General features: G+C 36.6%; 1 protein-coding gene across 3 annotated transcripts; it reads left to right on the top strand.

The window, feature by feature from the left end:
* The first annotated feature begins 1,585 nt into the window (after window positions 1-1,585).
* On the top strand, window positions 1,586-54,005 carry HNMT (histamine N-methyltransferase). 3 transcript variants are annotated; one of them, XM_059166743.1, is made up of 7 exons: window positions 1,586-1,710; window positions 2,600-2,746; window positions 14,540-14,592; window positions 42,167-42,274; window positions 43,313-43,443; window positions 47,149-47,242; window positions 53,446-54,005. In XM_059166743.1, the coding sequence occupies exons 2-7, from the start codon at window positions 2,610-2,612 to the stop codon at window positions 53,799-53,801; spliced, it is 879 nt and encodes a 292-aa protein (XP_059022726.1). In that variant the 5' UTR covers window positions 1,586-1,710; window positions 2,600-2,609; the 3' UTR covers window positions 53,802-54,005. The 3 variants fall into 3 exon arrangements, with proteins under 3 accessions (XP_059022726.1, XP_059022725.1, XP_059022724.1); XM_059166742.1 differs by lacking the exon at window positions 1,586-1,710 and adding an exon at window positions 2,215-2,370; XM_059166741.1 differs by lacking the exon at window positions 1,586-1,710 and having other exon boundaries at window positions 2,509-2,746.
* The last annotated feature ends 18,084 nt before the right edge of the window (window positions 54,006-72,089 follow it).

Genomic DNA, 72,089 nt, shown 5'->3' on the forward strand with positions numbered 1-72,089 from the left:
GTCAAAGAGGGGCTACTGCACGGAGATGCTGTGGGCAGGAAAGCACGGGGATATATCCAGAGAAGTAGCACAGTTTGAAGGCATGCACTAGCAAGGCTTAAAGGAAAATGAAACACAAGCCTGGATGATTTGGGGTGGGAGAGTCAAAGAATGAGCTTTAGACTTAACTTGGGTAATGGTGGAGATACAGTACACATGTGAGGGGAGAGGAGTGACTTTATCATTACCGTGCTTTAGAAGACTGAATTTGGCAGTGGCAATACAATTGGCTAGGATCTGTGTGACTCCTAAGATCGGGAGGTCAGTATGGAAATGGCGCAGTAGGTGAAAAAAAAGGAGAATCTCAAGTAGGATAGAGGCAATAAGAGGGAAGAAATCCCAAATGAGAAATGAATGAAGAACAGACTGTTGAGGAAGATTTGGCAATGGGCCAGGTGATAGTCTCAGGGGAAGAGTGAGCTTTAGTTAGAAGTAGGTTTTGGTAGGAACTTTTGAAGGTAAGGTCAATGCCATTTCTTCACAACCGAGTATCACGCAGTATACCCTTACTAAATATTTGTTCAGGAGATGAATATGTGAATGAACCACTTGGATCAGCTCTAAAGGGAAGAGTGGGAGATCGTAATGAAGAACCAGAAGCTTGTGAGAGTCGGTCTGAGGAAGAACCAGGCTGGGTGGATAGACGCACGAGTTAAAGAGCATATGTCTGTCTGTCTATATGCAGTCCCAGGAGCTAAGTTAGGGCCGGTGGGCCAAATCCAGCCCAGCATCTTGTTTTTCATCCAGCCCATGAGCTAAGAATAACTGTTACTTTTTTCAATGACTGGAGAAAATCCAAAGAAGAATAGTATTTCATGACCTGGGGAAAGGATATGAAACTCAGCTTTCAGTGTCTGTAAGTAAAACGGCAACTCTTGTTGTTTTCTTATTACAGAGGGGACTGGCCTGCCCCTTACATGAGCAGTAACAATGTGCTAATCATGATATAAAAGAATCCAGGAGAACTCTCACTACAACCCCACGAGATTTAATTCATTGTTCCCATTTTACTGATGAGCAAACAGAAGGTTCTGTCTCAGCCAAGGTCACACAGTTTCACACTACACCCACATCAATCTGCTTTTCCAGATTTCCCATTTTCTCCTAAGGTAAAGGCACAGCTCCAAGAGTAGTGTGACCATGAAGTGCTTATAAAAGAGGGCTTGGGAGTGTTGAATGCTTGGAGGGCAGTTTTGGAACTTAATCAGAGCATGGGAATGGCTTAGGCAGACACACTTCTAAGAGATGTATAGGAACTAACTCATTAATTCTTAAAACCTTTCCTGAGATAGATACTGTTATTTAACATCCTAAGCTGGAGGAGTGATTTTCTTTTTTCTTTCTTTCTTTCTTTTTTTTAAAGATTTTATTCATTTATTTTGAGACAGTGTGAGAGAGAGAGAGCGCGCACAATCAGGGAAGAGGAGAGGGGAGCCAAGGGAGATAGGGGAAGTAGATTCCCTACTAAACAAGGAGCCTGATTCTGGGCTGGTTTCCAGGCCCTTGGGATCATGACCTGAGCGAAGACACTTAACTGACTGAGTCACCCAGGTGCCCTGGGAGTGGTCTTTTTAAATACCTATCCTGGGTAAAAAGTCCAGCATGTGGATATTCTAACACTTTGCGTCTTTGGTGACAACGCTGGGCCACCAGAAGCTCATCCAACCCTAGGTAAGATCCAATGCTCAGAAGCACTTGGGGAATTCCTACAGACTTGGCTGGCTTTACCCTTTCTCCTGCATTTGTACCCAGAGAGTGATTTCTCATTCCCTTCACTGCCTCCAGCAGGCTTCTCAGACCTACTGGTTAATAGTTCCTTCCCCATGGTTTATGCTAAAGAGACTTCCTGAATCACAACAGCATTTGAAGAAAGGCAGTGCAGGAGTGTAAAGTTCAAGTACTGAGCAGGGGGAAGGCAAGAAATTCTCCTATAGAAAGCTCGGACCGGAGCTAGGAGGAGGAAATCTGTCAAAGATTTCAACCCGGGAAGATTTCTGAAAATGGTCTTTAGCTCTTTCCATGGGTGTTTATCCCTGTGCTTGTCGCCTTTTGCCCTTAAAGCCGCCACTGTCCCACTTGGAATTTATGTCTGGCAGCTGCTCACAGACAGGATATTATTAGAATCCAGTCTGTGTTTTCGACTTTCTGAACTTCAAGCGTTAACAAACAAGTTGTAGCAGTGAATTTATTGCTTTACTTTACCACCTCCCTTTCTTACAAAACAACAGTGTAAGGGTTAAAGTAGCAGCCAAAGTCCTGTACAAATGACTGACGTAATAATGAGATTTGCACACCAGCCTTCAGTGCCTGTTAAATTCAAAGCAGGTTTTGGTGGGTTTTGTCTTGTGTTGTTTTGTTTTTGTTTTGGGTTTTTTTTTGTTTGTTTGTTTATTTGTTTTGTTTTTGTTCTCCTTTTTTTGTTTTTTCTTTTTCTTTTTCTTTTTCTTTTTTTTTTGTGGGGGAGGGAGGGTAGGAGGGAAAGGGTTCTGTTGAGGAGAAGAAATAAGGAACTGGGAAGAAAAGGAGGGGAAGTTAAACTTCCTTCTCTGTCTTCCATCAGAAAAGCAAACATGGCATCTTCCATGAGGAGCTTGTTTTCTGACCACAACAGATACGTTGAATCTTTTCGGAGGTTTCTCAACAGTTCCACGGAACACCAGTGCATGCAGGAATTCATGGACAAGAAGCTGCCAGGAATAATAGCAAGGTAACAAAAAAGGACGTTTTTGTCAAAAAGACAAGCCTCCGGAGCCTGGTGTGCAATGATAGATGTGTCGAGCCCAGCCCTGCAGGCTGGGCGCGGGGATAAGAAGGAGCTACTGATAGCAGCTTCCACCCAGCCCTCCTCGCCCCCACCCCCACCCCTGCGCCCCTTCTCCTGCAGTGCTTTAGTTAGATGCTCGCTTTCTATGTTCAAAGGCTCCGATTTGTGCAGGATTTCCAGCTGCGCGGAGATAAGCGTTAACCATTTGAAGGCATACAACCATGTTCGTTTGGGAAAAGATGCAAATCTTTGAGCTCAGATTTTTCAGTCCTCCAGATTTCGCGTTTCAAAAACGTACCAAATGCAGAATTTAGTATTCTTTTGATTAGAATAAAATATAAATAGTTACCAAATACTGTTTACCCCAGTGGATTGAGGAAAGGGTGCTTCTGGGTTCTCCGAATATCCATTTAAATTCACTTCCTTATCCATTCTTACAGTTATCATTCTCAAAAAAAAAAAAAAAAAACCAAAACAAACAAACAAACAAACAAAAAAAACAAAAACCCCGTCTTTTCCTTTCAACTTAATATTAGCAATGTGGTTCTTTAAAAAAAAAAAAAAAGGCATTTTCCCATTATCAGTGAAACTCACCAGTTCCTATCCTTCTTGCAGACTTTTTTTTTGGGGGGGGGGGGTGATTAATGTGTTCAATTTGTGCCAGAGCTGATAAGCATTATGAGAGTTAAAGATTCCACATGCTAAAGATAATCAAATCACCTATCTGGGGTGGACTGCTGTAACTTACTCTGCTTCAGGAAATAATGATAGAAAACTGGAAGAAATAACTGACTGTGGATCCAATTTGCAAAAGCAAAGAAAACTGATACTTTATCTTTTGCTGGATTTCTCTATTGTAGGCCTGAAATTCTTTCACCAGGACAGTACCTCTGCCTGATGAAAGCAGGCATTGTTGGATGTGTGTGAAATTCCATTTTCCTTTATATTCTCCATGGTTCAGTTTTAAATTTTTTTAAATAGAGTGTTATATAATTTATTAAAAATTAGTTAAGTATTAGAACAATGATGCCAAAATCAAAGCAACCTCAAATACAGGTAACTTCTTATCTAGGAACTAATAATTTACTTCTTTGGGTATTTTTGTTCATTTCAAAATTAAAGATTATAAGCTAATTTCTGAATTCTTTTGCAGTACTAAAGGTCTGTGTTCATATCTGTAGCTTATCCAGACCCTTGGTTTTCTTTAGTCATCAGTGGTTCGAAGAGGCACCGTGAATGGATATAACATAATGAATGATGACCCCTATCTTCATGGTGTCCACAGTCTGTTTTGAAATACTGAATGTAGACTCTGTGAAAGACTGAAGAACTTTCAAAAACATAACCAAATGAGCACTGCAGTGGTAAAAAAACAAAAAACTGGTTCCTAGCCCTATTTACTCCCCTCTCAGAAGCAACCACTTTCAACATTTTGAAGTATTTTAGCTGTTTCTTATGAAATTTTCTTTCCTAATTCTAAATAACATGTTATTCTTCTTTTTCTTAATTTTACTGTATTAAAATAGCTAAATCAACACATACATTTCCTTCCCTATCATGTCAGTATATTTATGTCAAAATTTTGGGTTCAATAATTTGAATGTTTATATCATTTTGCCTATGTACCTATTATACATAATTGAATGATACATTATACTACAATCACATTTCCTTTCAGGTACTTTTTGCTTTTTTCCTAGAGTTAACTATTGTTTTGATTTTAGTTTCTTTTCTTAGTTTTCAATATACCTGTCACTACTTGTACCCCAAGCAGAAGGATTAATTTTCTCTCAATATAATCCAACAAATCAAGTCATCGTTAATTTTTCCCCATGGGAACATCTTTTCTGGAACTCTGTTCATCTTTTCCACTCTGGTGATTTGCTGGTGATCTGCCATACAATTATTGATAGAATTTATTTCACCTTATAGAAATTCTCTTCTCCTCTCTGCAGTACTGAATACCCTGATTCTGGTTCTCATGTCATTCTTTTCTTGATTTCTTTAGACTTTTATCATCCTCGACTTTGTCCTACCCCTCCCCGCCACTTCTTCTTGTCGTTTAAGTCTTCCCCAGAAAGAGTGCATGAAAAGTAAACTTCTTTGAGATTTTGTTATGTTTAAAAGTAACTTCAATCTATGGTCATCTTTATTAGATAGCAATTGCTATCTTGAAATGTTATATCAGAAATTTAAAGGTATTTTTTCATTTTCTTTTAGCAACTAGTTTCTATTGAGAAATCCAATGTCCTTCAAATTGTTCTTGTTTGGCTTGTGACCTTTCTGTTTTGTTTTGTTTTTGTTTTCCCTACTTAGTCGTTTTAAGGATGTTCTGTCTAGTATTCTAAAATTTTAAGATGAGTTGTAGTGTGGGACTTTTTCACACATTTTATTTTTAAGATTTTGTCAGAGAGAGAGGACGGCAGGCGGAGCAGCAGGCAGAGGGAGAAGCAGACTCCCCACTGAACAGGGATTCCAAATCAGGACTCGATCCCAGGACCCTGGGGTCATGAGCTGAGCTGAAGGCAGAGGCTTAACCGACTGAGCCACCCAGGCATTCCTTTTTCACACATTTTTGTGGGTAGTCCCTGGGCCACTTCAATCAAGATTTTGATCTTTCATCTCAGGGAAATTTGGTATTATTTTATCATCCCTTCTCTCTGATTTTCTTTCTGGATATTATATTCATCAAACACCAGACCTCCTGAATTAATTCCCTAATTTTCTTACATATCCAATTTTTACAATTTTATCTTATAGCCCTTCTATTAATTTTTTTACTATTATAGTTTTAATTTTCAAAAGTTTTCTTTTTTATAGCCTGTTCATCTTTCACAAGTGTAATACCTTTTTTATCTATTATAAAATTTTCCTCTGCTCTCTGCATATTTCTTCTGAGTGCTCTTTTTCTGTTTCTTTTGGTCCCTCTCATGTTAGGGGAACTTCCTAGTTACCTGATGTGATTGATTATCCCTCCAATCAATAGTGAGACACTAAAAAAAGTGTTCAGATCCTTTTTGTGTATGTAAGTGAAGTTTGAGTGGGTGACTCACTGTAGGAATTGGATGTGAATTCAGTTGTTTACTAAGAGATTCTCGGAGGTCAGTATTGTAAGTTTATTCATTAAGATGGTTTGTTTCCTTGGAGAAACAATCCCCATCTGGATGCAAAGTGTGGGGTGGGGAGAGTTCCAGTATATTGCTGTAAATAATAAATTGTGTTGCTGTTGTTATATGTTATACATTTATTATTTTTTAAAAATATTTTACTTATTTATTTGATAGAAAGAGACTCGGTGAGAGAGGGAACACAAGCAGGGAGAATGGGAGAGGGAGAAGCAGGCTTCCTGCTGCACAGGGAGCCCAATGCCAGGCTCAGTCCCAGGACTGTGGAATCATGACCTGAGCCGAAGGCAGACACTTAATGACTGAGCCACCCAGGCACCCCTATATGTTATACAGTTAGATCCCTGGCTGGAAAATGGTAAGTTTTCAATAATTATTCATCATAATGTGTGAAATAGGTTCATCGTAGTGTCTAATTCATAGAAAAATTGTGAAGATTCAAAGAGTGAAATCACTTAGTTGTGGCTGGACAATTGCTTGACAATTGCTGGACGATTAGCAATAACAATTCCTATTACATGTTGAGTGCTTGTCATGTGCAGACACATTTCTAAGAGATTTACGTGAATTAAATCACTTAATCCCCACAGCTGTTCTTTAAACTAGATACTATTATTACAATTCTATACAGTAGGTGGTATTATTATCCTATTTCATAGGTAGTAAAGATGCAGAGAAATTAAATAACTTGCTTAAGGTAATATGTCAGTAGGCCATGGCTTCAACCTTGGTGCTGTGCTCCATGGCTTCACTATGCTATCTACAGATATAAAGCAGTTTTAAGAATTAACCAAGCCCATAGATAGGGATGGGTGTATTAGGACTATGATCATGAGTGGGAAGATAATTAGAACTAAGGAAGGCAATTCATTCATAGGTGTCCTTGAATCTATCCTTTGTGAACTTGGCTTCAATCTGTTTTTGTTCTACTACTCTGTCCAGGCTCTCTCACATCAGGGGAAAAAAAGCAGCTGCAAAGCTAGAGTCCACATAAATACCACTCCCGGTTCCTGTTTTCCCTTTCCATTCTCACCCTTTCATTATAGTACAACAATCTCTAGATCTTATTTCTCTTTATTCAGCTCACTTTTAATCTCACTGCCATCTGACTTCTGCCTTCAACATTCTTTTTAAAACTATTATCAAAGATACTCGTATTGCCAAATTCAATGGAGATGATTCCTCTTTATTTTTTGGTAGTACACTCTGCTACTGTTAACACTACTAATGGCTTTCTCTTTCTCTGATTCTATCCTCTCTGAGCTTTACTGTTTTCTTCTTTGTCCCCTTTGTGTGTTCCTCATAAATCAGTGACTTTTAAAAGTTGGCATTACATCATTATCCTACTACTTGTCTAATTCTTTGCAGTATGCTTGGGTGGTAGAATCCAGTCTCCTAGTTAGACCATAACTTTATGATGCTAACTTTCCAGAATACATCATTGACCCGATCTGTCTCCCACTCAACTTAAATCTTGCATATCCAAATGTTTGTAGAATTCCAATTAAAAAGAGAAAACAAAAAACAAAGCACCCTGACAAAACACAAACTTGCCTTCAAACTATATTCTCCAGCTTCTTTTTTTTCACCATATGCAGTCACCCAAGCTGGAAATTCGACAGTCATAATACCGTTTTCCCTTTTATTAGCATCAATCAAAAGCAAGTCCTACTGCTACCTCCCAGTAAATCAACCGATTCCATTTCCAGTACTAGAACCATATACTGAGCTCTAGTTTTTTCTTTAGTTTTAATCGAAGTATAGTTGATATACAGTATTGTTTCAGGTACACAATGTAGTGATTCCACAAGCATACACATTACAAAATGCTTACAACAGTAAGTATAATTACCACTTGTCACCATAAATTATTACAGTATTATTGACTATATTCCCATGCATTCCCATGCTTATTTGTTTTATAACTGGATGTTTGTATCCTTTAAACCCCATGCCTATTTCACCCATCACCTCACTCCCCACCCTCTGGCAACCACGTGTATTTTCTATATTTATGAGTCTGCTTCTGTTTCTTGTTGTTATTGTTGTTGATGATGCCTATTTGTTAGTTTTGTTTTTTAGATCTGATGTGTATGTGAAATTATAAGGCATTTATCTTACTCCATCTTCTTTATTTCACTTAGAATACCCTCTAAGTCCATCTATGTTGTCACAAATGGCAAGTTCTCATTTTTTAAATGGCTGAGTAATATTCCGTTGTGTATATGTATCACATATTTCTCCATTCATACATTCTTACTTAGGTTGCTTCCATATTTTGATTTTTATAAATAATGGTAAGCATAGGGGAGCGTATATCTTTAATTAGGTTTTTCCTTCTCTTTGGGTAAATACCCAAAAGTGGAATTGCTAAATTGTGTGGTATTTTTATTCTTAATTTTTTAGGAATCTGTTTTCCATACTCTTTCCATACTGTTTTCCATAGTGAGCTGAACCATTTTACATTCTGACCAGCAGTGCACCAGCATTCCCCTTTCTTCACATCCTCACTGACACTTGCTATTTTTTGTCTTTTTGATACTACCCATTCTGACTTTTGTGAAGTAATATCTCACTATGGTTTTCATTTACACTGCCCTGACATTTAGTGATGTTAAGCATCTTTTCATGTGTCTGTTGGTCATCTGTATATCCTCTTGGGAAAAATGTCTATTTAGGTCCTCTAAGATTTTTAAGTGGACTTTCTTTCTTTCTGTCTGTCTTTCTTTCGTTCCTTCTTTCTTTCTTTCTGTTGAGTTGTAGGCATTCGTTATATATTTTAGATGTTAACCCTTTATGGGATATGTCATTGGCAAATATCTCCTCTCATTCACTAGGTTGCCTTTTGTTTTGTTACTGGTTTCTTTGCCATGCAAAAGCCTTTTAATTTGAAGTACTCCCAACTGTTTATTTTTGCTTTTTGTTTCCCTTATCTGAGGAGACAGAGGAAATATCTTGTGAAGGCTAATGTCCAAGAGATTACTGCCTATGTTTTCTTTTAGGATTTTTATGGTTTCATGTCTTATATTCAGGTCTTTAATCTATTTTGAGTTTATTTTTCCTTATGGTATGAGAATGTGATCCAGTTTCATTCTTTTGCATGTAGCTATCCAGTTTTCCCAGTAACATTTATTGAAGAGACTGTCCTTCACTTGTTCTATTTTAAGATTTATTTGTTTGTTTTAGAGTGAGAGAGCATGGCAGAGAGAGAATCTTTCAAGTAGACTCTCCACTGAGCATGGAACCTGACATGGAGCAAAATCTCATGACCCATGAGATTATGACTAAACCAGGAGTCAGATGATTAATCAACTAAGCCACCCAGAAACCCTCTCATTGTATATTCTTGACTCGTTTGTCATAGGTTAATTGAGAATATAAGTATGCATTTATTTCTGGGCTTACTATTCCATTCCATTGATCTATGTGTCTGTTTTTGTGCTAGTAGAATATACTTTTGATTATTATCACTTTATAATATAGTTTGAAATCTGGGATTGTGATACCTCTAGCTTTGTTGTTCTTTTCTCAAGATTTCTTTGGCTATTTGAGGTCTTTTGTGGTTCCTTACAAATTTAAGGATTATCTGTTCTAGTTCTGTGAAAAACACTATTGGTATTTTGAGCAAATTGTATTAAATCTGTATATTGCTTTAGGTCATATGGACATTTTAACAATTTTAATTCTTCTAATCCATGAGCATGGTATATCTTTTCATTTATTTCTGTTCCTTTAATTTCTTTTATCAGTGTCTTATAGTTTTCAGAGGATACATGCTTCACCTCCTTGTTTAAATTTATTCTGAGATATTTTATTTTTTTTTAATACAATTGTAATTGGGATTGCTTTCTTATTTCTCTTTCTGCCAGTTTGTTACTAATGTACAGAAATGGAACAGATTTTTATTAATTTTGGATCGTGCAACTTTACTGAATTGATTTCATACCTCTAATAGTTTTTTTGTGCATCTTTAGGTTTTTGTACATAAAATATCATATCTATAAAGAGTGACAGTTTAACTTTTTCCTTAATAACATGGATGTCTTTTCTTTTTCTTGTCTGCTTGCTGTGGCTAGGACTTCAGTACTATGTTGAACAAAAGTGGTAAGAGTGGACATCCTTATCTTGTTCCTGACCTTAGAGGAAAAGCTTTCAACTTTACACCAGAGTATAATGCTAGCTGTGGGTTTTTCCTGTATGGCCTTTGTTATGTTAAGGTATGTTTCCTTTAAGCCCACTCTGTTTACAGTTTTTAACATTAATAGATGTTCAATTTTGTCAAATGCTTTTTTGCATCTAATGAGATGATCATTTGCTTTTTGTCCTTCCTTTTGTTAATGTGGTATATCACATTGATTGATTAGCAGATATTGAATCATCCTTGTATCCCGCTATCAATCCTATTTGATTGTGGCGAGTGATCCTTTTAATGTGTTGTTGAATTTGGTTTGCTAACATTTTGTTGAGAATTTATGCATCTATGTTGGATACTGGTCTGTAATTTTTTAAAAAAATTAGTATTTTTATTTCATTTTGGTATGAGGGCAATGCTGGCCCCACAGAATGAATTAGGAAGCATTACTTCCTCTTCCAGTTTTTGGAATAGTTTGGGGAATAATAGGTATTAACTCTTCTTTAAATATTTGGTAGAATTCTCCTGTGAATCCCTCTAGTCCTGGACTTTTGTTTGTTGGAAGTTTTTAAATTACTGATTCAGTTTTGTCAATAGTAATCTGCCTGTTAAGATTTTTCTATTTATTCTTGATTCAGTCTTAGAAGATTATATTTTTCTAGGAATTTATCCATTTCTTCTATTTCTCAGTGTATAATTTGTTTGCATATAATTTTTCATAGTATTTCTTATAATCCTTTGTATTTCTGTAGTGTTAGTTGTAACTTCTCTTTCATTTATGATTTTATTTGAGTCCTCTCTCCACTTTTCTTAATGAATCTGACTGAAGGTTTATGAATTGTTTAACTTTTCAAAGAACCAGCTCTTGGTTTCACTGATCTTTCTAATTGTTTTTTAAGTCTTGATTTCATTTATTTCCTCTCTGATATTTGTTATTTCCTTCATTCTACTAACTTCAAGCTTCATTTATTCTTCTTCTAGTCCTTTAGGTGTATGATTTGATTGTTTGAGATTTTTCTTGTTTCTTAGGTAGACCTGTATCACTATCAACTTCCCTTTTAGAATTGCGTTTGTTGCATCCCAAACATTTTGCACTGCTGTGTTTCCAGTTTTATTTTTCTCCAGGTATTTTTTAAAAATTTTCTCTTTGATTTTTTAGTTGACTCATTGGTTTTTTTAGTAGTGTGCTGCTTAGCCTCCATTTCCCCCCCTCTTTTTCCTTATAATCGATTTCTAGTTTCATATTGTGATCTTTTCTGATGTTTGATGTAATTTCACTTCTCTTAAGTTTATTGATACAAGTTTTGTAAGCTAATATGATCTGTCTTAGAGAATGTCTATGTGCACTTGAAAAAAATGTGCCACTGTTTGCTTATTAATTTTCTGCCAGGATGGTCTATCTATTGATGTAAGTGGGATGAAAGTCCCCTACTATTATTGTATTACTGTTACTTCTTTATGTCTGATAATATTTGATTTATATATGTAGGTGCCTCTCTGTTAGGTGAATAAATATTTACAATTGTTAATAATTGTTTTTGTAGCTCTTCTCTTTTGTTTTGCTCTTGCTATATTGCCAGGTGATTTGATGACTTTCTTTAGTGTAAAGCTTGGATTCCTTTCTCTTTACTTTTTGTGTATCTACTATAGGGGTGTGTGTGTGTGTGTGTGTGGTTACTATGAAGTTCACATATAACATTTTATGTATATAACAGTCTATATTAAATTTATGGTTGCTTAAATTCAAACATTCTAAAATAAAAACATTTTTACTTCTGTTCCATGTTTTATGTATATAATATCATATTTTACAACTTTTTATTCTGTGTAATCCTTAACTAATTTTTGTAGATAGAATTTATTTCATTACTTTTATGTTTTACCCTTTATCCTAGCTTTATTTGATTTTTACCAGTGAATTTTTTTTCCTTCATAGTTTTCTTATTTCTAGTTATGGCTTTCTCTTTTCCACATAAAGAAGTCCCTTTAACATTTCTTGTGAGTCTGCTTTAGTGATGAACTGCTTTAATTTCTGTTTGTTTGGGAAACTCTCTCTCCTTCAATTCTGGATGTTAATCTTACAGGTAGAATACTCCTGGTTGTAGGCTGCTTTTCTTTCAGCACATTGAATACATCTTGCCACTATCTTCTGACCTGGAAAACTTCTGGTGAAAAATCAGGTTATAGCATTGTGGGATTTCTTCTGTACATAAGTGCTTTCTTTTCTCTTGCTGCTTTTAAGATTTTCATCTTATCTTTAGTTTTTGGCATTTTAACTATTATGTATCTTGGTGTAGACCTCCTCTGGTTCATCTTGTTTGGGGCTCTCTGTTATTCCTGAAACTGCTTCCTCCCACAGGTTGGTGAAGTTTTCAGCAATTATTTCTTTGAGTAAGTTTTATGCCCTTTCTTTTCCTTCTGGCACCCCTATAATACAAATGTTAGTACTCCTGATATACAGAGGTCCCTTAACCTATCCTCATTTTTTGAAAATTTTTCTTTTTGCTGTTCAGCTTGGGTGCTTTCCATTATCCTGACTTCCAGATTGCTGCTCTGTTCTTCTGCATCCTCTAATGTGCTGTTGATTCCCTCTAGTATATTTTCCATTTCAGTTATTGTATTCTTTAGCTTTGATTGGTTCTTTTTTCCATTTTTCTGTGTTTTTACTGAAGTCCTCATAGAGTTCATCCACTCCTCTTCCAAATCTGGTGAGCACCTTTATAAACATTACTCTCATTTCTTCATCAGGTACCTACTTATCTGTTTTGTTTAGTTCTTTTTCTGATATTTTGTCTTGTTCTTTGTTTGGAGCATATTCCTGTGTCTTCTAATTTTTTTTGATACTCTGTTTATTTCTGTGCATTAGTTGGTCAGCTATATCTCATGGTCTTGAAAGTAGTGGTCTTATGTAGAAGGCATTCTGTGGGGCCCAGTAATGCAGTGCCTCCATTCGCCAGAACCAGGTGCTCCTGGGGTGTCCCTTGTGTGGGCTTTCTGTACCCTCCTGTGATCAGATTGCAACTACTGTGAGCACAATGATGGCCAGAGATGGCCTATAGCTTGGATGGCTGACAGACCAAGCTATAGCTTCTGGGCACTTGCTGGTCAGTGGTGTAAGCTCCCAAGACAGCTTTCAGAGAGGCTTAGCCATAATTACTGCAGGTTTGCTGGTGGGTGGGGCTGCCCCTTAGTATCCTCAGTGAAGAAATCACTTTTGTGGGGCACTGGTCCCAGGTGGGGTTGTCTTCTGGGTGTGATGGTGTAGGACCTGCTTTGAAGGGCTGCCTGCTGGGGCAGGTCTGCAGGGGTTTGCCAGGAAGAGCAAGCAGTAGATGGAGAGTGGCAACATTGGCTACTACCAACATCTAGCTAGTTAGACTGAAAAGGGGCAAGAAAAATGAGGCCTGCCAAAACTTCCATTCCTGGAGAAAGCTTCTACCCTCCAGCACAAACGCTGAGATTAGTTAATACATTTCTTCCTTCATGTCCAGGTACTTTTCAAACTTCTGTCTCTGTACTGGGTCTCTGATTGAGTGATATTGTGTGCTGACCTTTTAGGAGCAGAGTCTCCGTTTTCTATGGCCTGGCTCTCCTGGAGTTAATTCCTGCTGATTTTTCAAAGCCAGATTTTCTGAAGGCTTGTCTTCCTCGTATAGGTTCCTGTAACACGGGGTGCATCAGGTGGGGCTTCACCCCCTCACACCTTAGGAAGGATCTCCTTGCCTTTGATACCCCTCCAGCCTGTAGTTGCCATGCTGAGGGTTTGGGTCCTCCCATACGTCCACCCCTCCTACCCTTCTTGATATGGCTTCTTTATGTCTTTAGTTGTGTAAAATCTCCTTCTGCTAGTCTTCAGGTTGTTTTCGGGGTGAGTTGTATTATATGTCATTGTGGCCTCAGTGTGTCTGTGGGAGGAGATCAGTTTAGGATCCTACTACTTTGCCATCTTTCCCTTTTCTTAATACTGGATTGTATTATCTCACATTTTAACTTAAGAACAAAACAGAGTTTTATTCACTTTTATATCCCTAATGCTAAATATGGACACACAATAAATGTTTAAAAACATTTGTTCATTGAAAGGAAGTTATCAAGAAAGAAGAAAGCATATATACAGTATTAATCACCTTAGCCTTCCTTCTACTATAATGGATGGCTTATTAGATCACTAGACTCAAAGGCTCACTTTATCTGGTTTTTTTCTCCATACAATCTCTAAACAAATGGCATTTCCTGTCTCTGAAATGTTTATAGTGCTCTTTTCAAAAGTCTCACAGTTCAAAGTCATTAATGAGTAGAACATATTTTCTAAAGATTTCTAAACACAGCAGTGTAACCACTGACCTGAGTGTGACCTTTCATGTTGACCTAGATTTTGTTCATTATAATTTTAGTTTATTCTGTTAAACTAGATTCAATAATCAGATTTTACAAAGCACATAGCACATTTTTCTTAAATGACATAATTTTTTTTTTCAGGATTGGTGATAGAAAATCTGAAATTAAGATTCTAAGCATTGGCGGAGGTGCAGGTATGAATAACACATTTTTAAAATTTGTATTTCACTCCAACCACCGTGCTGTTTGATAGCAATATTTTTCGTTCTTTAAGATAACTATTTTTCTTTGCTTTTGGAGGAGATTGGCTTATTAAAACTAGTAAGAGTAGTATTATTTCAACTAAGATTAAAGCCCCTATAAGGGGCACCTGGGTGGCTCAGTGGGTTAAAGCCTCTGCCTTTGGCTCAGGTCATGATCCCAGGGTCCTGGGATCAAGACCCATGTCAGCCTCTCTGCTCACTAGGGGGCCTGCTTCCTCCTCTCTCTCTGCCTACTTGTGATCTCTGTCAAATAAATGAATAAATAAAATCTTTAAAAAAAAATAAAGGCCCTCATAATTTTATAACACTTGAGATTTAAGCCTTCATTAGTATAGAAATATGGATAAGATGTAGCATTTAATATTTATTTTTTTAAGATTTTATTTATTTGACAGAGAGAGGGAATGAGAGAGAGAGAGAGTACAAGCATGAGCAGGGGGAGCTATAGAGGGAGAAGCAGGCTCCCCACTGAGCAGAGAGCCTGATATGGGACTCAATCCCAGGACCCTGGAATCATGGCCTGAGCCGAAGGCAGATGCTTACCTGACGGAGCCACCCACGTGCCCTGAAGTGGCTTTTTAATACTTTTTTATAAATGGAAAAACACATAGAGTAAATTTAAAGGTAACTTTTATCCAAAATCATTTAATTGTTCAGGGTAAAGGAAAATTTCACAGGATATTCCTTACGTTTGTGCCACCTATGCGTGGTCGTGGACGGCTTGCTGGTTTGCAAACTGTTAATGGTCCAGGAGGAGACAAAGAAGCATGCACTAAAATGTAAATCTGTGCACAGCTCCCTTCATTGAGAAACTATCAATATAAGGGGAAAATATGTTTAATGACATAGTTCATTTATACTCTTATGGCCCCACTCTTTGAGTTGCACTGGCCAAAACCTTTCCCTTCCTTGGATTCAGTTCCCAAACTTCCCCTCCAAAACACTCCCAAACCCACTTTTACAAGCACTTCATGGCCTCACTACTCTTAGATCTGTGCATGTATCCTAGGAGAAAATGGATGTCTGAAAAGGCAGATTGATGTGGGTGTAGTTTCTGACTACATTAGAGCTTCTGTTTACTCTTCAGTAAAATGGAAACAATGAATTCTACCCCATAGGGTTGTAGTGAGAACTATACAGATAAAGCACATTGTTACCACTCCTGTAAGGTACAGGCTGGTCCCCTCTTCAAAAATAAAACAAAAAATTTCATTTGCAGACTTCCCCTCATAACTCTTGAGTAGTGTTGGTTTTATTTTTAAGTTGCTGGTCACCTGGAGATCTGAGTTAATATATGGATATGTAAAGTATAGTTATATATATATTACTTATATATTTATACCTTTCTTTATTCCTTTGTTTCTTTTATTATTTTTGATTAAGTGATATTTTTGATTTTTATTATTTTGATTAAGTGATAGCTTAGTATTGGTTACTTCCTGGTAAGAAGTAGACACTACACTACAACATGTTATATAGTGTCAAGTGGTGATCTCTCTATACATTTCTCAAGTATAAATGCTCTAGTGACATGTGAGTAAGTTAAATTGTGACCCATGTGAACCCAAAGATAACTAAGAGCCCTCTAATGGAATTAGAATCATTTGCTTTTACTGTAGTCATTTATTTATTTTTCATACAATATACTGTGATATGATGTAATGAGGGCTAACTATTTAAAATGATTTTTGTTTATTATTATCTTCTACCAAGAAAATAAAAACCAGCAAGGACAAATAATGAAGGATACTGTCATGAACAGTATTTTAGAGATTGCTTAAGTGAAAATATCCTATCATTGCTTATTGATATTCTGAGTCCTAAGGATTATAAAAGTAAATTCATTTAATCAAGACAGTTTTTCCAGTGAGTTCTGCATATGAATTTCAGGCACCCAACAGGCAGTGAGACTATCATTTGATAGTGTCACTTGTGCTTGGACAAGAAGAGAAGCCCTACAAGGAAAAGTAATTAAAAACAATCTCTATCATGGCCAAGTTAATTGACCTTTTAATATAAAGTTAATTGAATTTCTAATGTAAATTTGTCCAGATGCTTATAAGCTATCTAGAGAAAGGAACATTTGGCCTGCACAGTGATTCCTTACACAGAGGTGCACATAGGAGCTAATATAGAGAACTTACCAAAACAAAGGAAGCAACACTTGGAATTTTTCTGACTGAGCCCTAACATTGTATTAATAACAGGCTCTGCCTTGGGGAGAGAATATGGGTGCCCTTTAAGGTTACTCTTCATAAGAAATTGATTAGAAATATAAGAAGAACTCCAAGGGAAATTCAAGCTATAGATAACATTCTCGCTTAAGCAAATCAGCTATATGAAATAAAAACTGTTTTATTTAACATTCCTAGGTCTAGATGTTCCTGGCATGAAAAAGCACTGCTTTATAGTGTGAGGACCCCATTTACTTAGTTCGAATGCTCACATACCAATTGGGACATGCTTATTTGATAACCTGTCATTGCCTAACTGCAAGCACTGGGCAGAAGAACAGTATATTACTATACAATGAGGAACTTCCTATCTTTTAGAGAAATTGTCTCTCCACATGTTCTACAATCTACAGGATACCTGAGAGTTTTGCATTATCCTTTGACATCAGTATCCTTTCAAGTCAGTCACTGAACTCCAATCCATGGCAAACAAGGCCACTGGCCCCATCTAGTACTTGTGCTTAGCTCCCATATTGTATCGTACAAGATTCTACTTCCTTCTTAGCTTATAGACCTGTATGGTTTCACTACGTAAATGTTCTCTTCCTGATTGCCTAGATACCTGCAGATTATCTTCTGCATATCTTTGGTGCAAATATTTTCTCTACATACATACTGGTGCGACCACTTCTCCGCACTACAATGAAAAAAACAAGTAAAAGCAAAGAAACTAAAAACTTCTCTAAATGAAATTGCTGCTTTTATCACTTAATACTCATGCTCTTTGTCAGCCTATTTGGTTTTCTTTTCAGAAACATGGGCAGGGGAGTACTATGCACCCTTTTAGTCTCCTGCTTCTCTTCTGTAGAAGTTGGTGACATGCTTTAATGAAACACAAAGCAACTGGATTTGCTTTTATTCAAGGTCTTTAAGTACTCATACCTTGTTCATTTTAGAAATTGTTTTTAGATACTGAGAACAATTGCATTGTATTCTAAGTCTCATAGGATGTTTTTTTTTGGTTCATTCTGAATACTGATGCTTGAGCCACTCAATGGGGTTTCATTATTATTTGATTTTTAATGAATATTGTCTTTATGGTGGATAGTACATGAAGAAAAAAATATTCTTTTTGGTAAAGGAGAATGCTAGTAATTTACACTGCATACATTTATGCCTGGAAAAATGTTCCAGAAGGCTGTAATGGGCAATGTGTTCTCCTTGCTCTGGGCTCTGCTTAAAGGAAAACCTGCTGTACTATTCAGTCCTGATGTTCAAATGCCAGAAAGCTTTATAAGGATTAGATAAGATGATAACAAATAATTTCATTTTATCCAATCTTCTTACTTCTATTTTTATTAACCTTTTATGTACTGACTCAACTGCCATTATATATATATATATATATATATATATATATATGTTTATAGATAATTTTTTAAGATTTATTTATTTTATAGAGAGAGAGCGGGGGAAGGATAGAGAAAGAGGGAGAGAGAATCCTCAAGCAGACTCCCTGCTAAGCATAGAACCCCATGCAAAGCTTAGTCCTAGGACCCGAAGATCATGAACTTAGCTGAAATCAAGAGTCATAAACAACCAACTGAGCTCCCAGGTACCCCTATAGATAATCTTTGATCAACTGAAGCAACTCACATATGAAATATAGGTAGTATGAAACCTCTCATGACATATTTTTGGTAATAATTCTGTTGACATAATGCTGAGAGCAATTAGGTGATTTTCTTGTTCTACAACAACACGCAGACATCAGCATTCCTACTGAGGTTAAAAAATAGAAAAGAGTTTAGAAACCATCAACATCTCATTCTACAAATAAGAAGCCCGAGAATCACCAAAGCAGAACAAAAGGCAGGTCTCTTGACTTTAGTCCAGTTTAACAGATTTTATGAAACAAACATAAAAGTTAATTATTGACTTGGAAAACAAGATATTAGGTACTTAATAATAACCAGCTATTTGAAAATCTAATCTTTTGGATATTAACTCTGTCTCTGTTCATAAGGACATGTTAAGGTGACACAGAAGTTTTATTTTCTAAGCTAGTTGGATAGAAGGGAAGGGGGGGCGGATTGAATGTGGTTTTTCCCATCTTCAGATATTTTGAAATACCACCTTAAAAGACCACCAGAGACGTGAGTCAAAGCCAAGCAGCAAGGGTCGTTTATTGCAGGTTCGAACCTGGACCTCTGCGCTGCTCCTTGCTGGTAACGCCTAGGGGTCCAGAGCTGGGTTGGTGCAGGGTTTTTACAGACAGATACAAACAAGTTTCGGGTAGGGCTGAGCTGATTGGTTGACAGTTTGAACAGGCATACTTGGCGCCAGCGGATTGGTTCAGGAGGCCCGCGCGCGCGAAACAAGCAAGCGTTCATACAGAAGCGAAACTAGCTGGTTAACAGGATAAAAATGCACTTCTAGCCAGGGGGGTTCTTTTGGTCTTTCAATTTCATGTTGATCAAATTACAGAATATCTACCCCCTAAAGAACCAATGGTTGTAAGAGAGAAAGATTTCTTGAGTCAATATTAAAATTTACTGAACAAACTTGTCCAGAATGAAAGTACACATCTTGAGATAAGGTGTTATCTGTGGTTCAAGGAGTAAGCATAGGCTAGAAAATATTGCTCAGACATACTGTGGAAAGGACTTAGGCACTGATTTCTTGGATGCTGGGGGCATTAAAGGTGCTTTTGGTCCAAAAAATCTATGGTTTCATGAGTAACCTTCTAGAAAGTGGTAGACATTTCTCCAGAGTGGTATGGCTAACACCATGTTTGGCTATACTGAGGAAGTGGAGTTTAAATGGGGCTTCTAGACATGCACATAATTTTAATCTGTAATGCTTATAAGTTGAAATGAGTAAGTACTATTTTACTCAAGTGCAGCATACTAGTAGATATTCTATGATATGGAATCTATTGATTAACTAATTTACAGAATTTAGGACTGTCTGCTTTGGATAATCATAGTTTAGGGCCTCAGATATTTTGTTAAAGGCATTCATAACCATATTATTAAAACTACATATAGTTTTTAACAAAATAGTTTACCACATTGTATTTAAAACTTTCAAGTGAAATGGAAGCATTATTAACAATAACTACATTACCAATTTGAGAGAAGCAAGCATATTGCTATAGCATTGGAACCATTGTCATTAAAACCAGAGTAAACAAGATTGTTTTGGGTAATTCAATAAGGCTTGAAACAAGAAAACAGGATAATGAGCAGAGTGAAGACAAAACTACCATTATTTGCAGATTAAATGACTGTATACTTAGGCAAATAAACTCAGTTGTACAGCCTTAGAATTCATAAGAATGCAGTAATGGCCTGATATAGGTAAAACAGATAAAAAGCAATGTGATAGATCCACATTCTTTTTCTGTTAACATGTGAGCTTTTTATTCACAGTTTTGAATATCTACAATGTACTTGAAAGTCCTTAGCATGTGGTTTGTTCAATTTTGCTCAAGGAAAAATTTGTATCTTGTCAGTTTTTGTGACAGTTTGGGACAATCTCTTTAATCAGTGAATAGGCTTCCACTTGACATTTACTACTGAATAAAACTTTGTGATTTAATGTATATACTCATGCAACCCAGTGTAGGGGGTCTGTTGTTATCTTCATTTTGCAGATGTTGAACTTAATAAAGGGGCTTGAGGATTACAGAGATTGGGATCAATGCCCAGGGTCTTCTGTAGCTTTGTTTCTATCAACAACAACAAACTTATAGAAGTGATGAACAAGTATTTAATTAGCTAATAATATTTAATATTAAAATAAGCAAGCTATTTGAAGAAAAGTTCAAATTTTCACTGAGAACAACTCGACAAGAATTTAAAAAGCCATTAGGTAATACTAATGAGACTACAATGATATGGAAGCTTTCATGTATAAAAAGTAAAGGCATGAAATGAAACTTTCCTGAAGTAATGTATCAAAAAAAAGTTCTGGTATTCATCAAATACAGAAAGACCTGTTCATTCTGGCCATAAAAATACTGACATGCTTAATATATAGCCACCCCCTTGCTGTCCCACCACAGCCCCAGCTGCTGCTTCAGCCCCTCCTCACCGGGTCCTGGACATGTCTACTCCCACCCCGTACCCCTGTCCTCTGCCCCCCATCTCCAAGAGCTCCAGCATTTAGACTGGTCTTGCCCAGTGAGGAAGTCTCTAAGAATGTGCTACAGTTCTTCAGCCTGCATCCTTTCTCAACATCTGGCATCCTTGTCCTTAGGCCTTGTCTTTTGTTTTGTTTTGTTTTTTTATTTTTAAGACCACCAAAGCCCAAAAGGCTTATTCTAACCATGAGTTCTGGTTCTTGGAATTAATCTGAAAAAAAAAAAATCAAGATTTTTGCACAAAAAGTCAGGGTTTCTTGTCAGGTTCTTCATAATAGAAAAAAATTAACTATATACCAACTAACTATATATTAAGATATATTTACATATAAATATGTATTCATATATATTTCCACATACAAATGTGTAAGTTTATATACATTTATATTATAGTATCAAAGATAATTAAAACAATTATCCCATTTTAGAGAATATAGTATTGCCACCATAAATAACACATTTAAGTATATTTTGATATATTCATGATTTAACTCTCAAGAAAGAAAATCAAAATAGTTCATATACATAATGATCTTGCCTGGGTAGACTAAAGGAAATTATTTGAAAGTAAAAAAGGAAGAGCATAAGCAGGAAATAAGCTAAAATGTTAATTTTTTTTTTTAATTTATTTACTTGACAGACAGAGATCACAAGTAGGCAGAGAGGCAGAGAGAGAGGAAGAAGCAGGCTCCCTGCTGAGCAGAGAGCCCGATGTGGGGCTTGATCCCAGGACCCTGGGATCATGACCTGAGCCGAAGGCAGAGGCTTAACCCACTGAGCCACCCAGGCGCCCCTAAAATGTTAATTTTTGTTTTCTCTGGTAGTGAGCTATTTATTTGATATTTTACTTCATATCTTTTTCTCAAGTTTTCTGTGGTATACATTTTATAACCAGGAACAGGAAAAATAAACCCAATTAAAATTATAATCTTATAGTTGATGAGAGATGATGATAAAGAGTATACTCATTGACTTCTGACAGCAACTTTAGCTATGTGGCTGATACCCAAAGCACTGCTCCCACATATATGTTTTTGGGACAGTTTTCCTTTGGCCATTTATGACTCACTGGCAATAGCATTATACCTGTACAAATATTTTAAGAACCATGTTATCTGTGTTATAGCTTAGCAGAGGTTTTTTTTCAGAGGACACAGATTCTTCCATGCCTGATCCAAGTACATGTTAGTCATTATTATGAGGGTGATGGTGGCCAAAAGGATGGTAATTATCCACTGCCTCTTTTAGAGACATTTGTTAATAACGGTTTCCTGTTTTTTTATTCCATGAGGGTAGCAGTCCCTTAGACTCTATTCATACGAGGGTATAAATGACTAATAATTTTCCTCAGCAAGAAAAATTTGTGTTTTAATGATTATTAATATTGCAGGCTCACATGAGTGCTTGTGAAGTTTATTTGAGAGACAGAGAGGTATGAGAGAGCACGCATGCATGCCAGTGTTGATGAAATCACACCATCTGTGTGATTATCTCGGACTACCTTTGCCAGTTCAAGTAGTTTAATCTTATAAGTCCTGTCTTTGGGCATGAGGAAGAAAAGTTAAGAGAATGTTAGCACTTCACTGAGGGTAAAACAGTGTAACTTTTAGACATTACAATATGGTATGGATAGACTTTACTTCTTTCTATGTATGTGTTGAAGTAGCTGTCAAGTATCTGTGCAGTTAGGATTTATAAATTAAAAGTTAAGGCAAAACTCATGTGAATTGTTTATCAAATATCTCTACATTTCCGTGTTAGGCACCTTTTGGGACATTTTTTTCTAAGTTGTACTTCATACAACATTTTGGTAGCATGGCTCTTTTTAGGCCTCCTGCAGTTGCAAAGTATTCAGGCAGTTTTGTTCCTGGGCTAATAGCCAGAAGACACACAAAAACAAATGGCAATGCCCTTTTGACTTAGAATTTATATTTATAATTCCCTTCCTGAGACCCTAGAGCTATTTTAATATTCTATCTCATATTTCTTTACTGACAGAATTGCCTCAATCCTGAGGCACCCAAGGAAAGAGAGAGAGAGAGAGAGATGAGGTGATCTTGTCAAGAATCTTCTATCATTCTCACTGCAGCTCAACATCAGATTGCTCTTGCTCTGGTTACAAACCCATAGCTGAAATTGTTTTTCATCACTAAGCACAGAGTTATCTGGGCAATTTTTCTCCATACATTTTTTTTTTTTTTGCTTGATATTCTAGTAGAGAGAACAAAGAAGATTATGATCTTAATGCAACATGTAATAGAATAAAATTTTTCCTGCTATTAATATAAAGAATACACATGCATGCATTTCAATATGAGAAATGAAGCAAGAATAGAAGGAAATCAAATGGCAAGTGGTATCTCCAGTCTTTAATCCACCATTTTCTTGACCCAAAGATTTTCTCATTTTGGGAAACTCTAAGGTTCTCAAGCTGGGATTTGTGTTTCATTTGATGGAAGACAAGTAAGAAGAACAATCAAGACAATACAAATACATGATGACTGCTCTTACAAGTTGTCATTTTATTATGTAGCTGCTCATTTAGAAGGGTAAAACTTCATTCCCTCATTCCTCATCTCCTTAAACTTTCTCTTAAATGTCACTTTTTACATGAAGACTACTTGACCAATCAGTCGAGATTCACAAACTCTCCTCCATGGCTTCCCCCTTGCTCCTTTTGCCTTGGTTATTCTCCATGAGACTTATCACTATTCATACCAGTTGAGTATTTTTGTCTGTATTATTCATTGCTATATCTCCAGTGATTAGGACTTGGCATTTAGTAGGTGCTGAAGAATATTCATTGAATTAATGTAAAATAGCTTCAATTTATTGAGCAATTACTATATAATCATGAACTGAAGTACAAGATCTCCATATAGTGCCTCTGCCCTTTACAATAGCATAGACCACATTATCTCTAATTTACACATATGTACTTTAAAGGATAGAGATATTAATAAATTTATATAAGATAATTCTGGAAAATACTAAATTTGAGCTCAGTTTTGTCTATCCATAACCTATGAGTTTTCCTTTTCATATTTTTTTCTATATTTAATCAGCTGACCTTGGATTTCAAGCAAGAATGTAACACTCCTCTGCTATCTGATTAAATATATCACTCAAGTTGAGGGAATGGAGAAAGGTTGTCTAGAAGATGAGATCCCCGCCCCCTTTCCTTGTTTTTGAACTTTTTCTAAGTTCCACTGTCAGGGATTTCAAATATATATATCCCTTTAAATACAGATATGATGCATTTAAAATATGGCTCATATGAAATCGAGATATCCCAACCACAGAACTATCTGACTATAAAATTAAATAAAGATTCAACATAGCCCCAAAAGAGAAACAAAGTCATTTTATACTTGTGGCTGATTTGAGGAATGGGGTGGTACAAAGGAAGATTTGTATGAAGGGGATTTTAAGAAATTAATTTTCATTTAACTTTCTAAATTAAGATCAGCATATTTTGTTTGAGAGAAAATAACACAGGAAAAAGGAGAGAAGGGGGCAGAGAATTATGCAAAGAAATAATAACTGAAAACATCCCTAATCTGGGAAAGGAAATATATTCAGATCCAAGAGCACAGAGAACTCTCACCAAAATCAACAACGGCAGATCCATACCAAGATATATTGTAATTAAATTGGTAAAATATAATGATAAGAAAAAAAATTTTTAAAGCAGCAAGACAAAAGAAGACAATAACATGCAAGGGAAAACCCACAGGGCTAGCAGGAGATTTTTCAAGCCAACTCCTTTCTTAACAAGCCAGAAGGGAGTACCATGATATAGTCACAGTGCTAATGGGAAATATCTGCAGCCAAGAATACTGTATCAAGCAAGGGTATTATTCAGAATACAAGGAGAGATAAAGAGTTTCCCAGACAAACAAAAACTAAAGGAGTTCATGACCACTGAAACAGTCTGCAAGAAATAGGAAAAGGGACTCTGAGCAAAAAGAGGAGACCAAAAGTGACAGTATAAAGGCAGGAAACACAAAAGCAGTAAGAACGAATATTTCTGTAAAAAAAAATCAGTCAACTCATGAAGTAAAAGAATGCAAAATATGGCAGTGTATACATACGGCATGGGGAGGAGAAGAGTAAAGAATGGGTTCAAACCTAAATGACCATCAACTTAATAAAGATTGCTATATGCAGAAGAGGTTATATGCAAACCTAGTGGTAACCATATATTAAAAACCACTGATAAATATGTAAAGAATAAAAAGAAATCAAAATATATCACTGAAGAAAATCAGCACACCATGAAAGAGAGAAAGAGAATAAAGAATCAGAGGAAATATCAAAAACAACCACAAAACAAATAAAATGACAATAAATTCATACCTATCAATAATTGTTTTGAATATAAATGGACTAAATGCTCTAATCAAAAATGTAGGGTGACAAAATGGATAAAAAAATAAGACCCATCTATATGCTGCCTCTGAGACTCATTTTAGACCTAAGGACACCTGAAGATTGAAAAGGAGGGGATTTATCATGCAAATGGGTTTCAAAAGAAAGCCAGAATATCAATGCTTATATCAGACAAATGACTTGAAAACAAAGACTCTAAGAAGTGACAAAGACAATATATAATAATAAAGGGAGCCATCCAACAAAAAGATGTAACAATTGTTAAATATTTATGCACACAAAATATAGGAACACAATATACATAAAAGTTACTAGCAAATACAAAGGAACTAATTGATAATACAGTAATAGTAGGGGACTTTAATACTTACATCAATGGACACATTATCTAAACAGAAGATCAACCAGGAAACAATGGTTTTGAATGACATACTGGAACAGATGGATTTAATAGATATATTCAGGACACGCCATCCTAAAACAGCAGAATATACATTCTTTTCTAGTGCACACAGAATATTCTCCAGAACAGATCATATATTAGGTTACAATATAAGTCTCAAAAAATTCAAGATGATCATAGATGACTTCTAGTTACTTCTATGTAACTAGAAGTCAACCTCAAGAAAAAGTTTAGGAAGACCACAAATACATGGAGGTTAAATAACTTACTACTAAACAATGAATCAGTCAGCCAGGAAATCAAAGAAGAAGTAAAAAAAGTACATGGAAACAAATTAAAATGAAAATATAACAATCTAAAACATTTGGGATGAAGCAAAAGCAGTTCTTAGAAGGTTTTATTGCAATTCAGGCTGACCTCAAGAAGAAAGAAAAATTTCAAACAAAAACCTAACTTTAGGCAAAAGGAGCAAGAAAAAGTACAACAAACAAAACCTAAAGCCAGCAGAAGGAAGGAAATAATAAAGATCAGAGCAGAAATAAATGATATAGAAACTAAAACCACAATAGGACAGATCAATGAAAGCAGGAACTGTTTCTTTGAAAAAAAAATTCAATAAAATTGATCAACTCCTCACCATACTTAATGAAGAAAAAAGAGAAATGACTCAAATAAAGTCACAAATGAGAGATGCAAAATAACCAACACCCAGATATACAAACAATTATAAGAGAATAAAGTGAAAAATTATATGGTAACATACTGGACGACCTACAAGAAATGGATAAATTCCTGGAAACATATAAACTGCCTAAACCAAAAAAAGATGAAACAGGAAATTTGAACAGATCAATAACCAGCAAAGGGATGGAATCAGTAATTTAAAGACTGCCAGCAGGGGCGCCTGGGTGACTCAGTGAGTTAAAAACCTCTGCTTTGAGGAGTCAAGATGGCGGAGAAGTAGCAAGCTGAGACTGCTTCAGCTAGCCGGAGATCAGCTAGATAGCTTATCTAAAGATTGCAAACACCTGAAAATCCATCGGCAGATCGAAGAGAAGAAGAACAGCAATTCTGGAAACAGAAAAACAACCACTTTCTGAAAGGTAGGACCGGCGGAGAAGTGAATCCAAAGCGACGGGAAGATAGACCCCGGGGGGAGGGGCCGGCTCCCGGCAAGCGGCGGAGCAACGGCGCACAAAATCAGGACTTTTAAAAGTCTGTTCCGCTGAGGGACATCGCTCCAGAGGCTAAACCGGGGCGAAGCCCACGCGGGGTCAGCGTGGCCTCAGGTCCCGCAGGGTCACAGAAGGATCGGGGGTGTCTGAGTGTCGCAGAGCTTGCGGGTATTGGAACGGGAAAGCCGGCTACAGAGACAGAGCCGACAGTAAGCTCGCAGCTCCGTGTTACCTTGAACCGGTCGCAGGCTCGGTGAGCTCGGAGCGCAGCCGGAGGTCAGGCAGACGGGAGTAACTGGGCGCTGTTCTCTGAGGGCGCACTGAGGAGTGGGGCCCTGGGCTCTCGGCTCCTCCGGGCCGGAGACCAGGAGGCCGCCATTTGTATTCCCGTCCTCTGGAACTCTACGGAAAGCACTCAGGGAACAAAAGCTCCTGAAAGCAAACCCGAGCGGATTACTCACCCCGGCCCCGGGTAAGGGCGGTGTAATTCCGCCTGGGGCAAAGACACTTGAAAATCACTACAACAGGCCCCTCCCCCAGAAGATCAACAAGAAATCCAGCCGAGACCAAGCTCACCTACCAAGGAGTGCGGTTTCAATACCAAGGAGAGCAGCAGAATTCCAGAGGAGGAGAAAGCCAAGCATGGAACTCATGGCTTTTTTCCTGTGATTTTTTTTAGTCTTGCAGTTAATTTAATTTTTTCTTTTTCATTTTTTTTTTTTTTCTCGCCTTCGGGTAAAATTTTTTTTTTTTTTAACTGTTACCTTTTTCTTTTTTAACGATTTTTTACTAGTTTATCTAATATATATATATTTTTTTTTACATTTTTCTTAGGTGTTTTCTTTTTTAAAAAAAAATTCTTTTCTTTTTTTTTTTTTTTTTTTTTCTTTTTTCTTTCTTCCTTTTTGAACCTCTTTTTATCCCCTTTCTCCCCACTCACGATTTTGGATCTCTTCTAATTTGGCTAAAGCATATTTTCCTGGGGTTGTTGCCACCCTTTTAGTATTTTACTTGCCCCTTCATTTACTCTTATCTGGACAAAATGACAAGACGTAAAAATTCACCACAAAAAAAAGAACAAGAGGCAGTACCGAAGGCTAGGGACCTAATCAATACAGACATCGGTAATATGTCAGATCTAGAGTTCAGAATGACAATTCTCAAGGTTCTAGCCGGGCTCGAAAAAGGCATGGAAGATATTAGAGAAACCCTCTCGAGAGATATAAAAGCCCTTTCTGGAGAAATAAAAGAACTAAAATCTAACCAAGTTGAAATCAAAAAAGCTATTAATGAGGTGCAATCAAAAATGGAGGCTCTCACTGCTAGGATAAATGAGGCAGAAGAAAGAATTAGTGATATAGAAGACCAAATGACAGAGAATAAAGAAGCTGATCAAAAGAGGGACAAACAGCTACTGGACCACGAGGGGAGAATTCGAGAAATAAGTGACACCATAAGACGAAACAACATTAGAATAATTGGGATTCCAGAAGAAGAAGAAAGTGAGAGGGGAGCAGAAGGTATACTGGAGAGAATTATTGGGGAGAATTTCCCCAATATGGCAAAGGGAACAAGCATCAAAATTCAGGAGGTTCAGAGAATGCCCCTCAAAATAAATAAGAATAGGCCCACACCCCGTCACATAATAGTAAAATTTACAAGTCTCAATGACAAAGAGAAAATCCTGAAAGCAGCCCGGGAAAAGAAGTCTGTAACATACAATGGTAAAAATATTAGATTGGCAGCTGACTTATCCACAGAGACCTGGCAGGCCAGAAAGAGCTGGCATGATATTTTCAGAGCACTAAACGAGAAAAACATGCAGCCAAGAATACTATATCCAGCTAGGCTATCATTGAAAATAGAAGGAGAGATTAAAAGCTTCCAGGACAAACAACAACTGAAAGAATTTGCAAATACCAAACCAGCTCTACAGGAAATATTGAAAGGGGTCCTCTAAGCAAAGAGAGAGCCTACAAGTGGTAGATCAGAAAGGAACAGAGACCATATACAGTAACAGTCACCTTACAGGCAATACAATGGCACTAAATTCCTATCTCTCAATAGTTACCCTGAATGTGAATGGGCTAAATGCCCCTGTCAAAAGACACAGGGTATCAGAATGGATAAAAAAACAAAACCCATCTATATGTTGCCTCCAAGAAACACATTTTAAGCCCGAAGACACCTCCAGATTTAAAGTGAGGGGGTGGAAAAGAATTTACCATGCTAATGGACATCAGAAGAAAGCAGGAGTGGCAATCCTTATATCAGATCAATTAGATTTTAAGCCAAAGACTGTAATAAGAGATGAGGAAGGACACTATATCATACTCAAAGGGTCTGTCCAACAAGAAGATTTAACAATTTTAAATATCTATGCCCCCAACGTGGGAGCAGCCAACTATATAAACCAATTAATAACAAAATCAAAGAAACACATAAACAACAATACAATAATAGTAGGGGACTTTAATATTCCCCTCACTGAAATGGACAGGTCATCCAAGCAAAAGATCAGCAAGGAAATAAAGGCCTTAAATGACACACTGGACCAGATGGACATCACAGATATATTCAGAATATTTCATCCCAAAGCAACAGAATACACATTCTTCTCTAGTGCACATGGTACATTCTCCAGAATAGATCACATCCTCGGTCCTAAATCAGGACTCAACCGGTATCAAAAGATTGGGATCATTCCCTGCATATTTTCAGACCACAATGCTCTAAAGCTAGAACTCAACCACAAAAGGAAGTTTGGAAAGAACCCAAATACATGGAGACTAAACAGTATCCTTCTAAAGAATGAATGGGTCAACCGGGAAATTAAAGAAGAATTGAAAAAAATCATGGAAACAAATGATAATGAAAATACAACGGTTCAAAATCTGTGGGACACAACAAAGGCAGTCCTGAGAGGAAAATATATAGCGGTACAAGCCTTTCTCAAGAAACAAGAAAGGTCTCAGGTACACAACCTAACCCTACACCTAAAGGAGCTGGAGAAGGAACAAGAAAGAAACCCTAAGCCCAGCAGGAGAAGAGAAATCATAAAGATCAGAGCAGAAATCAATGAAATAGAAACCAAAAAAACAATAGAACAAATCAACGAAACTAGGAGCTGGTTCTTTGAAAGAATTAATAAAATTGATAAACCCCTGGCCCGACTTATCAAAAAGAAAAGAGAAAGGACCCAAATAAATAAAATCATGAATGAAAGAGGAGAGATCACAACTAACACCAAGGAAATACAAACTATTATAAGAACATACTATGAGCAACTCTACGGCAATAAATTTGACAATCTGGAAGAAATGGATGCATTCCTAGAAACATATAAACTACCACAACTGAACCATGAAGAAATAGAAAGCCTGAACAGACCCATAACCAGTAAGGAGATTGAAACAGTCATTAAAAATCTCCAAACAAACAAAAGCCCAGGGCCAGACGGCTTCCCGGGGGAATTCTACCAAACATTTAAAGAAGAACTAATTCCTATTCTCCTGAAACTGTTCCAAAAAATAGAAATGGAAGGAAAACTTCCAAACTCATTTTATGAGGCCAGCATCACCTTGATCCCAAAACCAGACAAGGATCCCACCAAAAAAGAGAGCTATAGACCGATATCCTTGATGAACACAGATGCGAAAATACTCAACAAAATACTAGCCAATCGGATTCAACAGTACATTAAAAAGATTATTCACCACGACCAAGTGGGATTTATTCCAGGGCTGCAAGGTTGGTTCAACATCCGCAAATCAGTCAATGTGATACAACACATCAATAAAAGTAAGAACAAGAACCATATGATACTCTCAATAGATGCTGAAAAAGCATTTGACAAAGTACAACATCCCTTCCTGATCAAAACTCTTCAAAGTGTAGGGATAGAGGGCACATACCTCAATATCATCAAAGCCATCTATGAAAAACCCACCGCAAATATCATTCTCAATGGAGAAAAACTGAAAGCTTTTCCGCTAAGGTCAGGAACACGGCAGGGATGTCCATTATCACCACTGCTATTCAACATCGTACTAGAGGTCCTAGCCTCAGCAATCAGACAACAAAAGGAAATTAAAGGCATCCAAATCGGCAAAGAAGAAGTCAAATTATCACTCTTCGCAGATGATATGATACTATATGTGGAAAACCCAAAAGACTCCACTCCAAAACTGCTAGAACTTATACAGGAATTCAGTAAAGTGTCAGGATATAAAATCAATGCACAGAAATCAGTTGCATTTCTCTACACCAACAGCAAGACAGAAGAAAGAGATATTAAGGAGTCAATCCCATTTACAATTGCATCCAAAACCATAAGATACCTAGGAATAAACCTAACCAAAGAGACACAGAATCTATACTCAGAAAACTATAAAGTACTCATGAAAGAAATTGAGGAAGACACAAAGAAATGGAAAAATGTTCCATGCTCCTGGATTGGAAGAATAAATATTGTGAAAATGTCTATGCTACCTAAAGCAATCTACACATTTAATGCAATTCCTATCAAAGTACCATCCATCTTTTTCAAAGAAATGGAACAAATAATTCTAAAATTTATATGGAACCAGAAAAGACCTCGAATAGCCAAAGGGATATTGAAAAAGAAAGCCAACGTTGGTGGCATCACAATTCCGGACTTCAAGCTCTATTACAAAGCTGTCATCATCAAGACAGCATGGTACTGGCACAAAAACAGACACATAGATCAATGGAACAGAATAGAGAGCCCAGAAATAGACCCTCAACTCTATGGTCAACTAATCTTCGACAAAGCAGGAAAGAATGTCCAATGGAAAAAAGACAGCCTTTTCAATAAATGGTGCTGGGAAAATTGGACAGCCACATGCAGAAAAATGAAATTGGACCATTTCCTTACACCACACACAAAAATAGACTCAAAATGGATGAAGGACCTCAATGTACGAAAGGAATCCATCAAAATCCTTGAGGAGAACACGGGCAGCAACCTCTTCGACCTCTGCCGCAGCAACATCTTCCTAGGAACAACGCAAAAGGCAAGGGAAGCAAGGGAAAAAAATGAACTACTGGGATTTCATCAAGATCAAAAGCTTTTGCACAGCAAAGGAAACAGTTAACAAAATCAAAAGACAACTGACAGAATGGGAGAAGATATTTGCAAACGACATATCAGATAAAGGACTAGTGTCCAGAATCTATAAAGAACTTAGCAAACTCAACACCCAAAGAACAAATAATCCAATCAAGAAATGGGCAGAAGACATGAACAGACATTTCTGCAAAGAAGACATCCAGATGGCCAACAGACACATGAAAAAGTGCTCCATATCACTTGGCATCAGGGAAATACAAATCAAAACCACAATGAGATATCACCTCACACCAGTCAGAATGGCTAAAATCAACAAGTCAGGAAATGACAGATGCTGGCGAGGATGCGGAGAAAGGGGAACCCTCCTACACTGTTGGTGGGAATGCAAGCTGGTGCAGCCACTCTGGAAAACAGCATGGAGGTTCCTCAAAATGTTGAAAATAGAACTGCCCTATGACCCAGCAATTGCACTATTGGGTATTTACCCTAAAGATATAAATGTAGTGATCCAAAGGGACACATGCACCCGAATGTTTATAGCAGCAATGTCCACAATAGCCAAACTATGGAAAGAACCTAGATGTCCATCAACAGATGAATGGATCAAGAAGATGTGGTATATATACACAATGGAATACTATGCAGCCATCAAAAGAAATGAAATCTTGCCATTTGCAACAACATGGATGGAACTAGAGCGTATCATGCTTAGCGAAATAAGTCAAGCAGAGAAAGACAACTATCATATGATCTCCCTGATATGAGGAAGTGGTGATGCAACATGGAGGCTTAAGTGGGTAGAAGAATAAATGAAACAAGATGGGATTGGGAGGGAGACAAACCATAAGTGACTCTTAATCTCACAAAACAAACTGAGGGTTGCCGGGGGGAGGGGGTTGGGGAGAAGGGGGTGGGATTATGGACATTGGGGAGGGTATGTGATTTGGTGAGTGCTGTGAAGTGTGTAAACCTGGTGATTCACAGACCTGGGGATAAAAATATATGTGTATAAAAAATATATGTTTATAAAAAATAAAAAAAAAAAAAAAAAAAAAAAAAAAAAAAAAAAAAAACCTCTGCTTTTGTCTCAGGTCATGATCTCAAGGTCCTGGAATCGAGCCCTGCATCAGGTTCTCTGCTCAGCGGGGAGCCTGCTTCCCCTTCTCTCTCTGCCTGCCTCTCTGCCTACTTGTGATCGCTCTCTGCCAAATAAATTAAAAACAAAAACAAAAACCTCAAAAAAACAAAAAACAAAAAAACTGCCAGCAAACAAAAGTCCAGGACCACATGGCCTCACAGGTGAACTCTACGAATCATTTTGAATTTTGGAACACTGAAAAAAAAAAAAATTAAATTTTTTAAAATGCTAATAATTATCTCCAAATAAAAAAAGAAGAATTAATATCTGTTCTTCTCAAACTATTCAAAAGGTGGAGGAGGAGGAGGGGAGAAGGAAAGGGGGAGGAGGAGGAGGAAGGAAAACTTCCAAATTCATTCAATGAGGCCAGCATAACCCTGATACCAAAACCAGATAGACACCACTAAAAGGGAGAACTACAGGCCAAGATCTCTGAGGAACATAGATGCAAAAGTCTTCAACAAAATACTAGCAAACATAATCCAACAATACATTTTAAAAAATCATTCACCACGATCAAGCATGATTTATTCTGGGAAGCAAGGGTGGTTTGGTATTTGCAAATCAGTCAATGTGATACCTAACATCAGTAAGAGAAAAGATAAAACCATACGATTATTTCAATAGATACAGAAAAAGCATTTGACCAAGTATAACATCCATCCATGATAAAACCCTCCATAAAGTAGGTTTAGAGGGAACACACCTCAACATAATAAAGGATATATATCTTCCTCAGTGGGGAAAAACTGAGAGCTTTTGCCCTAAGGTCAGATATAAGACAAGGATGTCCAACCTCACCACTTTTATTTAACATAGTACTGAAAGTCCTAGCCACAGCAATCAGACAACAAAGAGAAATAAAAGACATCCAAATCAGTAAAGAAGTAAAACTTTCACAATTTGTAAGTGACATGATACTCTCTATAGAAAACCCTGAAGACTCCACCAAACAAACAAACAAACAAACAAAAAACCTTACTGGAATTATCAGTTTCATTTACCAGATGAAATCAGTAAAGTTGCAGGATACAAAATCCGTGTACAAAATCTTTCGCATTCCTATACACTCGAAACAACAGAAAGAGAAATTAAGAAAAAAAATCTCATTTACAATTACACCAAATATAATGAGATATCTAGGAAAAACTTAACCAAAGAGGTAAAATACTTATACTCTGAAAACTATAAAACACTGATGAAAGAAAATTGAAGATCATACAAAGAAATAGAAAGACATTCCATGTTCATGGATTGGAAGAAAAAAATTTGTTAAAATACTCATAGTACCCAAAACAATCTACACATTTAATGCAATCCCTATCAAAATACCAACAGCATTTTTCAAACAACTAGAAAAAAAACAATTCTAAAATTTGGATGTAAAGACCCCAAATAGCCAAGCAAGTTTGAAAAGAAGAGCAAAGCTGGAGGCAGTGATCTAAACAGTATGGTACTGGCACAAAAATAGACACATAGATCAATGGAACAGAATAGAGTGTCCAGAAATAAACCTACACTTATATGGTCAATTAATCTACAGGAAATGAGGCGGGAATATACAATGGGGGAAAAGGCAATCTCTTAAATAAATGATTCTGGGAAAACTGGATAGCTGCATACAAAAGATGACCCACCATATTACACCATACACAAAATTAAATTCAAAATGGATTAAAGGCTTAAATATGACACCTGAAATCCTAAAACTCCTAGAACAAAATATTGTCAGTAGTCTCCTTGACATTGGCCTTAGAAACATTTTTCTGGATCTGTCTCCTCAGGCAAGGGAAACAAAACCAAAAATAAACTATTGTGACTGTGCCAAAACAAAAAGGTTTTGCACAGTGAAAGAGACAACAAAACAATAAGGCAACCTACTGAATGGGAAAGATATTTGTAAATCCAGTATCTGATGAGTGGTCAATATCCAAACTATGTAAAGAACTCCGAACTCAACACAAGAAAAAACAAATAACCAATTAAAAGTGGGCAGAGGATTTGAATAATCCTCTGAGGATTCAAATCCTATTCAAATCCTCAGAGGATTTGAATAATTTTCCAAAGAAGACATACAGATAGCTAACAAACACATAAAAAGATGCTCAACATTACTCATCATCACGGAATTGAAAATCAAGACCACCAGTGAGATATCACCTCACACTGTCAGAATGGCCAGTATCTGGGCAAAGATGTGGAAAAAAACTAATCTTCATGCACTCTTGGTGGGAATGTACATTGGTGCAGCTACTATGGGAAACAGCATGGAGGTTCCACAAAAATATTAAAAACAGAAATACCATATAGTTCAGTAATTACACTTCTGTGTATTTACTTAAAGAAAACAAAAGAACTAACTTGAAAAGCTCTATGCATCCCTGTGTTCATTGCAGCATTACTTACAGTAGTGACGATTTGGAAGCTACGTAAGTGTCTACCAAATGATGAATGAATAAAGAAGATGTGTGTACACATATACACACATGCACACGCACACAAACACAGGAATAATCCTCAGCAATAAAAAAGAATAAAATATTGCCATTTGCAACAACATGGATTATGCTAAGTGAAATAAGTCAACCTGAGAAAGAAAAATACCATATGATTTCACTTTATTTAAAAAAAATTTTTTTTTTAATTTTTTATTTTTTGTAAACATATATTTTTATCCCCAGGGGTCCAGGTCTGTGAATCGCCAGGTTTACACACTTCACAGCACTCACCAAAGCACATACCCTCCCCAATGTCCATAACCCCCCTAAAAATTTTTTTTAAGATTTTATTTATTTGACAGAGATCACAAGTAGGCAGAGGCAGCAGAGAGAGATGGGGAAGCAGGCTCCCTGCTGAGCAGAGAGCCGGATGCTGGGCTTGATCCCATGATCCTGGGATCATGACCTGAGCTAAAGGCAGAGGCTTTAACCCACTGAGCCACCCAGATGCCCATGATTTCACTTTTAAATAGAATATAAACAAAAACAAAACAAACAAGTGAAGCAGAAACAGACTCCTATATATAGAGAACAAACTGGTGATTGCCCAAGGAAGGGGGTTGGGGTATGGGCAAAATGGATGAAAGTGAGTGGGAGGTACATGTTTTCATTTCTGTAATGAAAAGGTCACGGGAATGAAAATTTTTTAAAAAGGGGGGTGGATGAAAAATAACCTGTAATTCCACCACCTGAGATAACCAATGATTGTAAACTGGTGCATATCTTTCTAAACACTGTATATTAAAACAAAGTACTCTATAACATTTTGACACATTTGGATTTTCTCAACTTTGCTCAAGTTTTACATATTAACCAACTGAGAAAATCAATTACATCATCATAAAATGCACAGACTCCAAAAAGATAGTATATAAAAATAGAGTTTTTAAATCATTATAATTTTTCCATTTGACATAGGAAACTGCAGATTTTGTTCCAAACCTTTAAGGGGAAACACATAATAAGACTTTAGTTAACCCCAACAGCTGTTGGCATTTACGTAGCTGAAGATTTAAGATGTTATAAATAAGTAGTCTACAACTGTCAGAATTACGATCAAACAATGCCTAATAAGAGACTGACTTTGAGATAAACATGTATTGCCTTCTTCTCTGTAAATGCTGTTTTCTTGGACCTCAAAGTTAGGATTTCCAGGAGGCTTTGCAATGCACAATAAAAGTGTTGGCTTCCACATTTCTTTCATTTACCTCTTAATTTGCTGAGAATTTCTGAATTATTTGATTGATTCATTTCTAGTTTACTTTCTCCCATTCTTTTGGCATGTTAGTTTGGCTTATGTGCTCTCTGAAAAGCATTTCTAGTATGCTTAATGTCTGATAGTGGAACACATTCATAATGTTAGGGTTCCTACTCAGGAAAATTCAGTTGAGAAAGAAAAAATGATCCCCTTCCTTTTTTTTTTCTCTTTTTTCCCCTTTTATTTGTTTTTGTTTTTGTTTGTTTGAATCTCTTATTGCTGACTCATGGTACTACAGTTCAAATAACCCCGCACAATGCTTTACAGTGATTGATGATCAAACCTGCTCATTCAATCTAGCATTTTAGAGTCCTTGATACTTTCTAACAAACTTGTTGAAATCAAGTCTTTTCTAGTGAATAAAGTAAGTGAAGTAAATCAATAATTTATATCAGAGAAAACAAGGTTTTGTCTGTGTTGCAAACTCCAGTCAATTGATGGGTCATTTCTGTCTGAAGGATTTTGATGCTATTTCCAGGCTCTGTGGGAAAGTTTTCCAAGGTAATTAGTCATGTGTAGAAGAGTTCAAGATGTGTTGGAGTTAGATGATGTAAAGAAATGAGGGGAAGGATTCCTGGCAGAAGACAAAAGGCACAGAAGAGCATGGTGTATGTGAAGGGCAGCGGGGGAGAAAGAAGGGTAAAAATGCAAGAAATTCAAGGTTCCGGAGCCAAAAGTTTCAAAACATGAAGCTGTGAGAGATGAGATTAGGAAGTAGGCAGGGTGGTCTATGCCCAGTTTAAGAGCTTGGACTTCATCTAGTTGATTAGTCAGAAGGTTTTAAGCAGGGAAGTGACGGGCTTGCTTAGCTTAGAGTTTCGGATGATTGTTGTAGTGATGGCTTTGGGGGACAGAAAGTTCAGCAGAGAGAGGGTGAAATTTTAGGATATTTTTGCAGAATTCGAAGACACAGATAATTGGGACTGAACAAGGATTGCTAATAGGAATGGGAAAAAATATAGAAACATTTAGCAGGAAATTTACACACAGCTGAGAAGGAGAAAGAAGGAAGGAGCACATCTTGGGAGACGGAATGGATAGTGAACAACATAGGTAATGTATTAAAAATATATTTATAACTAAATGCTGACATATTTTCATGTCTTATGTATATATAAATATATTTATAACTAAATGCTAAGACATATATTTATAACTAAATGCTAAGACATTTATAACTAAATGTTAAGACAGACTATAGGACATAATACTATAGAACATCTGAACTACCTCTTTATTATTCTCTTTTTGTTGAGGAAGACGTTCACATTAGTCATTTTTTTAAACACAGGTCTCCTATTTCTGAGAGATGCTAGGAAGCCAACTGTGTAGGGTATGAGAACAAGGAATGTATTATATTTTGGGTGATCTCTACAACTATCTGTCTGTCTGTCTATCTATAATCTATCTATATAATCTATTATAATAAGAAATAATGCAGTCTATTATAAATAATAGACATAGCCCAGAGAATAAGTGTCTCATCAGCATGGTGGAATTATTTGTCAAATCCAGAATACTTTTTTTTTTTAAGATTTTCTTTATTTATTTGACAGACAGAGGTCACAAGTAGACAGAGAGGCAGGTAGAGAGAGAGGAAGGGAAGCAGACTCCCCGCTGATCAGAGAGCCAGATGTGGGGCTCGATCCCAGGACCCTGGGATCATGACCTGGGCCGAAGGCAGAGGCTTTAACCCACTGAGCCACCCAGGTGCCCCCAAATCCAGAATACTTTTAAGAGTGAGAGCTGTGGGGGCATCTGGATGGATAAGGAGTTGAACATCAGACTCTCTTTGGCTCAGGTCATGATCTCAGGGTCCTAGGATCAAGCCCCGCATCAGGCTCTACACTTAGTGGGGAGTCTGCTTGAGAATTCTCTCTTTCCCTTTCCCTCTGCTCCCCCTTCCCTAAAATAATTTTTTTTTTAAGCATGGGATTTGTAGGGAGTGGGTAAAGAATTAAAATTATTATAATTTTAAAAAATATTTATCAAAAGGTTTTTATTATGTTGGTCAATTTATAAAATAAATTTATTCTGCAAATAAATTTTACAAATAATAAAAACTATTTGTAAAAATAAAATAATAATAATAATAATGATATTTGGTCAAAAATTTAAAAACAACAACAACAACTTAGGACAAGAATAAAACCAGATGGGAAACCAGCATAACAAACGAAAAGTAGAACTGCCCCTAGCAAAGAGGAAATGTGGTTAGTCAACTCATGAAGACAGAAACGGATTCTATGTGCTAATTCCTGATGAAAGAGTTTCATTATCTCCTTTTTTTGCTCATTTATTTCTGCTAGGGGTCCAGCAGAAAATTCACAGACACTTTATGGCCACACATAGACTCACAGTCCAGATGTTGTTAGGTAAACCCATGGTTTTTTTGTCTTAGGTGCTATTCTAATATTGTGCCTCCCATTATTACCCTAAAAAGAGGGACTGGCTGGCTCTGACTGTAGTAGAACATTCTGCTGCTTGGGAAAATAACAATATAAGAATATACCCTGGGGATGTTCTAGATACATCCTGCCATTTAGGTAGACCAAAAATGTTGGGGTCCATCTTAGGAGAAGAGCTAATAAAGCCCTAAGAGGAAAATTAATACAATCTCCTGAGTTCTAAAATGTTAGATTTGGGATCCTCAGAAATGATTACTTTTTTTTTTGTTTAAAATATATGACTAGGTTGGGAATGCCCGGATGGCTCAGTTGGTTAAGTGTCTGACTCTTGGTCATGGTTCCAAGATTGCAAATTCAAGTGCAGATCAGGCTGTCAACTGGGTATGGAGCCTACTTAACATTTTCTGTTTCCCTCTCTTCTTGTCCCTCCCCTCCCTGCTCATGTGCTCTTTGTCTTAAAATGTATGTATCTAGGTTGATAGAAGAAAAAATCGAGTTTTTGGCCTCTGGTCCTTTGGGACAAGCTATAATCTATTTCTCATTAGTCCACAACTTTTCTTCTCAGCCTTTTGCCCTAGTAATTATTATTATTATTTTGTTTATCATTCAAAAATAGTTACTGGAAAAAAAGGGGAAAAAAAACCCTTCTTATGCCCTTCTAGTATTTGGTATCTTCCTATTTCTTAGTATGAAGTGTTTAGAAGAACAACCACTTTAGAGTCAGAAAAATGTGCCTTAAACTTCAGGCATATTAGTAGTGTTAAGTTACTTTAATCACCTTATCTGAATGGGAATAGTACTGTGAGAATTTGTGATAACTCTGTGGTCAGGATTAAGTGAGATGATCCAAGTAAAGTGCCAAGCACAGTGTTTGACAAATAGTAGGTGGCCAATAAGTGGCATCTAGAGTTACTACAGAAAGTATAAAAGGTGTCATGTTGGTGAGGCCATAAAATTGTCACATAGGCTCCTTTATCCTCCATTTCAGCTTCCTTACCACTCCTTCCCCTCCCCATCGCCACCAACTCCTACTGCCAGTACTTGGGGCTCTCATGGTGCTGTGTGACTGCCCTTTTTCCTAGTTTAGCATCTTTTGTTCCTGATTTATCTTCCTCATTTCCTTTCTTCCAGACCTCCTAGTCTTATAACTTATGCTTTTGTTGCCTACTATATCTATCCTTGTAGAGGTTCTGTTAATGTCATATATACCAAAATGTTAAAAACTAATATCATTTTCATAGGCTAGTCTTACCAGCACATAGGTCTATTTTAGTAAAAGTCAGCATCATAACCTTAAAGAATGAAAGTGCAGAACTTAAGTTGAAGGCATCAGCAATAGGGACAGAGGAGATATTTTCAAAGAGAGGCACTCAATGATAATGAAACTAATGAATAGCTACTGTTTTTTGGGTGTCTATTTTACACTGAGTTTTATATGCATTGCCTCACTAAACCTTCACAATGAATAAATTATGTACTATCATTATTGCTATTTTTCTGATGAGGAAAGTACAGCTTGGAGAGGTAAAAAAAAATTCCTGAAAGTTATATACAACTAGTAAGTGGAGAAGACAGGTTTAAAACTCAGATCCATCAACCATCACCATCTCTCTCACTCACTCATTTACAGGCTGAATTTTCAACAGGACAGGCATCTCTGTGTTCTTCCTATCATTATTTGCTAGAACCTAGTACAGTGCAGGACACACAGTATGCAATTAATTGTTTGTGCATGCATTAATGAATATATATCTATTTTGCCATAACCTCCTTTCCATTTTACCTACCGGACTCAAGTTTTCCTACGAGGTCCTGACTTACTGAATATTCCAAAATTCTGAGTGCCAGTAGTCCATATATACCATTCTATTCCCTGACTTCATGTCTCTATCTTGCTGTCCTGTCTACCTGCAATTCCTCATTCTCCCAGAAGTCTCTGAGCTAACTTCCCTTTACCTAGTAACACAGAGCTCAAGAATGGTCTCCCTCCATAAGGCTTTCCACTTCTCTCACCTCTCCTCCTATCCTTTTCCTCACCATCTCCTTTCCTTTTCCCACCATGGCTCAACCCAACAGGGTTCTTTCATGCCTGTGTCTTCCACTAGACCATGGTGTATTTGAAAGTGGATGTCCGACCTCTTTTTGTATCTTCTTTTTATGCCTAACACATTTTTCTTCTAACATATTTTTATATGGTTCTGGTGTGGCCTAGTTTATCAATTCTCAGGTACATTTAAAAAAAATATTTTTTAACAGCTCTGAATTTGGGATACATCTTTCAGTGTTTTTCTAATTTAGTGACACAAAAAGAAGAGTTGACTGAGTCCTATAATCAATGGCATCTTAGATTTAACATAATATGGTAATAGGGCACCTGGGTGGCTCAGTGGGTTAAGCCTCTACCTTTGGCTTGGGTCATGATCTCAGCATCCTAGGATTGAGTCCCACATCAGGCTCTCGCTCAGCAGGGAGGCTGCTTTCCCTCCACCCCTCTGCCTACCTCTCTGCCTACTTGTGATCCCTCTCTGTCAAATAAATAAATAAAATCTTTAGTAAAAAAATGTGGTAATAGATGATAAATAAAAGTTATATGTATGAAAGAAGGAATAACAATCATAGCCCTCCTTAAGTCGTATTATCATTCCTACTTATAACCTAGCTGTCTGCATCAGACAATGTGGCAGGGCCACAGTTGAACATTATTCTTTATTTATGTTGGGTTTTCCTAGTACAAGTAAGACAGATAATACGCTATGTCAGATTTATCTTCATCATTTCGTACTGGACTTATATTATAGGTTCCATATGCTTGTCTTCTAGGTGAAATTGATCTTCAAATTCTTTCCAAAGTGCAGATTCAACATCCAGGAATTCATATCAACAATGAAGTTGTTGAGCCAAGTGCTGAGCAAATTGCCAAGTACAAAGGTATCTGTATGCTATGGTGCTCTATGTAAAATCCTATCCTGAAAGGCTTATCATCCCAAATTTGTCCCCTCACTCATTAACAACATAGTTACTGTGGTATGTTCTTTGTAAGCTTATTGGGAAAAGAACATATTTAATTTGTTTTCTTGGAAGACATGACTAACACCTCAGAAATATGAACAATGAATAATTAGATTTCTTTTTGTACTGATTCTTCTATTCCCTGGTGATCAACTACTATTTTTGATGTTTATTCTTAGAGACAGAGTCATTAATTCATTAAAAAATATTTAAACAGAACCCTTGCTCTTAAATGGTTTGTGTTTAATGGATTATATATAGCAGGAGTCAGCAAACCTCTCTGAAAAAATACACAAATACACACTCTAAATATTTTTAGGCCACATGATCTCTCTCACATTAGTCAACTCTCCTACTGTAGCACCACGGCAGTCACAGATGATGCTGACAAACTGAGTGTTCATATGTTCCAATAAAACTTTATTTATAAATACTAAAGTTTGATTTTTATATCATTTTCACATTTCATGAAATATTATTCTTTTGATTTTTCCTTCAACCGTTTAAAAATCCAGCAGCATGAGATATGCAAAACAGGCATAAAGTCAGAAAGTGCAATAGTATATGTTTTTAGTTTGCAGTCTAGAAATAGGTAGTGAGCCAGATATGGTCCATCGGCCATGGTCTGCTGACTCCTGGGTTACAGAAACATATCATTTGTTTTCCACTGATAAAATTCACCAGTTGATTTCCCATTAATACTGATAAAATGCAACCAATATCTGATCAGCGTTCTTATAATTATTTCTTATTGACTCTTTCTTTCTTCCCTAATTTCATTTAATACTAGAAAAAAATCAGGATGAACTCTCTGGTCTTCCAGAGCTACATAAAAAAGAAAAATGTGCTTTATATCTGTTATGTATATAACATTGATTGCATTAAAATTCGAAATGGAAATGGATTCTACATTTGCAATTAAAATTGATGGTGTGCCATCTCTTTTCTGTATTTTAGAGCTTGTAGCCAAGACATCAAACCTTGAGAACATAAAGTTTGCTTGGCATAAGGAGACATCATCTGAATATCAAAATAGAATCATGGAGAAAAAAGAATTTCAGAAGTGGGACTTTATTCATATGATTCAGGTAAGAAATATTTATTGTTATATATTCTCAGGAGACTTTTTTCTCAGAAATATGTGTGAAGAATACCTAATATTCTACCTTTAGGAAGAAAAATGAAAATCTGATTTCTGATTTTACAAGTGAACATTATCCATCCAAATTGAGGATAAAGATGTTGATAGGACTGAGAGGTTCTCTGTAACATTAAAAAAGCCAGGTTTTTTATACTCCACACCTTCTGTTACTGATTTTTTTTTTTCAGTGTTGGCTTAATTAATTTTTGTAGGATTGGAAGTTCATAGATAGTTTTGAGGAGAGTAGAGTGTGACATATCTTAGCACAGCTCTAATGGTCTGGATGGACTGATGTCCAGAGTTTTTCTGAATCCTTTCCTTAACCTTCTTTGATGACCTGGTTAGTGTGCATGTGACAGAAGGGGAAGGTTAGATCATTCTTAGGTTGATAAAGTTTACTTATGGCAGTCATTCAGTAGGAATATATTTCTATGATCCAACACTGATAGTATATTTCTTGGAAATATACTAAAGGGTTTCTTGGAAAGGGGGTGACCATTCATTAGATGTTATGGGGATGGATTTATGAGAATCACTGATATTTCTGGATAGCATATGGGTGTATAGACTTTGGATGTTGTCTACCATTAGAAGATGTATATTTTAGAAATACCAGATACCCAGATACATAATCCATAAGATGGCTAACAGTCTATGATGTAACCTGGCTAAAAAGAGGAGGATTCAGAAAAACTCTGGACATGTTGTAAGAGACATCATTCTGTAGTCCACAAGTACAGTCATCCCAAAGGATTAAACCTTTAAGAAATCAAAGGAAGAAATGACTCTAACATTGGTATATCCAAGCAATACTACACCTCTGTTCTCCTAGCTGACAAAATCATTTACCTATAAAGGAGTACTTATATTGCCCATCAAGCCTACAATGTTTCTCTATTAGACTTAATTTCCTCCCTCCTCATATAACTATTTCATACATCCCTCTCTCTCCTTATACTTCCTGTAACCCCTTCACCACCACTCATTCCCAGCTGATGACCTCACTTCATACTGTATAGCAAAAAGAGAAATCATCCAATGGAAAGTCATCTTTCACCCTCCAAATTTATAAACACAACTGTATCTGTACCCACCATCTCTGTCTTTCATCTTATTACAAAGGCCTCCTTTTATCGAAAACCAGTACCTCCACTTGTGCTCTGGATCCCATTCTTTACCTGTTATAAAATGTTGCAGATTCAGAGATCATTCTCCTATTTCTCTCAAAATTTCCATGCGTCTTCCTTCTTTCTTAGAGCAACACTACTTCCTCTGCATTACTGTTCTATTTCTCTACCTTCCTCCCTGTCTAGCTCACATTTTCCCTGTGTTATGTCTTTGTCTCTTCATTGTTCCTTATAGTCTTAACACTCAAGTGACATTCTTTCAGCTTAATATTCACAGTCAACTTCAGAGAATCTCAGTATCTATTAGATCAAATTTCAGAGCATCTGTTATGGGCCACCTCCTCTTTTTAGCCAGGTTACATCATAGACTGTTAGCCATCTTATGGATTATGTATCTGGGTATCTATCCCTGTCGTGAACAGCATGGAATGACATGATACTAAATATGGCCCCAAAGCAGCATAGGCCATGTTCAGCTCCATTTTATTTCTTTTTTTTTTAAAGATTTTATTTATTTATTTGACAGAGAGAGAGGGAGATATCACAAGTAGGCATAGAAGCAGGAAGAGAGAGAAGGGGAAGCAGGGTCCCCGCTGAGCAGAGAGCCCAATGTAGAGCTTGATTCCAGGATCCTGGGACCATGACCAGAACTGAAGGCAGAGGCTTATCCCACTGAGCCACCCAGGCACCCCGCCATTTTATTTCATCCATTCATGTGAGAGGGGCAAAGTTTAAGTTGTGTTTGTTTAATGTAATAAATTCTATCATAGGCATCTACATAGAAATTAAACTCTTGCCCAAGAGAGATGGAGATGAGATATAAGAAGTACCTGTGGGGGTAGATTACAGGGAAGCAAAGGAAGCCTTTGGGGAAAATTTTCCACTGCCAATGTATAATTCTAGGCTCTGCCTTGCGGAGTGGAAAGACCTCTCCCTGCATTTCATCAGAAAATGGTCCAGAGTTATTAAAAAAAAAAAAGGGTGAGTTGACCCTCAGCACCCTGTGACCAGGGATGTAATCTCATGCTTTATTCAGTCCGTTTTCCTAGAGAATCTGTCAGTATCAGAGACTGCCATATTTTCTGTGATTTATAAAAAGCATCTGTGAGCATATGGTAAAGCTAGTGCAAAGGGCTTAATTTTAAAGCAGAGTTCTATGAAATGGGGGTCTGTTTTTATGGTGCCAGCACCATCTTCTCCCAGAACTACAATTCACAAAATATAGAGCAAGCATAGAATCAATGTCCCAATGTGGAGTAGAGACGAAGTATCTCCAGCTATAAATGTCTCTGTTATTTAAACCAGAAAGAGTAAATTTAAAACTCTTTGGCTATAATTAAACAAATACCATAGTCTTCTTAATTTTGGCCATTCTAACTGGTGTAAGGTGGGAACCACTTAATGTGGTTTTGATTTGAATCTTTCTGAAGGCTAATGATGGTGAACATTTTTTCATGTGTCTGTTAGCCATTTGCATGGCTTCTTTAGAGAAGTGTCTGTTCATGTCTTCTGCCCATTTTTTGAAAAGATTATTTGTTTTGTGTGTGTTGAGTTTGAGGAGTTCTTTATAGATCTTGGATATCAGTCCTTTGTATTGTCATTTGTGAATATCTTCTTCTTAAAGTGTTTTGTTGAGTAAAACTCTTATTAGCAATCAGGGAGATTAAAATCAAAACCACATTGAGATACCACCTTACACCAGTTAGAATGGCCAAAATTAACAAGACAGTAAACAACATGTGTTGGAGAGGATGTGGAGAAAGGGGACCCCTCTTACACTGCTGGTGGGAATGCAAGTTGGTTCAGCCACTTTGGAAAACAGTGTGGAGATTCCTTAAGAAATTAAAAATAGAGCTTCCCTATGATCCTGCATTTGCACTACTGGGTATTTACCCCAAAGATACTGATGTAGTGAAAAGAAGGGCCGTCTGTACCCCAATGTTCATAGCACCAATGGCCGCAGTCCCCAAACTGTGGAAAGAGCCAAGCTGCCCTTCAACAGATGAATGGATAAAGAAGATTCGGTCCTTATATACAATGGAGTATTATGCCTCCATCAGAAAGGACGAATACCCAACTTTTGTATCAACATGGATGGGGCTGGAAGAGATTATGCTGAGTGAAATAAGTCAAGCAGAGAGAGTCAGTTATCATATGGTTTCACTTACTTATGGAGCATAAGGAATAACACGGAGGACACTGGGAGATAAGAGAAGAGAAGTGAGTTGGGGGAAATCGGAGGACGAGACACATCATGAGAGACAGTGGACTCTGAGAAATAAACTGAGGGTTTCGGAGGGGAGGGGGACCTGGTGGTGGGTATTATGGAGGGCACGTACTGCATGGAGTACTGGGTGTGGTGCATAAACAATGAATTCTGGAACACTGAAAAGAAATAAAATAAAATGGAAAAAAAAAAAAAAACCTCTCAACTTGAAAATCAACCTTTCTAAAGAATATATAACCCAAGTAACAAAAAAATTGACATAGAAAAGTGTCTAATTTCTCTTTTCTTTCATTTCTAGATGCTGTATTATGTAAAAGATATCCCGGCTACCCTGAAATTCTTTCACAGTCTCTTAGCTACCAATGCTAAGATGCTGATTATTCTTGTGTCAGGTAAATTATTTACATTCACCCTGAATTTTAAAATGGTAATAGTGCCTATGTGCTTGGATATATGTGTTTGAAGGCAGCTGCAATATTTTGTCTTCATTATGAAATTCTTGACTTGGCTTCTAAGCATAGTCAGTTAACACAGTATTAGGAAAGTCCTTCACAACAGCTATCAATTTAGGGGGTCCAGTGGAATTATAAATTCTTTTTTATGCAATGTAGAGCAAATACCACTAATACAAATTTTTTAACGAGGCCAAAAATAGCGAATATTTCTGTTTACCTCCTTTTTGTTTTTCTTTTTTTTTAAAGATTTTATTTATTTGACAGAGAGAGATCACAAGTAGGCAGAGAGGCAGGCAGAGAGAGAGGGGGAAGCAGGCTCTCTGCTCAGCTCGATCCCAGAACCCTGGGACTAGGACCTGAGCGGAAAGCAGAGGCTTTAACTCACTGAGCCACCCAGGCGCCCCTCCTTTTTGTTTCTTGAATGTTTCTTTCCCTTCTGTGATGTTTATTAATACATAAATAAAGGTTTAAATATTTGGGATACCTTCATATTTGATTAGTTTACATTTCTAGAACCTATCAATATTGCTCATGGTTGATTTTCTCAAATAACTACCAAAAATTGTTCACTTGTTTTGTATTACTGTCTTATTTGTAAAACAGGGCATTTGATCATGTCATGTTGCTTCCAGTATATATAGTAAGTACCACACAGAGAAGTAAACATGTTAATAAATGAGACACTGACATTCTTGAGTTCATTAATTAATTACTTCTTTCATTTAGTAATCTTCATGGATTGTATACACAGTGCTAGGCTGATTGATTCTAGATATACAACAATCTCTGTCTTCCTAAGTTTATACCAGACCCCATACTCAAAACCATATGCCATAAAATTCATCAGTTCTTAAATATGAAGAATGACTTTAAGGATGGCAAACAGGGTTGTTGCCTGTAATTCTAGGTTTGAACTCATCTGGAAGTTTTGCAAATGAGAGTTCCTGCATACAACCTCTTCCCTAAAGAACATTTTGATATACTATTTTTATCTGTTGGTTAATTAAAAATACTCATTTATGTGGGAGAGTTCTATCTCCCCATTTAGAAGGGCTCATGTAAACTGGATGCTTCTTTTTAACCTCCATCTAAATCAAGGCACTTGGGTAAAGCCATTATACTACATTTAGGAATACAAAAGAAAACTTAGTTGTGACCAATGAGGGCAGTCTATTCTTGATAATCTGTATCAATAATAAAGAAACGTGTTAGCAATAGAAATAATAATTCATCCAGAGTTTAGGATGTATTTCATATAAATAGAAGATCCACTCTTATTTATATTTGGTTTATTCTTAAATATTTCAGAAGTTAAGTATTTCAGTGTCAGAAAGCAGTTTTCTATATTTCTACCAAGAGGAAAAAGCCAGCCTAAGATTTAGAAAGTGACGTGAGTAGTCTATACAAACAACTGAGAACTGGCTAAGTGCCCTTGTGAATACAGTATTCTGCTAGCTATCTCTTGAATTGCACTAATACAACCCATAGTATATTGGCATCAAGAAATGTTCAGATCAAAACAGGTGCAGTGAAATATATGATGATACATGCAACAAGAATGCTGAGGCATTTCCTAGCTGTGTGAATGTGGTCTGTGAGTCTTAGTTTATTCAAGGGCTATTTCTAGATGATCATACCTATATTATATTGCATCTATGCATATATATGTTTCATATGTACTATGTATATATCCATTCACAGGGAAAAAATCAAAGAAATGTAATAAAGATTCAAATATCAGTTAGCTTTTTCATAAAAAGTATTTTGAGTCAAAATTACTCAGTCAAGGTAGTTTGATGGTGGAAATATTTTGCTAACTTTTTCTTTATGTAGTAAAAAAAAACCCTCTTCATTACTGTATTCAGCATGGGAGACAGGTATCCCAAAGAGGATAACACTACTCATAGACATTGTTCCTATACATAAGACTAGAACAAATAACAAATGTCCAATGATTAAAAGGACTCCAGTGACCCCTTGCCTTCATCACATGCACTTTTCTTAGAAGAGAGTTGTGCAGCTACAAGAAAAATATCATATGTACATTTCTTCTTAAAGAACCACTTAACAAAAGGAGAAGATAAATTTAGGCATTTTATTTTGGACTTTCCAATTCTCTCCTAAGGCTAAAAGTTACAGATTTATTGCCTCTATCAGAAGAGTTATTAAGGAAGGAAATTAATTAAATATACATAATAAAAAGTAAGCCACCTTGTTCAATATAGTTTCCTTCTCAGTAAAGGAAAAGGTAAATAAAATTGTCAATATACTGAAATTGTCATCAATTTAGTATAAAGTGAATGTCTCCAGATTCCCCAGTCTTAAGGGATCACTCATAACTCTTGCAAATCCAGGAAAAATGATGGGATCCCTTATCTCAAGTAACTTGGGTCATTCATCCCTTGCTCTGTGACTGCTGAGGATCCTGGGAGTCATGCTTACATGCTCCTGATGGTTACCAACCACTGTTTGCCCCAAACTTCTGCTCCCAGTTCAATTTTTGATTTCCTATCTCCATTACTTTTCCACTGCTTTGGAGCAACTCTTATGTAGTGGAGGACTGAGGCATGTAAACACTTGGAGCAGTGTGCTAAGTTCCTTATCAGAGGCATATGGGGCATATAGCATTCTAAACTACTAGTTCTGAATGTGTCTAATAAAAGAGAGCATATTTTGGGACGCCTGGGTGGCTCATTTGGTTGGACGACTGCCTTCGGCTCAAGTCATGATCCCAGAGACCAGGGATCGAGTCCTGCATAGGGCTCCTGGTTCCACGGGGAGTCTGCTTCTCCATCTGCCCTTCTCCTCGCTCATGCTCTCTCTCACTGTCTCTCTCTCAAATAAATAAATAAAATCTTAAAAAAAAGAGAGAGCATATTTTGGCTAAAACGTACTACATGATGGACATGGAATCAGAGAATATGGAAAGTTCTGGAGATTTGAAGAAAGGTTTAATAAACAGGAGTAAAAGACTCAATAAAGAAGATTAACATTCACAGAGACACACACACATGCTCAAAACCCATGCTGAAATAGGCAGAGAAAAGCTATGAAGGGTAGGCAAATGAAACTCATTAGGAAAAGAAAAAGAAATTGAAATCAGAATTAAATGACAGCATTTACTGTTAGAATACGTGTTGCTTGAGGGAAGAGATGCTTTTCTCTGTGTTTGTAAGTATCAGTTACAGAACTAGCCCAGCTCAGTAAATATTCATTTAATTATAACAAGCAGAAGTTCTTGATTATATAAAGAGAAAAGATTTGATTTGGGGATGAAAAGGAAGAGAAATAAGGACAAAAGAGGTGGATTTTTAAAATGAGTGTCTCACACTAATATCAGTAGTAGCATGTCTTTCCCCAAATGTAGTAGCCAGGCATTAATTTTGAGAGTTGCTGGTTAAAATGTAACTTCTCTGGTTAAGGGGGTTTTGCCAGAAGGAGACACCACTTTTTTGTTCATCCCTCTCCTTACCCGACTAAGGAAGGAGGCAAATCATGGTGTGTTATTTTTAATACAATGAGAAAAAAAATCTGGTTTATATCATGTTGGAAACAAAAGTAACACCATATGTTGTGCCCACCGAGAGCCATTATGATAATGCATCAGTTAGAAAGTGTGTAATTGCTCAGCTCAGAAATGGCACCAAGTCACACAACACTGACACCAGTAAAACTTCTGCAATCAGTGTTTGGTTATTTTTTTTTTTTGTCTCTGTCAGGTTAAAAATAGAAATAATAATGATAATAATGAAAATAATAATGAAAATGATAATGATAATAGAGCCTCTTTTCAACCACTGAAATATTTATTTTCTCATAAAGTCTTATTTGTAGGCATATTCTTATTTGGGCAGATAATCACTGTCTGTGTAATAAAAGATTTTTTAATATAGACTCATGACCCTATTTTTTTTTCCCATTAGACTGAGGTTTTGTTTTTTTCTGCTTCATTCCAATTTTACCCTCTAGAGCGTACCCTGTGGTTATTACTCCCTCTTCTGAAATATTAGTTGAATGTCAGTTATCTAAGCTATTTAAATTTTACCTTTTTCTCCTCGGTTAGTCCCTTTTGTTGAGTTCAATCAGGAGACTTTAGCCCATGGATGAGGGCCAGGGTTCTTTGAACAGCCAATAATTATATACATAATGGTATGGGTATTTATTGTTTGTGTATTATGCTGGAGAGTCAATTACTTCATTAGACCATAAAAGAGGTTTGGAAACCCAAAAACCTCAAGCCTTTGAAATCTTCACTATTAATCCTGGAATACAGGTTCTCTCTTATATTGCTTTGCCAAGTCCAACTTAATTTCCTAATACTTGAACAAAGTTTGTTTACTTTGTTTGCCAATCACGGTTCTTAGTTCCTTTACTTTTTCTTACCCCAATTCTATGCTATAAATTCTGTATTTATCCCTCTTTGCAGGTGATAAAACTGAGGGGAAGCTTCATAAAGCTAGTCAGAGGAAAAGCCAGGCTTCATACTAGGCAGTTGGCTTTAGAGGCCCTCTACTACATTGTATCAATTGATAAATATTAATTGGGTATGTGACATCCCATTATTATATGCAGGTATTAGAGGGTCCACAAATAGATGCTTATTTCTGTTGAGGTATTAGTATTAGAGATTTCCAAACAGCAAGTTTGCTTTTTCATAGTCTCAAGATTACAACCAGTGAGAATACATTATCAAACCAACTCCATATAATGTTCATTTATTTTGTGAGTACTTATTACCCATCTGCTATGTACTTAGCATTGTACAACAATTCACTTAAATTATCTCATTTAGTACTTGCAGTTGCATTTGAGGTATGTACAGTTATCCCCACTTTATAGATCAGAAAACTGAGGTTCTCAGAGACTAAAAAACAAATCTCATCTTATTCATGAAGTGTCAGAAGTACATCCCAACCTGTGTCTCTCTCCCTCAGAGGCTGCATCTCTTAGCTTCTACACTGGGCCACATTATCCATTAAACACAATAGACATTGCTAAAACATCTTCTAAAGCTGGGGACAAAACTTGACACATTGATACATTTAAAACTGTTCCTCCCTCATTCTTCCCATTTCCCATAATGGCAATTCTCTCTTTTCAGGAGCTTGGGCCAGAATCATTGGGTCACTGACTCCATTTTCACTCATACCCAAAATCCAAATTGTTGGCAAATCTCACTGTATCTATGAGCATAATATAAAAGAAATCCAACCACTTCTCATCACTTCCAAAAGCTAGCTACTCCAATTTACCATCATCTGCCACCCAGATTATTGTCATAACCTCCTTACAGTTCTCCCTGTTTCCACCCTTATGGGCCTATAGTCTATTCTCATCTGTGTGACCAATTAAACTTATTAAAATATAAATCAGGTTAAGTCACTCGAATGTTGTATTGCTCAATATAAAAGCCACATTGACTACTGAAATTGATATGTAAATGAATTGCAATGAAGTAAAAGTTAAAATTCATTTCCTTGGTCATACCAGCCACAGTTCAAATGTTCCTTAGCCACAGATGGTTACTGGCTACCATATTGGACAATGCAGATACAGAATGTGTTCCAGAAAGTTCTTTCAGATAACACAACAGTGACTTCCCATCTCACTCCATGTGATATGGTACCCTACCCACTCCCTCCACCACTCATCCAACTTTATCTTCTTCTACTTTCCCCTTTGCTCACTGATTTCAGATCTCACTGGTTTATGGCCAGTTCTTAACATGACAAGCATGCTCTCACCTCAGGTCCTTTGTAGTTGCTCTTTTCTCTACCTAAGGTAATCTTCCCTCTCATATCTACATGGCTTGTTCACATATCCCTGCTCAAATGTCACATTATTATCAAGAGTTTCTGTGACCACCGTATATAAACCGTAACCCATACAACTCTTTGACCCTCCTTATTCCTTGTTCTGATTTGTTTTTCATTAGTACTTAGCACCATCTGATATGTGATTTATTTAATTGTATATTTAGCTTTCTTCCCCCCTTCTGTGTACCTCTTAAATTAAGCTACCCAAAAGCAAGAATATTTATTTATTGGCTGCTTTATTCTAAGCATGTAGTATACTTCCTGGCAGAGAAGGGAAATGAAAAGAAGAATAAGTAAAAGCATGAGCTTTCTTTTATCACACAGGAATCAGCGGCTGGAACAAGCTGTGGAAAAAGTATGGATCCCGCTTACCTCAGGATGACCTCTGTCAGTATGTCACATCATCTGACCTCACTCAGATGCTGGATAAACTGGGGATTAAGTATGAATGTTATGACCTTCTGTCCACCATGGACATATCTGATTGTTTTATTGATGGCAATGAAAATGGAGAACTGCTTTGTGATTTTTTGACAGAAACCTGCAACTTTAATACAACAGCACCACCTGATCTCAAAGCAGAAATTATGAAAGATCTGCAAGAGTCTGAGTTCAGTGTAAAGAAGGAGGGAAAAGTTCTTTTTAATAATAGTCTGAGTTTCATAGTGGTTGAGGCATAAATATTAATCATGAAGATGTATTCAAAAAATTATATTTTGGGAGCACCTGGGTGGCTCAGTGGATTAAAGCCTCTGCCTTGGACTCAGGATCGAGCCCCACATCAGGCTCTCTGCTAAGCGGCGGGCCTGCTTCCTCCTCTCTCTCTCTGTCTGCTTGTGATCTCTGTCTGTCAAATAAATAAATAAAATCTTTTTAAAAAATTATATTTTGAATACTGTTGATCACTTACTTCTGTATTAAAATTATAAACACATCCCAATATAAATACCAATATAAATAGAGCATTGTCTCATATATAAAATCTAGAAAATTCCAAGACGTTCTCAGATTTCCATGCATATCATATAGGATACTGTTATTCTTATCCCATTCCTTCCCCATATCAAGAGGCCATATCAGGCTAAATACCACCTAGGCTATAAAAATGAGACAACTAAGTTTCACTAGCTTATGGACAAGAAAATCCTTTCCATTTGTTGATTGTACTGGAATTTCCTAAAATATTAATAAAATATTAATAAATAAATAAATTTATTTAATTTAAATAATATTTTTAAAAAATTAAATCAAAATTAAATTTAAATTAAATAATTTATTTAATTTAAATAAAGTAAAATAAAATTTGATTTAATTTAATTAATAAATAAAATAATAAAATCCATATACTATGGATTCTTTAAATACTACAAAATTATATACGTATTGATATATATGAAAAAAGTATATGTTTATTTTTTTCCTCCTTCTGTGAATTATTTGTGCATATTCCTCTAGTAGTTTCTAACTTGTTTTTATTGATACTAAAAATAAGCACCTTAGGATATTACAAAATTATTTGTCACATGTCCCATTTTCTTCCACTTTGTTTTCTCTTTATTGTTTATCCTTTATCTTTGATTTTATAGTATTTGGTTTGCTTTTGATACAGTGAAGTTTTTTTCAGTCAAATCTTCAGGTTTTATTTTTCCCTTCTGGGTTTCTGATACATTTTTAAAGGCCTTCTTAAAGTTTTAGAATCTTTACATATTTTATTATAAAAATATAGTTTCACTTTAAAAAAATAAATCTTCATATTTTTGAAATTTACATAAGTATAGGATTCTGGGAAGATGGCAGAGTAGAGGACCCGAAGCTCACCCAGTCCCATGGTAACACTCAAATCAGCATAAATAACAGAAAACCACCCAAAGACAGGCAGAAGAAACTCCATAACTAAAGGTAGAGAAGAGGCCATGTGGAAGAGGATAGGAAAGGTGAAGATGAGGTGGGGAGCTAAAAAGGCCCTGGCTCTCTGCAGTTGGGAGGGAGCAGAGGCATGGAGAAGGGTGAGAAATACACTGTCACACCAGGGAGCCTGTATGGGGAGGAAGAATCCCCATAACATTTGGCTTTGAAAGCAAAGGGACTGAATTTTTTGAGTTCTTACAATAAGCATGACTTTTAAAAACTAGCAGGCTTTGCTCTGGGAGAGTCCAGTGTGCTGCAGGAAACTGTGTCCCTGCCCTTAAAAAGAGAGCACAACAAATTGCATAGAAACAGCATAGAAACAGCAATTTGAAAAATAACTAGGGCATATGGGAGGGAGAGTTATTTACTAATCTCAGAGCATGTCCCAGAAAAACAGATTTCCCCGAGAGACTCCTCCAGAAACAAAGGAGCTGCCATTTCCATCTCCCACCCCTCAGCATAAATCCTTTACCACCTTCAGAAACTGGCAAAGTCTACACTCCTTACCTAACTTGCTTACACTAAGCAACCCCACATCAGCAGATCTGCCCCTCCTCAGGCACTTGCCTGCACTACAGTCCCCTCCCCTAGAAGACTGACATAATGTTTGCCAACGCTGAGTCTCCTGGGTGTTTTGTGGGGCTTTGTTCCAAGCAACAGTTCACCCCCACACACACCTTATTAAAACTGCACTCCCTGCCTATGTGGGCTTTGCAGAGAAGCACTGGCCAGGCCTGGTCTTCACAGCAATTGCATGTATCCTATGGAAGAGGACCAGCACCATCTCATTAAAAGTGTGTGCCTTACCCACTACTTTCAAGAGTAGGAGACAGCTGAGTTTCCTAACACAGAGAAACAGACATGGAGAGTTAAACAAAATGAGAAGACAGAGGAATGTGTTCCAAATGAAAGATCAGGACAAAACCACAGCAAAAGACTTATGTGAAATGAATATAAGTAACATGCCTGATAGAGAATTTAAAGTAATGATCATAAAGGTAGTCACTGTGCTTGGGAAATAAGTGGGGGCATTGGTGAGATCCTTAACAAAGAGATACAAAAAGTACCAATGACAGATGAAGAGCACAATAAATGAAACTTAAAATATGCTAGATGGGATAAATACTAGACTAGAGGAATGAGAAGAACAAATTCTCAATATGGAAGACAATAATGGAAAGCAATCAAATTGAGGAGGTAAAATAAAATAAATATGCAAAATGAGAATAGACTTAGGGAACTCAGTGACTCCATCAAGCATAACAACATTTGCATTATAGGGATCACTAAGAAGAAAGAAAAGTGGGCAGAAAATTTATTTGAGGGAGTAATCACTGAAAGTTCCTGAATCTGGGGAAGGAAACAAACCCAGATCTAGGAGGTACAGAGATCCTGCAATAAAATCAAACCAAGAAGACCCACACAAAGAAACATAGTAATTAAAATGGCAAAAGAAGTGATTAAAAAAATTAAAACAGCTGGAGAAAAGAAGACAATACTTACAAAGGAAACTCCATAAGACTATTAGTGGATTTTTTTAGCAGAAACATTGCAGGCCAGAAGGGAGTGGCATATATGCAAAGTACTGAATGGGAAAAATGTGCAGCCAAGTATATTCTATCCAGAAATGCTAGCATTCAGAATAGGAGGGATAAAAAATTTATCAGACAAGAACTAAAGGACTTCATGATCACCAAACCAGTCCTACAAGCAAGCAATGTTAAAAGGGAATGCTGCAGATAACATGAATATGAATATATATATATATGCATATATGTGTGTGTGTGTGTGTGTGTGTGTGTGTGTGTGTGTATGATTTCACCAAAAAACTACTAGAACTGATAAATGAACTCAGTAAAGTTGCTGGATACAAAATCAATGTACAAAAATCCATTGCATTTCTATAAGTGATAATTAAGCAGCAGAAAGAGAAATTAATTCTATTTACAATTACACCAAAACCAATAAAATACCTAGGAGTATACCTAACCAAAGAGGTGAAAAACTTGTACTCTGAAAATTGTAGAACATTTGATGAAAGAAATTGAAGATAACACAAAGAAACGGAAAGACATCCCATGTGCATGAACTGGAAGCACACATGTTAAACTGTCCATAGTACCCAAAGCAGTCTACATATTTAATGCAATCCCTGTTAAAATACCAACAGCATTTTTCTAACAACCAGAACAAACAATTCTAAAACTTGTATGGAACCAGACAAGACCCCAAATAGCCAAAGGAATCTCAAAAGAGAAAATCAAATTGGAGGCATCACAATTCTGGACCTTGAGTTATATTACAAAGCATGATGATCAAAACAGTATGGTAATGGCACAAAAACAGACATGTAGATCAATGAAACAGAATAGAAAACCCAGAAATCAACCCATAAGTATATGGTCACTTAATCTTCAACAAAGGAAGCAGGAATATGCAATGGGAAAAAGACAGTTTGTTCAAGAAATGGTGCTGGGAAAACTGGACAGCAACATACAAAAAAATGAAACTGGACCACTTTCTTACACTGTATACAAAAATAAACTCAAAATGGATTAAGACCTAAATGTGAGACCTGAAACTATAAATATCCTAAAACAGAGCACAGGCAATAATTTCTCCAACATTAGCTGTAGCAACATTTTTTCTAGATCTGTCTCCTAAGGCAAGGAAAATGAAAGTAAAAGCTAACTATTGAGACTACATTAAAATAAAAAGCTTCTCAACAGCAAAACTGACTGGAAACAACCAAGTTTAAAAAATATCGTAATGAATGAGAAAAGATATTTGCATATCTGATGTAGATATCTGACAAAGCATTAGTATCCAATATATATAAAGAACTTATATAACTCTACACCAGAAAAAAAAAACAAAACAGCAATTCAATTAAAAAATGAGATGACATGAATATATATTTCTTTAAAGAGATATACAGGTGGTCAACAGACACATGAAAAGATGCTCAACATCACTCATCATGAGGGAAATAAAGATCAAAACTATGAAGAGATATTTCTCACACCTTTCAGAATGGCTTAAAAAAACAAGTTTTGGCAAGGATGTAGATGGAAAGAAACCTTAGTGCACTGTTGGTGGGAATGCAAACTGGTGTATCCACTATGGAAGACATTATGGAGTTCCCTCAAAAAGTTAAAAACAGAACTACCCTACAATCCAGTAATTGCACTACAAGGCATTTACCCCCAAAACACAAGAACACCAATTCAAAGAGATACATGTACCCCTGTGTTTACTGCAACATTATTTACAATAGTCAAGATAAGGAAGCATCACAAGTGTCCATCAATTGATGAATGGATAAAGAAGAGGTGTATGTATATATAATGAAATATTATCTGGCCATAAAAAAGAATGAAACCTTGCCACTTGCAACAACATGGATGGAGCTAAAGAGCACTATTATGCTAAGTGAAATAAGTCAGTTAGAGAATGACAAATACTATATGATTTCACTCATATGTGGAATTTAAGAAACAAAACAAAGGAACAAAGGAAAAAAAGAGAGAGAGACAAACAAATGAACTGGACTCTTAACTATAGAGAACAAACTGATGGTTACCAGAAGGGAGGTGGGTTAGGGGATGGGTGAAGTAGGTGATGGGCATTAAGAGTACACTTATCATCATGAACACTGAGTAATATATAGATTTGATGAATTACTATACTGTATACCTGAAAGTAATGTGACACTCTATGTTAACTATATTGGAATTAAAATTTAGAAACTTAATAAAAATTTACATAAGTGAAAGGAGGTAAGATGAGAATAAAATGTTTGCCCTCAAAAAGATAGGTAGCTATACCAACACAATTCTCTTGGGGTGGGGGCGGAAATCTCCACTGACTTAAAATGCTACATTGTATCATTTACCAAATTTCCAGAAAACCCTGAATCTATTTCAAAACTCTAGTCTCTTATGTTCCTCTAAAATCTCTCTTAAGACTAAGAGTCGTCCTTGGACAGGATTTCAGAGGATTTTTGAAAGCTTATTGAATGTGCTTTATTTTATTTTTAATGACAAACATCTATCATTCTTATAAAAACAGTACATCTCTTTAAATAAGTCCAATAATTTATAAATAAGGCTATATTTAAAGTAAGTGAATAATTACTACTTTCTCTTAGGTACAGAATAAAAGTTAGGTTTTACTGAAAAGCTCATGAATCCTCATTTTCCCAGTTATAAAGCCTTCAACATAGTGTGGTATTGACTCTTTCATATTGTAGAACTACTACTTAATGTTACAGGAAATACCTATAGAGTTAATACCTCTTCCTAATCTCCTAGATGAGATCCAGGAAGTATAGTGGAGAGCACAGCCTATTTTTGCTAACAAAAGACCAAACTTTATTGTTCATTATGGGTAAAACTGGCTTGCATTACCCTCTTTTTCTAGACAACTTCATCAGTGTTTTCTGAATTATCAGTGACAACAAATGAAACGACAGTTATCCAATCAGGTTCCTGAATATGAACCCTGAACTATTAATCATACTGATATGTACTACTGACAAAGGAAGTCTGTGAGGTAGGCATAATTGATGGATATGGGCCATGACGACCTTGAACAACTTCCCCAAAAGGATAGAAATCAAGACTCTATAGAGCAAATTATGGCCTTCTTTGAAAGGCACATGTGCAAAACAAAACAAGAATAGAATTAACATGCTACTTACAGATAGAAAAGAATAGCACTCCATAGATAGATATTTGTAAAAATGGTCTTTCTTATCCCTATAAATATCCCTTACTAAAAACAAACAAATAAATAAATTCTCACTGATTCAGTTTGTTAATGTAATGGAACACTTGAACCTTTACAAAAATAAGATCCCCATTAGTACCTACTAAGTAGTAGTGGAAAGTTGCATAGGTACAAGGAATGAAACTACTGATTTTTCAAGTTTGTTCTTTTGATTCAGAAAAAAAGCCTCTAACATGAATTTGGAATGTTGTTTTATACAAAATTATACATTTCCCAGTGTTTAATGATGCCATGCATATGGATCCTAAGTAATGGGTATTCAGAGAATTCTTTTTTTCTCAAGCATTCATCTTGTATCTATGTGTGTGTGTGTGTGTGTAATATATATATACTTTTCTTTTTTTTACCTGTGTGTTTATAGTTTTACTGCAAGCATAGCTCAAGACTCCAGTAAAACTGTTGGTTGCCATTAGTGTTTGTATAAACCTTAACTTATTTGAAGTATTTCTGACACTTTTCTAATTTTGTTTTTAGGGAGTACTGCTAAAATCCAGAGAAGACATTAAGTAGAACACAGTGTTACAGGGCCCTGATATTTGCTTATTATAAAAATTGGCAATTTTCTTAATAAAAAAATTCTGCCAATCTGGGCAAAAATACAAAAACAAAAACAAAAAAGTAACGACTTCTGGTATATCTCCATATCTCCATAAAAACAGATTCAAAGATCACAGAGAATACTAGTTCTTAAGTCTGTGAAATCACACATACTTTAATGTATATTTAATGTATTTTAAGTGTTTGCTTAATAAGAATAGCTTATGCAGAATATTTTGTCTTTTTAAGGGGTACATGTGTTTATTCCATCAGAATGTTATTTCTAAGAATATAAGGACTTCTTGTTAAACCCCACAGTGAAGTGAATATATAAAATAAAGTTTTGCTAGATAAAGCAGAACCAGACTTCTGGATTCAAACCCCAGTTATGTTAGATACTGAGATCTTAGGTAACTGATTTTATCTCGATTCTCACACTTCTTCACCTTCAAAATAAATATGATCATCCTATCTACCTCAGAGGATGGTCCTAAGGATTCTAGGACTTAAGCTACATAAATATATTCACAAAATGGTGGAGTCAGGGAATTTCAAAAATATTAGCAATGATTTTATTAATTGCTCATAAAAATTTAACATAAAATGAAGAACAGATAAAAAATTAAAATAAAAATTATGACTAAAGTCAGAGAGCTAGTACCTAGAGAAGTCAATATAATAATTCATAACTTTGACATTTCTAGCCAAAGGTTGATGGGCTCTCTTTGTCTACTGGAGCCAAGCTGGTGCTTCATGAAGTCCAAGGTGCGATTAGGGTTGGGCCACTCTAGTCCTACCATGGCATATCTGCCTGTCCCATGCTGTAACTGCTTGTGCTCTGTACTGTCTGAAGTGGCCCCATCTCAACCCTGTCTGAATAGACCAAGGGGTGGGCAACTAACACAAGGAAGCAACTCACTGGTTGGCCAGAAATTGATTGGAGTGGTTTCTCTTGAGAAATATGAAATAGATCCTTTTAATTCTTTTCTTAAAATAATTGAAACTATAGGGGCACCTGGGCAGCTCAGTCAGTTAAGCGTCTGCCTTCAGCTCTGGTCATGAGCATAGGGCCCTGGGATGGAGCTCCAGGTTGGGCTCCCTGCTCAGTGGGCAGCCTACTTCTCCCTCTCCCTCTGCCCTTCCCCCCTATTTGCGGTCTCTCTCTTGATCTATCTCCAATAAATAAATAAAATCTTTAAAAACTTTTGAAATTATGTATCTGGGGAGATTTGGCATTTGTACTATCATTAATTCATGAAATATACATGCAACCAATATTTATTGTGTGAGGCATTGTTCTAAGCAAGAGCAATACTGCAGTAAAGAAAAGAAAGTTCCCAATGCCACTGGCCTGATTTCTAGTGGGAGGGCAGACAGAAAAATAGATATATGTCAGATAGTGATAGGCACTCTTAAGAAAATAAAAGTAGATAAGGAGAAAAGAGTACCAGAGGATATAATATTAGTTAGAATGGTCAAGAAAGTCCTTTTTAAAGGGGTGAGATTTGAACAGAGGTTTACATGAAGTGCAAGGGAAGCCATGCAAAGAGCTGGGAGAGATTTCAGGAAGGGCATGCAAGTACAGAGAACCTGTTGTGGGAATGAGCTTAACATATTTGAAGGAACTGCAGGAGGCTAAGCTCTCTAGCAGCTGCGATGAAAGGTCTTAAGATAGAGTCAATGCAGAGTAGTCACTGTGGGCCACATGGGGGAGGCCCTCATTCGGATGTTAGTTTGAAAGACAGGAATGGGACACATACAGGAATGAGAAATGCCAGGAGAATGGAACTACATGGCATTTGAATGGGAGATGAGCTTTGGCTGTCTCAAGTAATGCTCCTTGCCATTTCCAATCCCTGTCTAGGTCTATCCTGGAAACAAATTCCCTTTTCCTTGGTGTGTTCTAATGGGTATCTTCTTGCCACCCAGATGTCCTAGATAGAACAGCATATAACATCTCATTTGATTATTACTTAATTTGAAAGACTGATGATATTATCCCTTTTGAAGGCAAGGATGCTGAGATACTAGTAAGTTAAATGATTCAGCCTGGTTCTCAAAGCAAGTTTGTAGCAGGGTATAAGCTAGACTCTATACCTTCTGACTTCACATTATGTGTCTGTACAGTGTGCAAATCAAGTTAGTATGCTCTTTTATCTTAGATGTAGCTTGTCTTAAAAAGTAAGAATTCATAGGATTCCTTTTGTTCTCAAAGGTCCATTTGCAAACAGAAGGGGATTGATCTTATTACGGAAGGGAGGAAGCAGCACCAGAGGGCCAAAGAGTAATATAAAAAATGGTAAAATAATACTCTAGATTTCTAAACACTATGCTTCATGAGTAAGTTTGTATTAACCAAGTCCAAATACCTGGGTTCTCCCAACCATTTGCCTTGACTTTTGTCTTTATTTTTCTACCTCTATTCCTACCAGGTCCCAGGCATCACTGATTTCATGTTTAAATTATCTGTCATCCATTTCCTAGCTCCCCTAGGATTCATACATTGTGTAATACACATCCATAGTATGCCATCTCCTAATGCAGGGTAGTTAAAGCTACGGTTGTGTAATCCATTTCTCAACATGATATACACTGTGAAAAGGCAACTGCAGTAAAGGGGTGGGAGTTGATTTAAGAGGCTCCCTGGGCAACAATAGTCACAATTTCTAAATGTGCCAAAAATTCATTAGGGCTCCATGTCAGATGCCATAATCTCTGTAGCAATGGATTAATAAATACAGTGATGCGTTGTTCTGGAGGCTGCAATGACACATTGTGGCTATTCTACATAAGCAGTGTCTTCCCATGATTATATTCTTCTCTTCAAGAATTATTTGTTTCCTGATTTGTCTTAATGATATTTGAAGGACTTTGCAAACAACCTGCCTAGGTTAGAAAATGTTGAAATAAATCACAGGGGCCATCAACTACAGTCCAAGCTTGGTGAGTTCTCCAAAGACATTTGATACAGAAGATGCAGGAAAATGTCAGTACTCCTATTTATGTCCTACAGCTAACTAATTTCATGCTAATTTCATTTCTGTACTGCGATTCCTCTTTCTACCTGTGCTGATAGATGGATTTCATGAGTTAATTCTCTAGTTTCCGATGCAGGCAGAATGGACATAAATCCCAGGATTTGGTAGAAGAGACAGTTCTTCTATGCTACTTATTATCAGCACAAGCACATTGCAGCCTTGGCTTATTTATCAAGATATTGCTACCATTCTGCATGCTTTCCAAGAGGTTTAGTCTACTTCACAATGACTTTTAATGGGAGGTGTTTTACAGTTTTTGTGGTTTGTTTATTACTATTTTTATTAGTTTTTTTTTTCTCTAAGTCTGATTGGGAGAAGAGTTTGGACTTCTTCCTCATTAAAAAAAAAAAAAAAACAACAACAACAACAAAAAACCAGAAAATGAGACAAGGAAATGAGCCAAGGCTTACTGCTTCAGAAGAAACCTCATGGGACAGATTTGTTTGGGCAAGGTTGACAACCCATAGGTTTCCCATCTGTGTGTCCTAGGAATGGTGGAGTAAATATTGGCTCCCTGTGTTTTCTTTGGTCTGTCTAATTTATGGATTTACAGCTTGGAAAAGTGTTGATCATGGAGAAAGAGTCTTTGCTAAATAAAATGGACCTTAAAGAATTTTAAGGATTCCATGTTAATAATAGTTAATATTTATTGAGGAGTTACACACTGTGTTACATTATTTAATCTAATCCTCCCAGCAAGTTTATGAATTAGTAAATATTTTTATCCCAGTTTCACAAAGAAGGAAGCTGAGGTGTAAGTTGCTTGTATCACTTCTCCCATATTCTCACAGCCTGTGGAACCAGAATTCCAATCCACACAGATGAGCCCCAGGGACCATGTTCTTAACCACCACATCTTGGGTGCCCTTAATATTAATCCTTGTTGATTCACTGTTCCTTTCTCTCCTAGCCCTACAAGCTTCATTATAGGAATTACCTCTTAGCTGCTGAATTTTCATTCTTTTTCCCAGGGACTGATCTCACTCGGTGTCACTGTTACAAAGATAGCACTTACTTGACTTAGTCAACTTTGATCCTATAATGTACTACTATATAACTCCTATATAACTTTGGCCTGCCCAGTTGGGAAGGGGAAGACAATTCCAGTGAATTGATCTAGTATCCTGGTCTTGTGTAAACATATTATTAGTTATTGAGTATCCATAGCAAAAGAGACTTTTGGTAATGGCAAACAGTAAGGTCTACGTAGCTCCAGTTGGTTGGAGAATTGTAAGGTAATGTGCAGACTATTTCCCGATAGCAATACTCCTTTTCTTCTCTGGTAACATAATGTTTAATTCTTAATGAAGTACATGGCTCCCCAGATGAAGACTGCATTTCCCATATGCCCTTTGAGCTGCATATAATCATATGACTAAGTTCTAGCCAATGGGATATGAGAAGAAGCAACACAATTTGTGGGTTATGCTGACAAAGCAAGAGTTATGTTCTCCTCTTCCACTTTTTCTCCTTTTGGATGACTAGAATGTGGATGTGGTAGTGTGCGATCTCAGTGAGCAAAAAAAGCAGCAATTCCATAGGGAATTTCAGAGCAATAGGTAGAAGGAGCTGAGTCTTGATGGAACAGAGTTACAGCAACATGGGTGTATATAGGGCTGACCCTTAGACTGTTATATGAGAGAGAAACAACATTCTATGTATGATGCTAACTTATTTGGAATAATATAATACCCTAACACAAACAGGTTAATCTAATCCAAGTTTTCCCTTTTTTCTAATTCGTAAAGCAGACCAAGAAGAACATTGAGAAAATTAAGAAAAAAAACTTTGAAAAGTACAACACAGGTTATATTGGGTCTAGGAGAGTAGATGGTTGTTTTTGAGGAAAAAGCATTTTCTCCCCAAATAGGATCAAAATATCAAGATGAGAAGTATACATATTTTATCAATCACTTGAATTCTAGGTGTTTAACCAGCATGATCACCTACTAGATGATCTAGTCAGTCATCATGGTATTTTAGTTCTGTTTCAATAAGTTACAGAGACATGAGCATCTACAAATTCTGTAAATTGTACCAATGCTCTCCTTTTAAAATTTCAGTGGGCAAAAGAATGACTTGGGAGGATTGTTAGATATGCAAATTTCTTGGTCCTTCTCTAGATCTGTGTGTGTGGCCCAGAAATCTGTCCTTTTGTGAACCAACCGGGTGATTCTCTCACTCACTAGATCCTCAAAAGCTACAAGATATGGAAGTTTGTAAGGAATATTAATAATAATGGTAGCAATAATTAGAGTATCTTAATCATTCACTAACATATCTAGACCAGTGTTTCTCTAATTGACACAAAAATAATTTCTAAAATGAATTATGCACTCATTATGTGTCAGGCACTATGCAAGTTTTTTATATTATTTCATAAAATTTTAAAAATAAAAAGACATTCTTTACTAACCTAATTTTTTAGATGAAAACCCTGAGGTTTGATCAGTTTAGACGAGCTTTCATACAGTCTAAGCTAAGAAGTGGCAGAACTGGGTCTCTTCTCCGGAGTCCTAGAGCTTAACTCTTGGACACTAAAGCCGCGCATCATTCTTACCAAGGAAGTGGGTCAGAGGGAAGAACCACAGTTCAAAATTTATTTAAGTAAGGACAGTAGTGAGTACAAATGTATTCATTATGTGTGTACCTGCCATTTGTAAGATACCATATAGGACCTATGGAAATAATGATTTCGGGAATTAAAAGAAAAGGAAAAAAAAAAAAAAAAAAAAAGAAAAGGAAGAACATTAAAAATATGTATTCTGAGTTTAAGGATCGAGCTTTTTGAAAATTCATCTTTTATGAGAGACTATGGACTCTGAAAAACAATCTGAGGGTTTTGAAGGGGCGAGGGGTGAGAGGTTGGGGGAGCCAGGTATTGGGTATTATGGAGGGCACGTATTTCATGGAGCACTGGGTGTGGTGCATAAACAATGAATTCTGTTATACTGAAAATAATTTTTAAAAAAATCATCTTAGCTTTTACACACACACACATATACACACACACACTCACACACACATAGATGTAAAATGCTTAGTGGGTTCCCAAGAATGTTCCTGCTCTATGTTCATAATTTTAGATTCATTATCACTTAACTCAAAATCTTTTGGTGAATGCTTTCATTTTTTATAGTTTAGTTTTATTGCATTTTTGGGGTCTATACGTGGCTAAGCTATAGTTTGCATTTTCCAGTTCTGTCTACTTTTGTCAATATATGCATGTACGTAGATTGTATATATGTCTGTGTGTTTATGCCACATACACATACACACACACACACACACACACACATAAATCATTTATATATGTACTTCCACATTTATTATCACAGCTGTCAATCTCCATAGTGAGAGGAATCATGATGTGGATTATAAATTCATGTTAAAGTAACATGAATACTTGTGGGTTTTCTTAATTTAAAAATACTTACATAAGCAAGACACCAGCATATATCATATCTTAACTGGGTCCTTAATTACAGCAGGAAGTTAAACAAAGAAATTAACATAAAAATGTTACATTTTACTGAAAGACATCAATATATCTCATGCTTTCATTTTATATCAAGAATTTTTAACCAACAGTACTACCCAGGAGAGAAGAAAAAGTCTTCATTTTCAATAAAAATAAAAATGCTAAAATTAAACAGATTAATATCTAATTTTATACTTTCATTTATAATATGTGCAAAATTATCTTGAATATTTGTTATGGATGAAGTGGCTTTCTACCAAATTGGGCCTTTTCATAGCAGAAAATGTTAACATAAATTGTAGCATAAATCATTGCCTTGTAGAATACCAGAAGGCGCATATAAAAACCCATATCTTTACTGCACATATTTCCCATTAACCATAATCTATTAGTAATTGAAGTTCATTACAAATTCTTGTAGACTTTATTGCTATCATGCTGCATGACATACTGAACCTGGCTTGCATAACAAGAAGTCCTTGCTGGGAAATATCCTATTAACAATGACAGTGCATTTGTCATTGTGATAATAAACCCAAGAGCTGCCTGTAGACTATAAATTATCGAGGCGCCATTTGTGCTGCCCTGGCTTGAAGGTTTGTCAGTGCTTCCATTTTAAACCCCTGATTTTCAGTGAGTTGTAACTCGACTATCAGAATCTGCAGCGAGTTGCAACTTTGCATCCAAGGACTCAGCTCAAGACTCTTTTTGGAACAATTCTTAAGTATGATTTACATTTTCCAATCAAAAAGAACAGAGATTTGCTGGCTTATGCACAATAGTATTGAAGGGAACTATAAGATACAATTATTTCCCACTAAGAATAATATGTTTAAATCTGGCCCAGATACCTATGAGTATTTAAAATCAGAGTTTTCAGCAGTCCTAGTTTTGTGCCTTAAAAAGACATTATTTAATTTTTAGCAGGGTAACAACTAAACTCAATATCAGGTCTTCAAGATAATCATATATGCCAATTGATTTTTCTTTTCATGCAAGATCCCCCACTCTTACCCTCTTTGGATCAGTAATTTGAAAAATAAAAGGATTTGCATGGAACAGTGAGAAAATATTATTGAGAAGGGAGAGAGGTGTTGGAGAATCAAAAGTAATATTGAGGGGTGCCTGGGTGGCTCAGTTGGTTGGACGACTGCCTTCGGCTCAGGTCATGATCCCGGAGTCCCGGGATCGAGTTCCGCATCCGGCTCCCAGCTCCATGGGGAGTCTGCTTCTCCCTCTGACCTTCTCCTCGCTCATGCTCTCTCTCACTGTCTCTCTCTCAAATAAATAAATAAAATCTTTAAAAAAAAGGTAATATTGAAATAAATAATCACAATGATGTAAATAGGTGTGCCTTTGGCTTGGAAGCCAGTTTTACCCGTCTATGCCATTTCTCCACCAAGGAGATGGAAGGCAGCAGGACCAGGAAGGTCCTTCTGCATTATAGGATAACTGATTCTACAATCTTCAATCTTTCTTACCTCAAAATGGGGTTTTATTTAATTACAGTTACCCAAAAACCTCCCCAGATCCCAAATTAAATATTTTGATGGCTACAGCACAGTCACTAAGACTCTCAAGTCTTGGGGTTACTCAGAGAGGGAATGATTGACAGGGGCTGACTTTGTTTGGATACCTGCACAGGACTGGATGCTAGGTATTATAGGAAAGTGGCAATGAGTGAGCAGATAGCCTAGTTTTCACAGTGCTTCCTAACAGCTAAGAGAGACTGACAAGAGAACAAATATAATACAGGACACAATGAGACATAACTACAAAATTAAGCAGTAGAAATTACTTGAGGGAATATAAAACAATTAATTCTTACTAGACAACTGAAGATTTTTTGAACAGGACACATTTGAGCAGGGAACTTTAAGAACCCCATTGGTGTTTTCTGTTTTCCTTGGAGAGTCTTCTCCTATCCCACTGCCCAGGGCTTTTCTGGGATATGTCATAACATGAAGGGATTAACAGATTTCTATTCCAGGAATGACCACTGGCTTGCAGTGGGGTGGACTAATTTATACTTGCCCAAGTTCTAATAATGACAAATAAAAAAAATCATAGCCAAAACATAGCAATTGAATAGAGAGAGAGGCAGCTATCACAGCATAACCAGAAGGAATAAATATTCTTTTTATTTAAGGAAACTAATATCTAGGTCCATCTAGTCTGCTTCCCATGGGACACTAGGCCTTAAGTTTTGCTTAGTCATTAAGTAGGGGGAAAAAAAAACAAAGCAAATAGGCTCTTTTATTAAATTTATCCCCAAATATCTTTGAAAGAAAAATTGAATAGTTCAGGTGATATTAATGCAATACATTGCATAGCAAATTTACTGGGAAGGACTATATGCAAAATCCTATTTCTGTGTTTCAGACCCTATGCTAAGCAATACATGTATCTAATTTTATCTCTGTAAATCATGAAGGAGATTTTAGTATTTCCACTTTACAGCAGAAACTGTCAGAGCAATAGGTAGAAGGGGCTGAGTCTTGATGGAACAGAGTTACCGCAACAGAGGTGTATGTAGTGCCAACCCTTAGACTGTTACATGAGAGAGAATGTTGATATACAACTTTCGTCTTTGAGCTAATCTCAAGTAATAAACTAGAGCATTGAAAGAACCACTTCCCACCCTCCTAAAGTTAGTTTGTACTACTAATTAACTATGCATGCTTCAATATTTTTTTCTTTCTTTCTTTTTAGGTCCAATTTGATTGATGCTCTTCAGTCATGTCTCATTTAGCTTACTTTTATTCTCAAGAACTATTCCAAAATACAGTCATTTCAAGTTTAACTAAAATTTAAAAAATATTATTTACTCAAAGAGTATTGGTTCCATCAAAGTTAAGCAATATTCCCTTTATTTAGAACAAAATCCATAATTCAAGATCCACTTTTCACTTAAAAATACTCCTGTTCTCTACAACAATGAAGCATAAAGAGTTTGCTCATGCCTAGATAAAAGCTCTGCCACCTAAACTTCAAATTCCACAATATACTTAGAGTCTTTTCTTCCTCGGTTAGCATCTTTGCCATTTGGTGATGGATATCTGTTCCTTCACTTGCTTTCTTTTCAACCTTCACCCCAGTGCTCTAATAAATCACGGATTTTTTTCCTAGCAAGTTTTATGTCCTTTTATAATTGTGAACATGACTTGCATAGTACACAGAGTACTGAAATATTCTGAACAAATGGAGTAGGGTCATTTTGATTCCAAATATTTGCCCAGGCAATAGTTTACCATTTGGAACCAACCTGAAAACCAATGAAAGCATGACGAGCCATCTGCTCATTCCTTCTTTCTTATTCTCAAAAATTTAAAACAAATATTTCCGTTCCTATAAGCACCTTTATTTTTCAAAGAGTTTGGCAATTGTCATGTGTATTATTTCACTTACCAACCCAAGCTTTTCAGTAAAATAAAAATAGTTAATTCAGGAGAAAGTAAAAACTTATTATATATCTTATCCAATGATATCCTCCAAGTTTTCTCCTCATGAGGAATCACACAGTACAAGGATATCAAGTGTTTTACTCTAGCCTATGATTTTAGTAAGTAATGATTCCCTCTCCTTGCTCTGACCAAGTTCCCATGTCTTTTTTTTTTTTTTTTTTAAGAGAGTTCATGTGAATGAGGGGGAAGGGGCAGAAGGAAAGGGAGAGAGAGAGAGAGAGAATCCTAAGCCAGCTCCATGCTCAGGACAGAACCTACTCAGGACTCTATCTCACAACCCTGAGATCACGATCTGAGCCAAAATCAAGAGCTGAACACAGACCTGATTGAGCCACACAGGCACCCCATGGAATCCTTTTCTGATCACATCTTCCACCTGTACCCAGTTCCTAAACCTCTTCAAATATGACCTCTAGAACTCCTGGTTCATTATAATGAAAGACAACTTATGCTCTAGGTCCTGACTCTTTCTTGAGAATATCACTTCCCTCATAGCCCTTTCAGATAGTAACTGTTACCCTCTGTGTGTTCTCAGACACTGGCATTGCAGGAGGGAAAGCTGCCCTCTTACCACCTTACTGCCCCTTCTTGTCTATTTTCCATTCTTTCTCTATGGAAACAGTTTTGAATCTCAAATGATCAGGTGCTTCTACACACCAGTCCTCCTAGCTATAGTTATCAACTCATACTAAGGCCACTTCTTAATTGTCAAAGATTTTTTTTTTTTTCATTTATCCATCTGACAGAGAGAAATCACAAGTAGACAGAGAGGCAGGCAGAGAGAGAGAGAGGGAAGCAGGCTCCCTCTGAGCAGAGAGCCCGATGTGGGACTCGATCCCAGGACCCCGAGATCATGACCTGAGCCGAAGGCAGCGGCTTAACCCACTGAGCCACCCAGGCGCCCCATGTCAAAGATTTTTGATTCTGCTTCATTGTCATTTTCTTTTATACTATTATTTCTTGGTGATTTCAATGTCCTTCCAAGTTAATATGATCTTTCTGATACCCTGGCTTCCTAACATCCTCCTAACTTCCTATGTTCTCCTTCCATGATTATACCACAGATTTTCTCATTATCTGAACTACGTCCCTTCCATATTCTCTATTTCCAGCATCATACTCTTTAACCACCACGTGCTGTCTTTCCAGATCACTCCTTCCATGATCTTCTCTTCAGTCTCCCTTTGAACCTATCAGGATGTAAAACTCATCATGGTATGTTTAACTTTTGCTTCACTTATTCTGACCCACCTTGGATTCACTCCCCTTCTTATCCAGCCTTAATTCTGTGACCAATAATTATAATGCCTCCTTTGCATATATTAATGACTTCTTTGCCCCTCTATATACTCCTCATAGGACAAAACACATCCCTGGTGAAATCCAACTCTCTGCCTATTCTTTCCATGAAACTGTGCAACTGAAACTGACTAATGAAGTGCAGAAAACCATGATAAAGGCCCTCAGTTTAAACTCATGACCATTAATCTCAAGAGGGCTCTTAAGACTAACTAGAAGTTATATTTCCATAACCATTTATTTTCCATCTACTAGTGCATTACTTCATACGTGAAACCTCCAATAACTTCTTCCCCATCCTCCTTTCCTACTTAATGATTTGAAGCCTCCTCAGGCTCATATTTTACTGAGAAAAAAAATAGCAGAAGAGAATTTTATAAACTCCTACTATATTTACTCACCTACCTCTATCTGTGGCCATACACTCTGTTTTCTCTCCTGGTACTATGG

This window comes from Mustela lutreola, chromosome 3, assembly GCF_030435805.1.
Source record: "Mustela lutreola isolate mMusLut2 chromosome 3, mMusLut2.pri, whole genome shotgun sequence".
NCBI classification, from domain to species: domain Eukaryota; kingdom Metazoa; phylum Chordata; class Mammalia; order Carnivora; family Mustelidae; genus Mustela; species Mustela lutreola.

Coding starts and splice junctions, on each gene's coding strand:
- HNMT (XM_059166743.1), top strand. CDS start 2,610: ATGGCATCTTCCATGAGGAGCTTGTTTTCTGACCACAACAGATACGTT. Junction 2,747..14,539: donor CTGCCAGGAATAATAGCAAG/GTAACAAAAAAG, acceptor TTTTTTTTTCAG/GATTGGTGATAGAAAATCTG. Junction 42,275..43,312: donor GCAAATTGCCAAGTACAAAG/GTATCTGTATGC, acceptor TCTGTATTTTAG/AGCTTGTAGCCAAGACATCA.